The 60,948-nt window shown below is 40.2% G+C and overlaps 1 long non-coding RNA gene across 1 annotated transcript; it reads right to left on the bottom strand.

Moving 5' to 3' along the window:
• Positions 1–7,811: 7,811 nt before the first annotated feature.
• On the bottom strand, positions 7,812–25,271 carry LOC306992092. The gene is made up of 3 exons (XR_013796219.1): positions 25,114–25,271; positions 13,196–13,357; positions 7,812–8,746 (listed from the first exon to the last, which is right to left on the bottom strand). It is a non-coding gene; the product is annotated as an uncharacterized lncRNA (long non-coding RNA).
• Between the last annotated feature and the right edge of the window lie 35,677 nt (positions 25,272–60,948).

The following is a 60,948-nucleotide window of genomic DNA, read 5'->3' as shown; positions in this document are numbered from 1 at the left end:
CATAAATAGCGCAAATGTACAAATTGCAATAAACCACGGAAAAGACAGCGAGTGATCCCGAATGCTTTCTTCTCCCAGAAAGATGGTGAAAATGTATGTTGTTAATCATGCTCAGTTTTAAATATATTTAAAAAATAATTTAAATAGATTTTACACATTTAAAGCATAATCGTATATTTCATAATTTAACGGTCACCGGTATGTTCTGTTTGTTTCTGTTTTCACGGACTTTCACTTTGCTTTAATTTGTCACGTGTCCTTGTACAGATTCCCGCCACTCATCTGTCTCCTAGGTTACCGTCATTATTAGTTAATATGTGTCAGCTGTGTTTAATTAATTATCCTAGTTTGTGTTTAGTACTTAAGTTGCTCCCTCTCCTCCTTGTCTGGTCACAGTTATGTTATTTGTGTTTTCTTTCTGTCTGTCTGCCTGCCTTTGGGATTAGTATTATTAAAACTAGTGTTGTTCGCCTGCAAAAACACCCCGTGACATTAACGAGTTATTGCATATCATATTTATCTTCAATATTGTGCAGCTCTATATATTTATTTAATCTATAATTTTATTTAAATATAATTATATTATAGTAAAAAAGTATAAATATTATTCAAAACAAAAGACTATGGGTAACCAAACAGTTGATGGGCCCCATTGACTTCCATAGTATGGAAAAAAAAAATATATATATACTACAGCACATCGACAGTTTTTTTGTGTTCAGCTGAAGAAATAAATTCATAAAGGTTTGGAACAACTTGAGGTTGAGTAAATGACAGAATTTTCATTTTTGGGTGAACTATCTCTTTAAATAAATAATAAAATAAAATGTCTAGCCTTTATTTAAAAATTAAAACAGAAGAACAACTCTTGGCCAATTCGTTTGATAGACTGGTGGATCGTCTAATATATGAGCTGCTCTTTTTAGTCCCTGCCACATCATCTCAAAGGATTCAGATCAGATCATTGACTAGGCCACTCCAACACTTGCATGTTTGTTTCCTTTCAGCTTCTGGATTTTGGTTTGTTGTCTGGCTGCATCACCAAGTTACACTTAAGCTTCAGCTTACACACAGATGGTTGGATATTCTCCTTAAGAATTGCCTGGTAAATAGAAAAAACGTATGCTTCCCGCAGTGATAACAGCAAAACATCCATATAGAATCAAACTGTCACTATTATGTTTTACTATACTAGTTCTTGCAGTAAAATGATGTGCTCACTGTACATGTGCTCCATTATATTTTCCCAGAATTCATCCAGGGATCATTCAGGTGCAAACATGAGATGAGCTTTGATGTTCTTCTTGGCAAGCACAGGTTTTCACCATGCTACTCTTCTTATTGTTCTCTTTCTTCAAGTCATGAACGCTGACCTTATAGCTGATGCTAGAGATATCTGCAGTTCTTTGAACATTTTTTTTAAACTTCCCAGAGGAGGTGCTGATATGACCTTGGAGAAACTTTGGCAGGTTGGCGACTTCTCTGTGCATGTTCTATTTGCAGTTAATGACTCGCACTGTGGTTCAATTGAGTCAATGAACCTTTGAAATAGTTTTATAACCCTTTCCAAACTGATATATCTCAACAACTTTATTTTCTCAGCTGTTTTTGATTTTTTTTGAGGAATTGAATGCCAGCATTGTGTACCTTGTTATAGATGCAATTTAAACTCACCAGGACTGGTTGCACTAAAGCCTACAACTCTGCATACGGAACGCATGATGTCTGCACGGAAGTATGGAAATGCATATGTTGACAGGCAGGTAGGACATCATGAACATTTTTTGGTCCTGAGACTTTATGTTTTAATATTTAGACCACTTCTATTGATTGCTATGAGGATGTGGAGAGTTTCAAAAGTGTTTATAAAACTAATTTGCCTACCCAACCTTTAAATATGCTGTAAATAGAAAGCTCTCACAGAAGCTCTCAGGAAAATATAAACATGTTGCTCTCTAAAGTAACCAAACTGATTTGGTGCTGTTTTTTCTCACTGGGGTCCAGGCCCCCCGAAATAAGGGTACTTTTGTGCTTGACGGGGAGCCTGTGCCTCAGTACTGATGAAAGGCTATAGAGACATGCAACGCTGTTTTTCTTATATTTGTCTTCTTAACAAATTCCTGTTCCAAATTTAAAAGGTTGAGTAATCACCAGGTGGCGAATGTTACACTTTCACTAAACTGTGAAATAAAGTTAAAGTCGAAGCATTAAATTCACCAAACTGAGGCAAATAAAATGACAGATGTTTTGCTGGTTTGTTGACAAGACTTGTGAAGTGTGGCGGCAGTTCAGTTCTGGAGCGTTTGCATCATTGTGTGTGTGTGTGTGTGTGTGTGTGTGTGTGTGTGTGTGTGTGTGTGTGTGTGTGTGTGTGTGTGTGTGTGTGTGTGTGTGTGTGTGTGTGTGTGTGTGTGTGTGTGTGTGTGTACAACTATCTTTGTGAGGACCGATTTGATTTTTTGGCTCATTTGAAGGCCTGTAGGAGGGTCAAGACTTGGTTTTATGAATAAGTTTATAGTTAGGTTAAGGGTATGTTTAGGGCAGGGGTTAAGGTTTGGCACTAAGTTGTGATGTACAATAATGTGTGTTATATGATGTTACGCAGGGGTTAAAGGGGTGGTTGATTATGATTTCACCTTTTTAACTTTAGTTGGTGTGTAATGTTGCTGTTTGATCATAAACAACATCTGCAAAGTTACAACGCTCAAAGTTCAAAGCAAAGGAAGATATTTGCTTTTAAAGATATTGTTTTTTAAGGACTACAACAAACGGCTGGTAGGGACTACACGACATTCCTCCCGGGTTAGAGACAACACCAACCCTAGAATTTACATAAACCCTGCTCCCGGGAACGCAATTTATAGATTGTCATGACAGAATATGCTAATCAATGACCAGAAGATAGCTACACATCAGCTACATAAATTCATCAACTAATCATTCAGAAATGTCCTGTTGCATTCTACATGTCGTCACTTCTTCTCGAGTCTCTCCATCCTTGTCTGACTCCGGATTAAACATTAAAAGGATAAAGTTTGACATTTTCAGTGCATGTCTGTGTGAGGTAAAAGGACACAAGCTGTCGAAGCTCCGCCCTCTGTACCGGGAGCAGCAGCTCATTTGCATTTAAAGGGACAGGCACAAAAAGGGTGTGTTTTTGCTCACCCTCAAAAAGGGACAACTTTAACATGCTATATAAAAATGTATGTGGGGTATTTTGAGCTAAATCTCCATATACACACTCTGGGGACATCAAAGACTGATTTGATATCTTGTGAAAAGGGCATTATACCACCCCTTTATGAGGACACAAATTTGCATAATGACATTGGTATTACACAGGGATTACAACGTAAACGTGGTTTATGAGGACATTTAATTAATATTTAATTAATAGTCCTCATAATTAATATGTTTAAAAACATACTAAACAATCATTTATCAAAATATGAAAATGCAGATAGTGTTGTCATACAACCCAAGGGTAGGGTTAGTCGGGGAGCGAATATACAGTTTGTGCAGTATAAAAACCATTATGCCTATGGAATGCCCTCATAATAATAGGTGCACCAACATGTGTGCGCGCACGTGTGTGTGTGTGTGTGTGTGTGTGTGTGTGTGTGTATGGGGGGACCTTACCAACCTTTGCCACATGCTGTGTCCCAATCTGGAGAGCTGTTATCTAAACAGAGAATCATAGGATGCTGGGATTGGATTTACAGGAACAGGACATATGGATCTTTTTGTAAATTACTGCAGAACAAAAAGCATGGATCAGAGTCACACATTAACCAGCACGGTCTTAAAGACAAAAGAAAACAGCAGTCCATCTTTAGAAAACATTCAAAGATATACCTTTTGGAATGAGAAATAATATGAAAAAAAAATGCCCCCAGAAAATGACAAGATATTATATATTTTTTAAAGAACAATTATGTTATTTAATGCATATTAACAGAGTATTTATTGTGCTAACTTATCTTATTTACAGCTATGTTTTTATTCTGTTCATTTGATTTTATACAACCATGTTCAAACTAAGAATTGAACTAAGAAGAAGAATGTATTTAAACACTGATGTACTATGTTCTTAGATTTTCTTAATGCTTCATAGCAGTGTGTGCAGTGTTTTAATCTTGGCTGAGCAGGTTCATTTATAGCCCCACAGAACCTGGGGCGGAATCTGAAACCAGGGCGATTTATGGCCTGTGTTTCTGCTGATACAGTCCTGCCTGTCAAAACCATCAGTGTTAAACAAGCGCCACTCATCGTAATGCCCAGAAATGCAAACAAAACATGAAGAGACCATCAGAGGGAACAGCTAAAGTAAAAGAGGCCTTCAAATCAATTACCCTGTCCCATCAGTGTCATAGCAATTATGAAAGGTCATTAAATTATACTGTTTCATATTCCACTCAGATAAAAAGGGAATTCAAGCCCAACATTATCTGTGCTTTGTAAAGGAGGCAATTGTGTGTTTCCACTTTCACTTATGTCATTGTGTGTGGTTGGCTTGTAAACACTGATCTAGAGCTGAGTCATTTCATTTTGGTATTTTATGAATTGTTACTGGATAGGGGAATGTTCGGTTTAAGAGCCAAACAAACATTTTGGCAGTTTCTTCAAGCTCTTTTCACACTCATTGAGTTTGCTTATCACTCCCTTGCTCTGTTATGAAACCTATGAGCATTATAATACATGCTCCAGATGACAAGGCTGTTCCAAAAAAGGGGCAGTCTTGCTAAATTCTTGTTGACCAACTTCAAAAAGCCCATTGCAGATTACTCTAATTATCATAATAAGCACGTTCAAGAAGGGTGCACTCACACGATTGTCCCCACTCCCCCACTGACCTGCACTCACATTGCAGTAGTAGTAGGAGTAGAGGTGTGAATAAATTTTAGTAGTAGAGGTGTGCATAAATTATAGCCATTTCATTCTTAAACCAACGTAAAGTTGGAAAACAGAATAAAATTTGAGCGTTTGAGCAACCGAATACACATCTCCAACCCATATTGCTCCGTGATGTGTCAATGGTTGTTTTGGCCAGGTGGTATTTATAGCATAGGGAGCGGGATGCTTTAGATTTTTGAGAGCATTTGATTGGATAGAATAATGTGATGAGAAGCTGAAGTCCGCGGCGATGTCATAAAAATCTGTGATCCATTTTAGCGGAAGTGCGAGACTAAGTTTTGAATGCTTATATCTCCTAAATGCGAAATTTTTCATTGTTTTTGAACACACCAGCTTATTCATGAACTTAAGACTAACTTATTCATACTAGAAGCTAAAAAACGTAAATTTTGAATGCATGGGGCCTTTAACGTTCTGGACCAGGGTATGCTTACGTCATTCACGATGCATATTTGTTTTGAAGAAAACAGGAAGAAAAGCGTTAGATTGTGCTGCACGTATCAGAAGATTATTACGGAGGCAGCTGACTGATGGAGGAATTTGCAGCTTTACTCGCAAACGACAATTCCTGTTCGACAATAAGCTTAGAACCAGACCGTTATGCACCTTTGGGGGTCATACGTGGTAAAACAAAGTCCAAACTGAGGTGACTGACACGCACAACAGGACCAAACAATACTGATCCTCCTTCACGCTAAAGGTATTTGAAACTTTTTGGACCTCATTACTGAAACAATGTTTTTATGTTAAAATTACAGAAAGAAGTTTGTCGGAGAATACAATTCTCGCATAGCACTGAGATTTTTAGCAGAAATACGTAGACAGTTGGCTTCCATACAATCCATTCTTTGGTACCACTGACATCAGTAAGACCATGCTGGTCAACTTAAGTTTTACTTGTCAATAGCATAGCAAATACAGGTCCACCAGCATTAACCAGCCAGGACCTGCATTACAATTCATGCTGGTGTCTTTTAGCAGGGATCAAATCAGAGGGAAAGGTCTCCAATTTATTAAAAACAGTAAACCATGGTGGGGGACATCAAGGCATCTCCTAAACCCATCTTGACTTTTATATATTAATGGTAAACCAAAGCTGCCATTATCAAAAATCATTGCAGTGTGAATGTAGTTGTTAAGAGGAAATATTGCCTGATAGGGTTGTTTTGCCCGTACGTGAGCCTGGTGAGGAGGAGGTCTATGGAAGGTCACTCCTGCAGTGCATAATTAGGCAGCAAACTGCCTCACTAAACATGGCGGCTGCCCTGCAGAGCACATTCCCACACACACATACACACACCACAAAAAAAAAAAAAACTAAAAACACATGCACGTCTATGAGTTTAACACCAGCTGGACAAACAAGCGAGCAACACACTCTCTCTCTCTCTCTTTGGCTCGATTATTATTCTGTCCGATTTGGAGTTCTGTCAGGATCGGTAAAAATTGCCAGTGTAGTATGCTCTAGCACACAAGTCCACAGTCTATATTTTATGTTCAATAATATATGCTAAGAACTGGGAGGTATGTGGTACTTTGCGTAAGTGAATTATTTATAATCTTCAAAGGGTTTGATATGGGCAAATGTAATGTTTAATATTTAAATTAAATAGAAATAATTACATACTGACCACACAGAGACTGCCGCCCAGAATACTAATGCCATTCAGGCTTTTATTTGGTTGGTAAATAATAAAATATCTCAGAAAATCTTCTATTCTGTAGCACATTGGATCAAAAATTAATAAATAGATTCCCGCTCTGCGACTTAAAAAGGATGATTTTCAGTATGTCATCATAAAAATGCCACAGTTTATGTATAAATGTATGTCCGAAATATGAGCCGTGGTTTCTGTTTATATTAATGAAATTGTCATAATACTCTAGCACCTCTGGCAACTTGGTGTCGAGCAACCATCTTTGAGGCATTTATTTCCTCAATCCTAATTCATTTTACACAGTGCAAGAAGAGCTTTACTGGGATTTTTCTTCAAAACATTGAACAATGAGGTACTGCTCTAGACTGTGGGCACCTCTGGCCCAGTAGCCATACATAATTAAAGTCATTTAGCAAGGCTTGGGGTTGGTTTGCATCCATAAAATGTTGGTTAACCTTTGAAGCCCTGCCAAGACCTGCAACCTACAAAAGAGGTGCACCGCTTGTCCAAATGAACTGATGGCCAAACGTTTTTAGTGAGATTTGAGCTGGTGTGAATAGCTTGATATGATCCTTTTTAATGGCATTAGGGTTGTGAGGGTTTTCTGTATTGATGTTTAGCTTCGTTTAACCATAGTCACCCCTCGAAATGGCCCCAGATTGTCTCGATTTATGATTCGCTTGCAGCCTCCAGCAAGCCCAGCTGAATAATTTACATTGTGCTGAGGCCTGCGTGCCTGGAATGGCTGATAGCATTGTTGCATGCGCGGATGTATGTGTGTGTCTGTGTGCATGTCGGGCAGAAAGGAATAAGGCCAGCAACAGAGTTTCTTACCTTTCAACAAAGAGGTTGAAAGGTAAGAAACCTGGGAAGGCAAAGGTTTGGTGACATATGCAAGTAGGAGATCCCAGCGAAGCTAATTTCCCCCTCAATTTATCATTGCAGTTGTCTACATTTAAACTGTAAAACCTGGACATTTTTAGCACTTTCAGTGTCCTGAAGTCAATGTTTTTTTTTGTTTTGGAATGGGTTTTTGGTCGAATGCTTGAAATAAGGTCTGTGGTGAACACAAGCTCATTTTCACGTTTTATTCTACAAGATAAGATTTCACCAAGTGCAAAATGTTCCTGGATCAACATCTTTGTTGATTCTGGAACAACATTTCAAACAACCAATCAGGTTTAAGACCCTGATTTTACCACTTTTATTACCCATTTCTGGTGTGTGTTTTTTTTTTTTGGAGACTTGTTTTTGGTCTATTTGAAAAATAGCTGCTTAAATATGCATGGACCTATTCAGTAAATAATGGCAGGATTTTAATTTGAGAAAACAATCCCTTAGGAAAACTGCAATTTACTGATCAAAGATGTGTAGATACAAATCTATACTTTTAATCTCCAAGTTATTGAATTTTTAAAGCATGACCTTAAAATATATCAAACATTCTATTTTTCGTTAAGCATTCGTGACATTGGGATATAAGCCAACAAATCAAAACTAAGACAACTGAAAGCACTAAAGGGATGAATTCTTTATAAGAGCACTTGATTCGTCTATTCACATTCACATGTATTTGATTCAGTGAGTATTTCAACAATATCCTTGTTTAGGTCTAATCTAGATGTACAGTAGCAGCTCACTGCCAGTATTTTGGGAGATATAATATCTCGTGTCCAGGGCTTAACACATAGAGTGTGAGATTATCCCATGTGTAGATGAAGTCGCTCAGTCTTTATCCTTCTGCCCATCAGACCGCCCTGCTTCCCACTCACCCTCGCACTTCATGACACTTTCTCAATGGAGGTACAGCCTCAGGGAAGATGCTGTTCAGACCTTGATCCCTTTTCCGCCTGGATATTCTATTCCTTGCCTTCTATTTGCCTCGTTCTCCTGCCATTCTCTCTTCAGAGCTTGAGAGCAGCTCCTCCGAGGCTCATTACATGCTTTTTCATATTTAAACCCTGGCTTCTTGCCGAGTTTAATGTTCATCTTCTTGGAGATCGACATCACTTCTCGCCAAGTTTGATGTGCTTCATCTTGGAGATCGACATCACTCATGCCCGACCCTCTCAGCTCTGTCTTTCAATCATGAGATCTGTAGAACATCATGGAGGCTTCGCTCTCATGTGTCTCTGTCATGTTGATGACTGATCTTGAGAAGCTGCTTGTCTGGCCTACCAAGAAGTAATTTTTGCAAAATTAATTTGAATTCTTATTAACTGAGGTACAAATTCATGCATGATATTTCAGGTCTGATCAAAAGGGACACGCGAGACTTGGAGGAAACACTCATTTAGTCGTTGCATTCAGCAAAGTGCATTTCGAGATATTTTGTAGGTTTATCGCAGTATCTACACATTTCTCAGCTATAAAAATGGATCATCATCTAATCCTTTGCAGGACTCTAATAAGATCTAAATATACCAATAGGAATCAAATTATTGTTACAGTTGGATGCGCCTGATACGGCATCATCTCTCATCACCTCAAAGTCACATATCCACTGTGCAACTCTTTGCATTCAACTGGAGAGATTTAGGTGAAGGATTTAGTCAATAACCAACACTAATCTGATCTAAATTAGGTTGAGTCCATGCACACAAAGACAAGGCACGTCTCAAGAGAAGTTAAGGATGGTTAATGATACAGGTAAAAGTAAATATGATATGAAATAATAATAAAACCCATCAAGAAAAACATTAAGCTTTCTTTTCGAGGAAAATTGACCAAAAAAAGAATGAATCATCCTGCACCAAAGATTTCTGACCAATCAAATGCTCTCTAGAATGTGAATGTCAATCCCTCTAATATCACCTGCAACCAACTAGAGAATATATCCTTGTCATGTTTTCATAACAGCAAATTTTAATAAACAGCAAGAAATCCAATATCAAACCTGCTGTGCAATATACTGTGCAATTTAAATGTGTCTTATAATGTAGATATAATGTAGAATATATAATAATTCTGAAATACTATGTGCACACATGTCTTTCTATATTTCTCCATCAGGGTAAATATGTGTACTTAAGTGTCCCGCAAGCTTGGGCAATCTCATTATGCTTATAAGATCGAATGCAGTGAGCCGTGAGGTAACCTAAATATTAAAACCTACCAGACTCATCCATTTCATGAGTGCTACTAAAAGGGTTCGGAGCAGGAGTTCGGCTCCAGGGATGGGTCATTAATTCAATTGGGAAACCACATTTTTGGGCTCAGGTGATCCTTGCAGAAATCTCACAGCTTTTAACACAGACTATTTGTTTCACGATATTACTATTGTTTGTATGCCGCGTATCCCTCCAGCAAAAAAAAAAAAAAACCCACATCTGTTCAGCTTCATTTTTTTATTTTTTATTGTTGTGCGCACAACGCTGATCTCTTGGAGTGTGTATTCAAGTGCTAGATTACAGACAGACAGATGATGCCAGGATTAAAAAAAGGTATTTTTGAACCAAATGTTAGAGGGGAAATGTGAGATTGCAAGACAAAAGTTGGTTGAAGTATGGTTGAGGGCAATGTGATTATAAAACCATGCTGTTGTATTTTAAGTGTTTCTTTTGTTGCTTGTGATGATGCATATGCATCATGCGTTTTTGCATTAAAGATCAGTGAATGCAATTTCATTATTCATGGGGAATTAGGCAAATGTCTAGTATCTGTGTAAAATGCATCCCTAGAGATGCACACAAACAAAAGCAGAGGTATGACACACATGCGCACGCACACACATAGACCGAATGGCCGTTTTTTAAAATCGCAGCAGGAGCGCACTTCTCTAGCGTAGCGCTAATAAAATATGGTGCTGCTCTGGACAGGATTTATGAGCTCAATCAATTTCCTTCAGCCCGATCTTCATCTTGTCCCTAGGTTTCTTTCTCAAGAGCCTTATCAATTATATGTAGCCAAGGGAGGCTGTATTGCTTGTGTAGGTGTAGTCGGATTTGTAAAGGAGCTTGGATAATGAATGCACACCTTTGGCGATAGTGGATGCCATCTTGGGGTGGGGACTGGGATATGTGAGGTTGGCAACCAATGTCATGAGAAGAATTAAAACCATTTTACCATTAAAATACAAAACATTGTACTTATTGCAATGCAAAAATCCGACCATATAAATATGTTTACCTCATGTTTAAGTCTTTTTTTTTCAGAAACCCCAAGGCCAATTTAATAGTTTGGACTTAAAGGGACAGTTCACTCAATAAATACATTAAAAAAAATAAAGTTCTGTCATCTTCTATCCACCCTTACATAATTTTTAAACCTGTATTTTTGACTCAGGTTTTTTTTTTTTTTTTTATAAATACAATAAAAGTCACTGGGGTTTAGTCTTGTTTTTGGACCCCATTCACTTTCATTGTAAGGATTAAGAACATGAAGGTGAGTAAATTATTACATTTTGTGGTAAGCCATTGATTTAAATGTTGCCTTTGTCTCTTTAGGTTTTATCTTGATATGAAAATGTTGCCCTCTCTTACACATGACACTAACCAAAAATCAAACTGGGTTTTGTTGTTGTTGTATGAGAAGATTTTAAGCTATTTGAATTCTCAGCCTTTCAGAAAAACAACAACATCTTACTATGCAGATTTATATTCTGTTTTTTTCTAGCATATCCGTTTCACCCTATTGTTTATGATAACCCAACACAGATTATTAGTTATAGCCGTATGCATGAGCAAAGTATTTTGCAAGTAAGAAATGGAAACATGAAACAAACATTTCCTTTGATATCAGTTTCCCACCCAAAAGCTTTACCTGATGTACAGTGTTTGCTCATTCATTAAAAGTAATCAATCTGGGTTCACTCTAATGAATACAGCTGTGGCCAAGACATTTAGGAACCCAAAAGTTATTACTCACGTTAAATGCTCTGCGTCCTTAAATCATGCGGACAACATTAATAAACATTTCCCGCTGCTTGCTGAGGCAGTAGATGCAAAGACTGTGATTTCCCTAAAGTGTAAACACTCTGAGCAATGTTCTTACAGCAAGACACATTCTAGTGTCTTTTCTCGTTGGAATTCAATGGAAATGTGCTGTGATTGGCAAAATGCTAAACAAACAATAGGGTGAATGGGGTAAGCTGTGCCACTTTCTAATTAAACTGTCTAGTCAAGGAGAAATTAGATAAATGAGATGTAAAAATTTGCACACCTATTTATATTTTAGGATGTCTGCTATTAACATAAATCTGAAGAATGTGTCTATAGCACAGGGCCATAGAAATATGGCCTCTCAAATATGACCTATACACATTTGAATGCAAACCTCAATATTACTATTATGAGAGTTCACTTGCTAAATCCCAGTTACTATTTTAGGAAGTTCATTATATATCTGATTCTGAATTCCTTGAATCTGACTGCTAGAGCGGTTTTCAAACAGATGTCCACTGGATCTTTTCACTGTTTGCATCTATCTACTTGTCTGTCTGTGATACGTGTCTGTCTACTCATTAAGTGACAGTCTTAATGAGTGAATCATTCATTCAACCGATTCGTAATAAGGATTCATTCAGGAACGAAACAAGTCACTGGATGTATGAGGTACTCATTAAACCATTCTTTCAATAGAATCGTTAAAAAAATAAATTCATCCAGGAATGAAACGATTGACTGCCTTTGGAGACTCATTGAATCGTTCATTTAACCGATTAGTTGAAAAATGTGAATTCATTCAGTAACTAAATAAGTGAATAAGTGTGTTAGACTTGAAACGCCACTGTGCGGAACGGTTGGTGTATGACATAAAAGTACTACGCGAGCGATAAGAGAGCAAGCGGTTCATATGCTTTCGAATTGCTCTCGCGGTACTTTGATGTCACTTACCGATCGGTCTGCGCAGTGCCGCTTCAAGTCAAACACACCTAATGGCTTTTAGTGATTGAATCATTATTCAACCGATTCATTCGACAAAGTCGAGTCATTCAGGAACAAAACAAGTGACGGTGAATTCATGATAACGTCCCACTTACAATTTATTCAATGGAAATAAATATACAACATGGCAGAAGATAAGATAGTATGCTATTCAGAATTTAAACACTGTCTTTATGAGTGAGTTATTGTTTTGAAACACACTGATTCCATCAGTAATGAGTGGCTCCTAATGAACGAGTAATTATATCATCGTTCTTCACCGATTTGTTCAAAAAGGCTGAATCAATCAAGAACAAAACTGTGGCTTTGTATGGAACTATTACGAAGGAGCTGACATTGTATTTAAAATGTAAGTTATTCGAGACTAACTTCCTGTCTATTTAACTGTTTTATAAAAGCATAATCACAACTTGCTGACTGCTAACAAACGGACCAAGTCGCTGTTAGTTCTAAGGTGAAAGGTGACGTCTTGTAATTAGCAATGGAGGCTCGTCTTTTGAACTAAATGACATTGTTTAAAATCTCTTGTGTAAGAAAGTATTTCCCCACACAAGAGAATCTGTGTGTCTAATTTACATAATTGAGAGTTTTATTGCCTTATACTGTAGCAGCACTGTGATTACCTGTGGCCTTGTTCCTACGCCCACTCATGTGCATAATGGGACCTTAAATGTGTTAATGACATAAATTAGGAAGCATGTGATACACTATGTGGGTGATGCAGCTGACACATCTTACCCCATTCTCCTCTTTGCGTTCCCAGACAGCAGTAAACAATTGGAACTCGTTCCCGGCCCTTGACGGAATTTTCCGTGTTTTCACTGTCATACGGTAGGGGGTGCTATTAGGCATCTTCTGAAAGAGTAGCATCTCCAGATCAAAAGACATGTAAAGAAGAAGCTGAAAAAAGCGATATGTAAGCATATGTAGAATAATACGATCATCAACATTATACAGCATATATCAAACATGTGTTGACCCAGGACGAGCTACAGGACTGTGAAAGCTTTGGGGTTGTTGATGGACTCGTTCTACTCCATCCATCTGGTGTTCTCAGCTTTTTGCTCAAAATCTTTATTTTTTTAAATGAAATTTACCCCCATTGAAGTGTTGATAAAAAAGTAATGCGTGAAGCTAGAATTATAAAAAAAAAAAATTTAAAGCAGAGGGTCTGTTCTTACTTTTGATATATTGCGTGTTCAAATATTCATACAACAAAATATTCTGGGGGCCACGAATTTTGTGAAAATGATCAAAAATCATGGCGCTGGCTGGCAACTTTAATAAAAAAAAAGAAAGCTGGCGGGGAATGAGTAAACAGGTTTTGGCAGATGTTTACAGTTTATATAGAGCTCTAAAAGTTGAAAAAGTTTATTACTTTTGCCTGACTTCATATTCTGAGTATTTCTCTCTCCGTCACCATATAAATAGTTGAGAATAAGACAGAATTGATGTGAAGTGTGGGTCCTGGCTTTGAGCCAAATCTGTGCTCACTTTCTACATCCGAGATGACAAGAGGACATGAGGCTTTCGTCATGTGAGCTAATGCAAAAAGGCATCAGTAGTAGAAGTTCATACTGCTTTATGACAACATGAGACAGGATTTTAGGTAACTGCATACTGAAGACATTTTTCAAAGTAAAATTTACTGTGGTAACTATATATATGTATGCGTGTATATATATTATGTATGTATGTGCATGTATGTGTAACGTGCTCCAAGAACCAAGTTAGAGTCATGATCTAGATGCAGATAAAAATTATGTTAAATGGCTCAGAACAGTAATTTATGGCTTGAGCGTAGAACACATGACATAGAGCCTCACCATAACAATGAATCCACGAAGGGCACGTTCACACGAACATTGGGACAAATTAACATTCCGACAATAAGGTATAGTACAGTACAAATAATACAGGTAAGAATTAACACCATGGTTAAATAACAGAACTAATTAGATAACACGAGACACCTGAGTCTAATTAGCAAGAACAAAAGAACTACAAAGACCATGAAAAGTACTACAAAAGGAACATGAACTCAAATGACAATTTTCACAATAATAGACATATCAAAGCACAGGTTCCTTACAGTATGTATTTATATAATGTTTCAATATATATATGACAGAATTAAGATAAAAACATATACATATAACATATATATATATATATATATGTTTTTATCTTAATTCTGTCATTTACTCATATCGTTCCAAACCTGTATGACTTTCTTTGTCTATGGAACACTAAAAAGGATACTTTGAAGATTGTTTTAACTTTTTTTTTTCCTTCATTAAATGAGGACCAAAACAACAGTGGACCCCATAGACTTTCATTATATTATGGACATAAAAACAGGCTTTTAAAAATGTCATCTTTTGTGTTCCACAGTAGAAAAAAAATCATGTAAGTTTACAACGACATAAGGAAGATTAAATAATGAAACAATTTTACCTTTTGGGTGAACAATACCTTTTATACAATGAGCATTTCAACCTTCCTTTTGAGGGAGAACTAATAACTGGATTTACCAAAAATGGCATCAGATCGTTGAAAGATATTTATGTCATGACAACTCTCTGAGAGTTTGGCATGGTGATGAGGATGACAAAGTTAATGTGTTTGGTCTTGGCGGAGTAGATCTGCTACAGCTTTTATTGCTGCTGAATCACCCTATAGTAATAGATCTATACAGGTGGAGCTGGGGAGGGTGGAGGGTTTCTGAAATATAAAGCAAATAATAGGCCTAAGCACTCGCGGTCTTCCTCTGAGTCCGCACTTTCGTGATGTAACGCAGGTTTGACTGACGGGAAGAAGTCTGCTGCGGAGTCAGCATCAGTGCGGGCTCGGCAAAAGTGCGCATCGAGGGCGCAAAAGAGGGCACTCGCGAGCACCCTTCTGAGAGCTAAAATGACAAATGGGACACCCTACGGCAGGGGTCGGCAACTGGCGGCCCGCGGGCCAAAACTGGCCCGCCAGCAATATTTTCTGGCCCGCCGGATTATTTTGGAAGTCCGTTTTTTTTTTTTTTTTTTTACTATAACGGTTTACAAATAGGCCCCGTGAATCAGTGATGATCTAAAATGAGCGACGAGTGCCTGCGGTCACCCGCGGTTACGAGTCATCCAAAAATATTTTTAATGATATTCGGGTCGTGGTCGGTCGGGTCGTTTGAAATAATGCCAATTAAACCATTGTAATTTATATAGTACTAGACATAATGTTCTATGAAATACATAGGTCTACACTTTATTGGCTGAATGCGCGAGGATGACGCACGAGCTCAGTCTGCAGAGATGACAGTGGGAAATCCTTATTTACCTGAATGTTGAGCGCGTTATTAACTTTTGAATAAGAGCTGAAGCGGGACAAAATGCCCGATTTCCCAAAACGTTGAACTGAGCAATGCCATTGTGCCATTTTAATAGGCTACTTTTAAACGCATATAGCTCAGTAATGCGAGTTTTATGTATTTTATGTGAACGGGCGGGATTTTTGTTGGGAAATTCGGAGGAGAGACGCACACTTCGATTAGACTGGATAAACACATGCAGCATCTTAATTGTTAAGAAAATGAAACGAAATAAATTAATAAATCAAGCCTTTATTACAAAACACAGCATTCAGAAAAATAAAAAAAATGTTTTAAGTATATGGTCACAATATGTCTATGCTTCCATTTCATTGCAGCTTTTTGTTTGACACATTTAACAGAGTAAAAACAGTTTATTCGTTTTTTTCTTTTGATGTATGTCTCTGAAATCATTTGAATTTTCTTCAGTGTTTTCGGTACAGCCGGTCACAGACTGACACTGCTGTGTAATTGTGCTTGGATGCTTTCCATGTTGGTCAGACACCTTTCCTTCTAAGTGGGCGATTCTTGGCTAGATAAAGCGGAAAACTGGACCAGACTTGATGGCAACGGACAAAAGTCAGTGTTTTTTATAGGGACTTTGTTGGCTAGGTTATTTTGGAGTGTACAAATGAAACAAATACTGATGCAAGAATTCAGTTGGTCAGGCGAACTACCCTTACTGTCTCCTAACACAGACAGGAATAGTATACAAAATGAATAATGGAAGTGCAAATAGGAGGCCCCACATGGAGGGTGTGATGCTGAGTGTGGCGCTGACTCAGCGAAACCTTCTGAGAAGCAGATGAGCAACAGCAGCAGAGACTGGCGTTAGCATCCATATCTGCCCGGGGACAGAAGACTTACTGTGCACAGGGGGCCTCCCGCATGGGTGGGAAACGACCTGTCTGCACCGAGCTGACACTCATTCCATCTTCAAGCCCAACACAGGTTTGTTTTCTCAATAATGTGCTTTTACAATTGAGCACTTGGAGTCCAAATAAGGGTGGAGTCCTTAACAAAAGTAGAGAACCTTTCACAGCGGGCAAGGTACACAATTTATCACGTGAAAAATGTCCGCATTTTTTAGTGTACTAGGTCTGATTTTCTTTCTGATTTATGATATTTTTTTGTTGCATTCATGAGCTAGCTTAAACAGGAAGAGAGCATCTGATTGACATAAAAGTAAACAAGCCCATTTCATTTTATTTGTTGCTTAGGAAGGTAACTGAAATATATGATACCACAATAATAGCTTAGAAAACACCCCAATCAATTATTGCTGCAGTCTCTACAAACAATTATACGGATAAGAAAGTAAATGTGTGTAGATTTTGTGGACACAATCTGTCAAAATCCACCCACACACACACACACACACACAAAAAAAGCAGAAGAGTTCTTCTCATGAATGTCTAATTTAACTCATGATTAGTGCCTCAAACAAAAACAATATCTTTCAAAGATTTCACACCACTTTGACTGATGAAATTAATCTATTTCAACTAAACTGCCAGTACATTAAACAATGCAATGTCAATGATTTGCAGTTACTGTAATTTTATAATCGTATTTAGTTAATTTTTTAGCAGGTAAAAATATTATAATTTGTAAGTGCTGTGGATACAATCATATACATGTAAAATCCAGAATGGATAGAATGTGAGTCAACATTTTCACGGAGTTCCTACTGGGAATTCAAAAGGAAATTATTTTAAGCTTTTCTGAACAAGTCAGTTGAGGGAACAACCTTGGCTTTTTCGTTTTGTCTGAACAGGTTAGAGGTTTGTGCACTGGGGAATGGTTTTTCTGTGCTCATGTTTGCACCCAGCATCCACTTTCCTCTTGACCAGGTGTTATTTTATTTATCACACCAACATAAATAACCTTTACATCTGGGGTGTTTGCATCTGTTGGGTGGGGGGAATGATTCGGTCAGTGCTTGAAGTGGAGAAAAAAAGTGCCTCTTGAGCACAGACTGGCATATACAAATTAGCATAATAAAATAGAACTTGGGTAGACTGATTCTGCTTGCATTCACTTGATTTGTCGAGATGAGAGGTAATTCACGTACTGCCCCCTGGGTAATGATGTCATTAGTGGCGCTTTTCCACTGCGTGGTACGACTCGGGCTCAGCGCGGCTCGGTTCGCTTTAGCTCGGTTTGCTTTTTCACTGCAGTTAGTACCGCTTCAAAGTGGGTGGGATTAAAGACTGATCGTTATAGTTTATCCGCTCCTCGGCAACCAACGAGAGGAACATCTGCACTTCGTCCACTGACCACGATTCAGCAATTTCTTTTTTGAACGTTTTTTTTTCTTCAAGCAAGTCAAGCAAGTTGTTTAAAAACAGGTGCTACAGCAGTGGCTGTTACTGGCTATTTAAATCTAGCGGGTTTGATGTCTCGCAAATACAATGACGCTGGTAGTGACAATTCTGTCTGACCAATCAGTGATCTGCAGTGTTTTCACGTCACATATTAGTATCGGTACGGTATGCTTGGAACCTCAAAAGAGGTGGTACCATTTAAAGTGAGCCGAAGCGAGCCGTACCGTACCATGCAGTGGAAAAGCGCCACAAAGTGAGCTGTGCCGAGCCGAGACATACCGTACCGCACCATGCAGTGGAAAAGCGTCAAAGCGTGCCGTACCGAACCATGCCACACCGTACCATGCAGTGGAAAAGCGCAATAGGCGTTTTTCGACTTGAAGCGGCACTGTGCAGACCGACATCAAAGCGGTTAGAGAGCAGACGGCTCCCTATTGTAACGGAGACACCGTCATCAACACCAGACATCATCACTCCGCCCACTCGTTCTCAATCCCCTGAGTACTAATCACCATCACCTGTCCTCACCAGCACGTCATCATCCTGCATCACCAGATCCCTTCATAAACCACACACCTTCACTCTGCCAGTTGTCTGGTCTCGTCGTTGTACTATCGACAAACCTGACTCCATTACTGAGATCGCTAAACACCTACCTTATTCCGAACGGACTACTTACCTTCATCATACTTCGACCTGGGTCTTCTTCAGTCAGCCACCCGGCTTCTTCTGTCCGCCTTCAGCCATCTGGATCCTTCACCAATCTCCAAACCAGCAGCAGATAAGAGACTGGTTCACTTTCATCATCTACACATCAGAAACTGTTTACTTCCGGTTACTCATCTGCTACCTTTACCATTGAGTTTACTGTTGAATAAAACTCTATTTACGTTACCTGTTCGTCTCCTTCTGCTTTGTGACACCTATGCTTTCGAAACGCTCTCGCGGTACTTTGATGTCATACACCGATTGGTCTGCACAGCATCGCTTCAAGTCGAACACACCTATTACTAGTGACGGGAGAAACAAAGGTTTTCGAAACTCCAAATTAATTGAACCACTTGCTTTGCAAAACGATTCACTGTTTCGAAAGTGCTTGAAACGCAACACACAGGTGAAACTTGCTGGTCAAAACTGGTGTAAATGCAATTTAAACTCAGCTCAAACATGTGTAAACACCTTTTACGAACCAATTGCAAATGTTTTCTTGAAAGGTTAATTTATTAAATGAAATCTAAAAATCATCATCAACAATACCATTAAATATGAGTTGTTTGTATAATGTGCTCTTTTCTAAATTTGTTGTCGCTCAAAAATGTCAATGTTTTTTTTTGTCAATGCAATTAATGCTATATTAGTTTGATAATGTTTCCTGTACTGGCGCATGCCTGTGACGTAAACGCGTACGCGACGCCTTCACTGTCTAGCAGACTTTTGCGTTTTTACCCTTTAGACGGGAACGTGATGGTGGAGCGTTTTTAAAATTTCCACTCTGGAGGGTGGTTTCACTTTTTTGCGTTTTTTTAAGCCCCAAAAACGCCGTCGCCGTGTGTACACGAAAGGCACATCCGATAAAATATTTTTACGTTTTCACCCGCGAGCGTTCTCGTGTAAACCGGGCCTTATGGTGGGCGTTGCTAGTCAGGCTAATAAGAGAAAATTAACTAAACTCTTCGTTTTTTATTATACAAATGTCTTATTACAAATGTCTACAACAACAAAAAAGAAGATCCGAGATCAGGTAAAATCCACAGCTCTAACCCTAACTAAACACACCTGCATGTGCTAATTGAGGGCATACTAGAAACTTCCAGGCAGGTGTGTTGAGGCAAGTTGGAGCTAAACTTTTGTTTCTTTTCTTTTCTTATTACATGCATCAGCATAGCTGACAGCAATTACCACCCAAAAAGGCTCCTGTGCTCATGTCCCTACAATTTATTACAATTTGCTGCAGTTGCACGATAATCACACAAAAGAAGTCTCATTCAATGCTCACCTTTGAACATTGTGCAGACAATCTGACTATGGCGGCTAATCAAAAAGAGATGCCTGGTGTTTCAGTTGCTACCCCTATTGAGAAGAGACTGTCTGAGTAGTTCTGTTGGGTTTGCAGGTGATTTATGGACTATGTTGTTACACTGTGAGCGTCAGATAATGAAGGAAGCAATGCCCTTTGTGTTCTAGTCTGTACCAGCCTTTATCTCCTTTAGATTTAATGATCAGTCACCAGACATCCAAATAGATGCAATTAAAGCAATCAGTATGGACTTAAACTGCCTTGTTTCACCTACTTCCTTCTTGTTAACCACAAAGATGTGTCCATTTAGCTTGCAATTTATCAGCATGTTAGGGTACTAGGGTACTGAAAAATGCATTTGAGCTCAGTACAAAATCATTGTTTTGGATATGTCGGTATAAGTCGCTACATCAGTTAAGTTTACATCAATAAGTTAATGTATTAATGTAAGAAAAACCATTTGAACTCATTGGCCCTCATTTACAAAACAAATGTACGACAGAAATTTGGGCATGCAGTCATTGTGGACGCAAAACTCGTATTTATTAATATGGTTGATTGCTACAATCAAGCCTCACGTCAGGTTTTAGCTTGTGTGCAAGTTTTAGAGTTAGCGTGAATTTGCTTGCAGCATAGAAATCTGGTGAAAAATTGTTATGAGAGCATTTTGTTAATTTCTATTATTTCCCTGACCGACATCCGATGCTTTTTAACCGATCATCATTATCCATTAAATGAAAAGATAAGAATGTCTAATAAATAAAATTTAAATGAATTAGAATAGATAGGTGTCTGTGGACAAATATAAATACATATACAAAAATAACAGAAATAAGCATATAACAATAACATAACACATTTATATCCCCCTTTAAAGACAGACAATAGACTCGGCTTCCGGTTGCTACCAACGCAACACTGGCTATATAGCAGTCCCTCCAGAAAAACGCAGAGTTTTTGTCTGATTGTTGCGGGAAAAGATCCTTGATTATGCGGCACGTTTTCTTTAAAAATGCGATGGAATATGCGGGATATTTATGCAATTTTATGCGATGAAATTGCGGGAACTTGCAAAAACTGCGGTTTGATGAAAAAGAGAAAACAATTTTTTTCCCCCAACACCCTATTCACTAGGCTACTACTTTAATGTAAAGTAATTTCTTATTACTTCCTATGATAAGCAAGCATACTACCTCACATAAAGGGCTGGGAATAATTAAGTTCTCATCTTGTTTTATTTCAGACCTTAATAAACACATGGCTGAAACTTACAAAAAATTGATGTCGAACAAGTTCTGTAGCTTTACAAAATGAATATGCTACAACTTCTGTAAAAATGACAAAGTGGCAAAGTGGTTGTCCAGCGTCGACTTCCGCCTGTGGTCCAACACACAGTTGCACGGAGTACAAAATAATTTGCCCCCACTGTCATGTAACACACTGAGAAACTGCTTTGCGCGGTCTTTTGCGCTTATGTTTGTTGGCAAATGAGAATGATTTGCGGGCTTCATCATGGTTTCATCAGCATTACGGGGTTTGCAGCTTTTAAATGATGTCGCGCAATTATGTCACTTCATAACGTTCCCATGGCAACGGGGCAAATGGCTGCGCTTGTGTGAAGTAAACGCAACATTTTTCAACTTTCTGCTAAGATATATGTGACTTTTTGCAACGAAAATGCAGGGATTATGAAATCATGCAAGCCCGCATATTTTGCGCGCGGAAATCTGCAATTTAGGCTATGCGGCGAAAGTGCAGCGTATTTTAAAAAATGCGCCCCCTGCATAAATATGCGGACTTTGGCTGATTTTGCATTGAATCATGCGATCGCATAATCACGTTTTTCTGGAGGGACTGATATAGGCGCTCAGGTTTGGCCAACCTATGGAGGAAAAGCAACACAAAAGACTGACTATAGACAAACACTGAACACAGATAAGTATTTATAAAACAAAGCGAAAAATAAGAAAGAGGACCTGCAATATCAAGGCCCCACCCACACTTCAGCGAAATCGGTTGGTAGGCTACAGTTTATGTTGGCCTAGTGTTAAATAAACAGTTATGGAAATGTAGAATTAAAGGTAGGGTAGGTCAGAATTGTCTAAAAAAAACTTTTATTCAAATTTGTTTAAACTGTCTTTATATACCAATGCATAATTAAAATGTAAGTACTCTGATAAAAAGAGTATAAAAATCGAGTGACTCTAGACCGTTTAATCTTCATTAAACACAGCTCATTAATTCCATTCACTCCCACCTAAAAACGGGTGCGCGACTGCGCGCACGTGGGCAGAGCCAGTAATAACGGCGGTAGTCATGGCGACGTCGAGTGACAGTCGCGCAAGCCAATCCTGTGATTCGTCCCGAATGGAAATAATGAGCTGTGTTTAATGAAGATTAAACGGTCTAGTCACTCGATTTTTATACTCTTTTTATCAGAGTACTTACATTTTAATTATGCATTGATATATATAGAAAGTTTAATCAAATTTGGTAAAAAGTTTTTATATAAATCCTACCTACCCTACCTTTAAAGTTTGAGCTCCAATCTCCTCCCGAGGATCCCGATAAAAGTCAGTTGGCGCCTCAGTGACTACGTCACTCAGAGAAGCTGTCAGTCATGATGTCACACCCCCGTTTACCATCAGATTCAGATAGCTAACTAAAACCAAAATTATTTAAAGAACAAAGACTTTAACTAACATCAGCATGATAAAAACTGCCAAAAAAAAAAAAACATCTTTGGAAAAAAATATTTGAAGTGTAATGTGATTGTTTTGTTGTCTCACGGGGTTTATGACCTTTACTGCATCCAGCCACCTGGGGGCGATCGAGGCGCATAGCTTCAGTTGTGCACCCTGGACCACATCGCCTCAGCAGCAGGGAAGGGAGGAACGAGGTAAGGTGTGTGTATTAGAATGTGAGTGAAGTAGGCTACTAAGCTACGGAGCACAAATGACATGGTGGTGGAAAAAATATTGGATTTTTGCGTTCTGAACTGTAGATATTTTACTCGACATTTCTATTTTGAGGAAGTCCCGCGAATCGTTTTATTCTCTCGCAAGGAATGCACACACGAGTGCATTACCGACCGCGCCCACACTCGGCCATCAAAACTAGTCCTGCGCCGCACTGCGTTGGGTCCCGTGGGTGCAGGTCTCTAGCTCCAACTACTTTAAAAGCCGACATCTGGGCACATTTAGGCTTTTATGAACAACCTGGTAAGCACGACCTGGAGAAGACACACGCTGTGTAAATCATGTCACGCACAAATAAAATATGCAGGGGGTAAAGTAAAATAGAAAAAGGAGGATCCAGTGCATCGTCAATGCGTCATGATATTGTATTGAACTGAATCGATGACATGATAATCGTAATGAACCGATCCGAACCGTGAAACCAGTGTAACGTTAGGTTCACACCCCTATAGGCTAAATAATGTGTCTCGGCTAGTAGGTTATATTGCGTGTGAGGATGTTGGAGGAGATTTATAGCCTTTTCTCACAGCACTTGATATAATTAAACATCAATTTGATGGCGGATCCAGAAAGGTTCCACAATGAAAACTGGAGATTCACCCGTTGTAAAAGACTTCGTTCGGACTTTGGAGTGACTTCAGAAAAAAAGAGACTGCAACCGGGCCCATGTGAAAACAAGGTTAATATCGGAAGGGCATTGAATGTAGTCACGCAATGCGGATGTTGTTAAAATTAACAAATTAACAATTAACCCTTTAGGCGCCAGAGTTTTTTTCCTAAAACGTTCGATTTTGACATCTTAATTTCAAAAGGCTATATCTTAAAAGTGATAAAAGATAGAGACTTTCTGTAAATTAGAGAAATATTAAGGATGACCCAAAGTTTATGTAGGGAATACATTTTCCCATCTAATTTGCATATTATGACGTCATATGGTGGCGGCTATCTTGGATTATAGAATTTTCATGAAAAGTCACAAGTTTAAATGATAAAATGGAGCACTTCTTTCCCCCCAAAATGTCCCTCACCTTCTGTATGCTATATTGCACAATACTGAATGCTCAGGTAAATAGTGAGTAGTAAACAAACTGTGTAAATCATTACTAATAAATGGTAGAAACAAACCGAATGCAGGTAGTGGTTGGCCTTTTGCTGTAGAGATTTTCCATTTACTACATACAGTAGGCACTCTGATTATATATATGAATATATTACATATTATTCATATGACACAAACACAAGTAGACAAGACCTGTTTAGTTGCCCCGTGTCACATCGCCTCTGCTCCTGCTACAAGCAGCGCGGGCGCGGCCAGATCTGCCTCACGCGCGCGCGCCGAGTGCGCACAGCTCGGACTACTGTCATTGTCACCACTGCGCGGCAAAGATGTACCGGGAGAAGCGCGAGCTGCACCATTTCGCGGCAAAGATGTACCGGGAGAAGCGCGAGCTGCACCATTTCGCGGCAAAGATGTACCGGGAGAAGCGCGATCGTCATTTTCAAAAGGCAAATATTCCCCTTCAGAGTCAGAATCGGCGAATAACATTTGCAACATCCTCACGATACAAGTTTTTATTAGCCATTTGATGATTTTCTCTCACAAATCTCACAATTTACTCAGACGCTCTGAACTCAACTGCTTCCGCATCAATGACACGAGCGCTCACTTGCTCTGCTGTTTTCTCCATGGTTTTCTCCAATACTTTGAATAGGAACATGACGTCATTTTGGTCTTGAATCAAAGTATTACATGTCTGCCATCTAGTGGTAGGGAATACAAACGAGATATTACACCATATTAGGATCTACAGCCTGTTTTATTAAGTATGACGTCTTGTCGCAATTTTGCGACTTTGGCGCTTAGAGGGTTAACAATCTGAGAACAAACTATAATCCAATATTATAAATTATAATCAGCGCGATTTACTGCAATGCTTTTCCCCCCTTAGTTGGTCAAAACAAAAGTGGATGTTTGTTACTTGTTCAGATTACATTTTCCAGTGAAAAATCTTAAATTGTGTTGGTCATATTTCCAAAAAGTAGAATCTGTGATTCCGAATGACAGGATCCACACCGGCGCGGTGACTGACTGCCGCACATTCTCCTTAAAACATTGGATTCATCCGCGCTGTGCCGTGCTGAGGTACAACCCACGTAAAGTTGCTAATTCCGCGGATAGCTGCAATTGCAGATTTCGAACAGAGATGGCGACAAAGAGGAAAAACTCAAACTCCAGCTATAAGTATAGAGAAATACCGTCAGTGTTTAGTTCAAGGAGTTCAGTAAAGTTGGGAATATTCACAGATTCGAACTTCCCGGATCAATAACTTGTGAGCTAGCCTGAACATTGTAAAACACAAATGACTCCTCTTTCCAATCATAAGGTAGACAACGAGTTACAACCTAATTTTCCTTAAAACAAGCCTTATAAAATCTATGAGCAAAGTTCAAAACCCGAAAAATGTTACTACAAAAATAGTTAATGTTAATGTTAATGTTACACACTGTAGTATCACCAAATTCAGTTTACACAACAATGGTCCCCTACTGGTCATACTACAACACTTAGTTTGATAAAATGTGATTTTGCATTTTTTTTAATGTTTTTTTTACCATGAAAAATATTCAATAACTGCACTGTAACTCCTGCGAAAGGGCAGGTGACAGCCGGGAAAGCCTGGTGGACAGCTGGGAAAGACCAGTTGACGGCGGGAAAGAACGCACTAGGAGTGGGCGGCTAGTCACCCTACCCACTAGCGACCTGGTAGCCCCAGGACGCGCCACCCTTGACTACGAAGCAACAAAAGAAAAAACAGCCCGGGGGCCCTCCGAGAGGCGGGATGGAAGATGGGCCCACAAGGACGGACCAAATGGCAACGACAGGAACGAATAACGACAACGAGAAAATCCTCCGGAAGTGTGCGTGTGGATGGGAGAAGGTGACGTCAAGCAGGGGGCTGCGTATCCATCAAGGGAAGATGAAGTGTATGAAGCAGGCAGACCAGCAACCTCGCACTGCTCAGGAAGCAGGTCAGACGACAGGGTCCAGAAGCCGGGAGTGCAACCACAGTGCTGCAGGACCCACTGGTGCTGAGTCTCCTGAAGTGGCAGAAGGAAACCCCATGATGGAGAAGGTACCCTGCGAACACGAGGACACCAGCCCACCAGAGGCACACCCGACAAAGCCAACAAGAAAGCAGCCAGGTAGGCGCGATAAGATCAAATGGCCAAAAGCGAATGACCGGGTGGCGTGGCAGAGTCTGGATGCTGACGTGAGCCAACTTTTGGAGCTGGCGTTGAGAGGGAGCGTCGAGAGGAAACTGAACATCATTGGGGACATCATCTTCGAGGTATGCAGAGAGAGGTTTGGCGTGGTCAGTAAGAAAGAGCCCACAGCCCCAGGCAAAGGAAGAAGAGAGAGAGAGATTGAACAGCTCATTAAAGCAAGGCGCCAGCTCCGTCGGAACTGGAGGAAGGCTGCATCTCAGGAGAAGGAAGGTCTGAAGGTCCTGTGGGACGAGGTCAGACAAAACCTCGCCAGGCTGAGGAGAGTGGAGAGGATTAGAAGGAGGAGGAAGAGAAGAGAGAAAGAGAGAACCAACTTTTTCAGAGATCCCTTCAAGTATGCCCGGCAGTTGTTGGACGAGAAGAGAAGTGGCAAGTTGAACGTCAGTAAGGAGGAGCTGGAGCAATACATCAAGAGCCAGTATAGTGACGACAAACGAGCATCACAGCTTGGTTCTCCAGGGTATGTACCACGGCCAGCCCCCCCAACTTTGCCGTTCGACAGTTCTCCACCTAAGTTGCGAGAAGTGGAGGAGGTAATCAAGAGGGCAAGGTCAGCATCAGCCCCAGGGCCGAATGGACTTCCCTACAAGCTCTACAAGAACTGCCCGCAGGTTGTCAAAGTACTGTGGAAGCTAATGAAAACAGCTTGGAGGAAGCAGCAAGTCCCGGCAGAGTGGCAGCAAGCAGTCGGTGTATTTATTCCCAAGGAGCAGAACTCCCAGACCATCAGCCAGTTCAGAAGCATTGCTTTATTGAATGTAGAGGGAAAGGTTTTCTTCTCCGTTCTGGCAAGGAGAATGACCAACTTTCTCATGGCAAATGGGTACATCGACACGGGCTGCCAAAAGGCTGGAATCCCCGGCTTTCAAGGATGCATTGAGCACTCTTCTCTGATTTGGGATCAGATCCAGCGTGCCAGGAGAGAGAAGAGTGATGTGCATGTGGTTTGGTTGGACCTGGCCAACGCATATGGCTCAGTTCCACACACGTTGATTGACTTTGCCTTGGAGTTCTTCCATGTCCCGGGTTGTGTAAAGAACATCATCGGCAGATACTTTAGCAACCTGCACATGTGCTTTACGCTAGAGGGCTACACGACAGGATGGCAGCAGTTAGAACGTGGAATTGCGATGGGGTGCGCCATCTCCCCTATCCTGTTTGTGATGGCTTTCGAGGTAATCCTCATAGGGGCCAGGCAGGTGGTTGGAGGTATCAAATTACCATCGGGCGTGAGGCTACCACCCCTGAGGAGCTACATGGACGATGTGACAAGCATCCTTCAAACGGCTCCTTGTACAACCAGGCTCCTCAGGCGTTTTGATGAACTTCTCACATGGGCGAGGATGAAGGTCAAGGCGGAAAAATCAAGAAGCCTGTCGATAAGGAAAGGCATAGTGCAAGTCCAGGACAGCTTCGTCGCAGGAGGGGAGCCCATTCCACGGCTGGACGAAAAACCACTGCGAAGCCTGGGGAGGCAGTACACGGCAGACTTGTCAGACAGGCAGATGGTAAAGATAACCAAACAACAACTCGCAGAAGGTCTGGCAAAGATTGAGCAGAGTCAACTGCCCGGGAAGCACAAGGTGTGGTGCTACCAGCACATCCTGTATCAACGTATCCTGTGGCCCCTGAAGGTCTGTGAAATCGCTTCATCACATGTCAGCAGAATGGATAGTCTAGCCAACAATTACATCCGCAAGTGGTTAGGCTTGCCCCGATGCTTTTCAGATGCAGGTCTGTTCGGTCGGAGCATGCTGGAGCTCCCTATCAAATCCATCAGCCTAGGATATAAGCAGGAAAAGGCTCGCCTTGTGCTGGAACTAAAGAACTCTGCAGACCCGCTCATAAGGAGTGCGAATGTCCCCATCCGCACAGGCCGCAAATGGAAGGTGCAAGCAGAGGTGGATCGCGCCATCGCCAGTCTGCAACACCGAGAAGTGATGGGGGCTGTCCAGACCAGTCGTGCTGGGCTGGGCTGGGGAGCAGTGCAGCAATTCTGGTCCAAAGCCACCAAGAGACAGCAGAAGACCATGGTGGTGGACGAAATCACCAGACTGGAGAAGGAGCGCTACCATCTGAAGGCAATATCCCAGGGCACGCAAGGAGCCTGGACGAGATGGGATGCTACCATCAACAGGCGTGTCACCTGGGCGGATATCTGGAGGACGCCTCAATCCAGGCTCAGTTTCCTGTTGAGGGCGACCTACGACACACTTCCATGCCCTAGGAACCTCACGCTGTGGTATGGTGATGAAGTAGGCTGTCATCTGTGTGGGAGCGCCAAGGCAAGTCTCCGACACACCTTGTCGGGATGCAGAGTGGCACTGACCCAGGGACGCTTCAGGTGGCGCCATGATACAATCCTGACGAAGCTGGCCGAGATCCTGGAGGGCTGTAGGGTGGCAGCAAACCAGTCACCAGCAACAGAAGAGCATGCCCAGACAGGATTTGTAAAGCCTGGTGGTACACACCTATTTCCTGCGCAGAAGAAGAGCAGCATGCTCGCACCAGGTAAAGAGTGGCAGATGCTGGCAGACCTCAGGAAACAGCTGGTCTTTCCAAGAGAGATCATGACTACCACTCTCCGACCAGATATAGTCATGTGGTCCACAGTGGCGAAGCGGGCCCTCCTCATCGAGCTTACCATCCCTTGGGAGGAGAATATGGCAGCAGCCCACGAAAGGAAGCATCAGAAGTACGCCGAGTTGGCAGCGGAGTGCAAAGATGCTGGCTGGAAAGCAACCGTTCACCCTGTGGAGATCGGCTGTCGAGGCTTCGTGGGCAAAGCAACAGTCCAGCTGCTACATGGAGTGGGCGTAACAGGCTCAAGTCTGAGGAAAGCCACGGGGGTGCTGGGAGAGGAAGCGGAGAAAGGGAGCTATTGGCTTTGGTTGAGGAGGAAAGAAATGGGGTGGGGATCATCACCCCAGTGAAGGCAGCTGCAGGGGGTGGCGGGGAGACGTCCCCAGCATGCCACCGGCCCCCCCGCCTGGAGATGTACTGGTCATGGGGGCGAAACATCTATGAACGGCGGTGTCCAGCTGATGACCCTGCAGCTGTCCCAAAGGCACCGGAGGAGGTGCGACAGGCTGGAAAGCCATAGCAGGTAATGCCACCTCACCTGTACAACAAACTGTACTGTCATCAAATTCAGTTCACACATCAGTGCTCTCCTGCCGGTTATACTACAACACTTAGTTTGATAAAATGTTTTTTTTATTTTTATTATTTACTATGAAATAGAATCAATAACGTCACTGTTACAATATAATGCAATCAAATTCAGTACGTAATTATCATGCTAAATGTTTTTAACTAGTATGTTAGCTGCGTACCAATATCATTTGTGTAAAGAAATAGGCTTATGTTTTATGTGCTATTACTTGCCAAACTAAGTGTTGTAGCATAACCAACAGGAGAGCAGTGATGTGTGAACTGAATTTGGTGACAGTACAGTTAGTAAAGTTATTGAATATTTTTGTAGTAATGTTTTTCGGGGTTTGCACTTTGCAGACGGTCCTTTTGGACATGTCTTTCAGCTGCCTGCACACATAGAGAGATTCGTTTCGAGGAAAATAAGGTTGTAGCTCATTGTCTACGTTACTATGAGCGGAAAGAGAGGTGTAATTTGTGTTTTGTGTTGTAAACAACGTTTTCCTCATGAGTTATTGATCCGTGCCAGCGGGACAATAAACAGGAAGTGTTTGTCTGAACTCACAACAATGAATGAATGAATGAATGAATGAATGAATGAATGAATGAATGAATGAGGCATTTATATAACGCTTTAATGTACTAGTGTACACCCAAAGCGCTTTACAATCATGTCGGGGTCTCTCCTCAACCACCACCAGTGTGCAGCATCCACTTGGAGCAGTACAACAGCGCCAGTGCGCTCACAACACACCAGCTAGGTGGAGAGGAGAGAGAGTGATAGAGCCAATTCAGTGGATGGGGATTATTGGAGACCATGATTGACAAGAGCCAATGGGTGGAATGTGGCCAGGACACAGGGGTTACACCCCTACTCTTTACGAGAAGTGCCATGGGATTTTTAATGACCACAGAGAGTCAGGACCTCGGTTTAACGTCTCATCAAGAAAAAACAAGTTTTGCGAGAGAACGCAAAAGTTTTACGAGAGAATGCAAAATATAAAAAAAATATTATTTCCGCCCATCCCATTTTTTCCCCACCACCAAGTCCCTTTAGAGCTCTGTGCAAAGCCTTGTTTACGTAATAAATGATAGTTTAGCTACCAAATGTTGGATTGCGAATATGGAACATTTGGATTCGTGCTGAATGAGCCTACGTGAGGCCAATGCAGATTAATTTTTACTTTAAATTAATTAATTTTGGACTGATGTTTTCATGTTTTTTTTTTTTTTATAGTGGATGCCTCTATAGCCTAGCTTTTTGTTTTATTTTAGTAATTTAGCTAATTTTTCATTCTTGTTATGTTCTGAATAGCCTAGCGATACATTTAAAATATTTGTTGTGGAGTGAGGGGAACTAAAATAGCCTAGGCTATATGTTTAGTGTTTATAATGTTTGTAAATGTTTTGTTTTATTTACTGGTAATTTACAGGTTTTTTTTTTTTCAATTGCTATAAAGCATCGGCCAATACTGAAGACACATTTTCAAAACTCTTCACACATTCAGCGAAACAGAAGTCAATGCGGACCAAACTGGGAATCATTTTTCATTGCTTTTACTCAAAATGTCAAAATTTTCCAAAATCCATGAAACCCTTTTGTCATTCATACTTCACCATCTGCAAAACACTATATATTTGCAGTGACACTTTTTAAATGCTAACACACTGCTTTCAAAAGTGATAAAAGCACATTCAAATCAGAATGATGGCAAACTGCAGTAATTATATTGCAATATAAAATCTCAACAGAATATTTGCAATGAAATTATATAATAATTACAAACACAACTAATTGCATTTTCAGCTGAAAGCCTAGGTGTCCTATTTTTAGTCCCTCCTAGAAAATATTTTTTCAGTCATCTTTTGGTAAATCGGGATGGCATCAGAATGATTTTGAATTGAAAGATGGATCATGGAAAACAGTGTGGAGAAAGAAGTGAGGCAGAGAGAGGGAGGACTAGAACCCTCACTGTACTGTACATCCATCACAGTACAGTACATGGCAGGTCCATCACAGCGATGACACACTCGCACACATTCATATTCACACTTACACCTACAGGCCAGCTTACAGTCTTCAATACGCCTGCCTGTTTCTCAGAGTAAGCCAACGTCAACATTTAGTAATTATTATTGCTTCAGGATTTAGTGTTTTTTTTTGCAACTTTTTATTTTTCACAAGAAAATGACTATATGTAAAACCATTGGGAAAAAAAAACTAATTGCTGCCTTTCTCATTAATTCTTTATGAAATGAAAGAATTCTTATTGAAATACTGATATATGTGAAATATAATTCAAACTTCAAATATCAAAGTTGATCATTTATGTAATGCCTCCCTGTTGTTAGAGTTTTATTTAGATCAGTGTGTTATGAATGGCAATGCATGCTTTCTGAATGAGAATTGTTGTCAGTGTTATGGTGGAACCAGCTTAGTTTGAGACAAGTGTTTTATTTGTTTTTTGTTGGTCTGATTAAGTTTTGGAGGTTTGGCCAAGATCCATGTTGGTAATGCAACATGTTGGTATGAAGAGTTTTGAGAGGTGGCTTCTGTATTGGCCGATGCTTGTTAGCAATTGATAAAAAATAAAAATTCATTCAAATTAATTTAATTGTTTGCAATTACTAGGTTAACAGGTGTTTTTGGTGTAAGACCAATTTCTCTTTTATGAGATTACTTCCTCTACTCGGGCCGGGTTATGTTCCTCCATGCTGTAAATTGTAGGATCAAGGCTTCTAAACCGTGAATTTTTAGGGGCGTGATATTTAAATAACGATTGTTTGTGGTGGAATTTAAGTATCACCAAATATTGATACAAAAAAGTATCAAAGCTTGTATTTCTTTTACAAACATTAACAGGAAGACAATCAGATGACAACGGTAAATACTTAGAATATTTAAGCATGTAAAGAAAGTTAGGCTATTATATTTTTTCAATTATTGCATACAGTATATACATTGATTTGCATTGTATTTCCTATATGCATTTTTGATAAAGATTGAGAAATATTGAATGCTGTCATCAAACCAAACACTCGCACATTATTGTGTTCTCTGAACTATAAAAATGTTTCGATTAATTATAAATTATTGACATGGAGTTACTAAGGTGAAATATTGACAGTCAAATTTCAATAGCTTAAAGCTGATTATTTGTTGCCTAAAGTGTCTATTTAGTAAAGTTACCAAGATGCTGAAGATTTTGTTTGCAGTTTGTTCGGATATTGCGTAGGGATGGGACGGTATGAAAATTTAATATCACGATTATAGTGACCAAAATTATCGTGATTATCAATATTATCACGGTTTTGTTCAAACAAAATGTGTGATGAATGTGTTCAAAAATAACTGATGCTCACATTGAAAACATTTCAACAAGTTTTATATTTGAAAATCAACAAACAACAAATAAAACAAGCAGCTCTATGCACTTTAAGCAAGATTCTATTCTGTGGCATTTCCTTCATTATAATGACCGTCGTCATAGCAACGCATTATAACACAGCGCACTGCGCACATCCATGTATCACAACGGGCGCGCGCTCTTGTTTCATTCAAATACAACTTGCCGTCTTGCGTCTCCGTTTTTGATTGTATTGAAAATTAAATCAGAGTTGATTTATTGTTTACAGAGTTTGATCATATTGTTGTGATCATCTTGACTGGACGATTGTTTTGTACGCTCGCTGTACAAAATCGATTTATAAACAAGTAAGATTTAAAACATTAACGTTAATCTCAATTCAATATGTCCCCGTAATTATGTGGTTAAAAAAATCGGTGTAACTTAATAAGTGTACAATCAAGCTATACATTAGTATCCCTTAAATGGCACTCGTCTTAATAATGTCGTTTGAACTTGTTCGTTCGTCTTTGGCTCAAAGCCACTTGCTGCAAACTTTTCTTTGTGAGTGAGCTAAAATAGGCTACTTAAACTCAAAACAACATTTTGTACCCAATTATTTCACAGACGTAGTTTTGGTATTGCGGTCAAAGTTAACTTGCGCTATACAACAGTGGGTGCTGGTCACACAAGACGACTCGGCAGATTTGAAGTGTTTGTTGCAACGACTTTTTGTTCTGCAGACAGGGTGACCATCCTCGATTAAGTTTCACTCAGGACTTTTGTAAAAGCCAAAATATAACCACACCTCAGATTTGGTCCTCTTCGAAGGCTGAAAATCTCCGAGCACGGTCGCTGCCATCCGCCATTCCTTCTCGAATAAAAAAACACAACATTGCACGCTGCGCCTGCGTCGTCAGACTGTTGCTGGCTGGACGGGATTTACAGTGAGTTATTAAAATCGCGATAATCAAACACGGTTTTAATGATAATTCAATTTTACACGATAATACTAACCGTCCGTACATTTTATCGTGGTTTATTGTGAAACCGGTAATCGTCACATCCCTAAGCGGAATATGTGACGTATACAAAAACAAAACATCAACGAATAGTTTTACTTCCAATGTTTGTTGGATTATTGTTTGTTCAGAACATATAACTGCAGGTTGTTTTGCTAATTAAATTGTTTTACTATTCACAAATGAAGAATTCAAAGGCATGATTGTGCCAGGTGAATCTATTTAGGTATTACTAAACATAAGCCTTTTACAATTAAGTTTGTCAATATGTGTGAGGTAAACTTTGGGGCAATTAATAACAAAATGAAAATGTTAAATTGCATAAAAAAGTTTGTAGCCTATGTATCTCATTTTAAAGGTGCCTTTTGTAGAGACTTAGAAATCATCATATAATAAATATTCCTTGCACCTCTTGTTCAGGTGCCCTATTTTCTTAGGTAGCAGCTGTTGGGGATGCAGCACCAGGGACGCATGGTGAATGAAGTCCCATGAGCTTCTGTTGGATTCAAGAACAGGTTCGTCTACGCTCAAAACTTCAGGCAAATCTAACGTGTGTTCGGCAAGCTTTCACTCATGGCTTCTACAAGACTTGTCAGTTTTGCAAAACTCAGCAGGGCTTTTCTGTACCATTGTGTCTGCTCACGTGTTGTCTGTGGGCCGGTACAATAACGGGTGCCAGCGGGAGCTCAGATTTGTGGCTGGAGGCATTTTTCCACTTTGTGTTTGCCAGTGGGTAATTTTCACGTTTTTTGCAGCTCCCATTTGCAAAATCAGTATTTATTCAGATCGCTATGAAGCTGCAAATACTTCGCCTTGGCCTTTTCATTATCCAAATGGTGTAAAAGCCAAAGGCACAGCAGCCTTGTTAAGAAAACCTACATCATTAAAATGTGTGCAGCTAGGAAAAAAAAGGAAATAACTTCCATTTGTGGGATTCAAAATTACATAAACAATCTCAGCTTGTCTTCTTTGAAATGGTGTCTCTGATAAAGAAAGTGTGTCTAAACAGAGAGATTATTCATTCCTTTAATTCTAAACAACATACTTATTTACCAAATATTTCACCCTCAGTGATAAATTGTAAGGTTACTTTCACGTAGGGTTGCAGTAATGACGACAAAATGATTTATTCACAGAACTCAAAAACACTCCGACCAGAACAACCGCTATATCACGGCGAGAACTTACAATCAACTGAAAGAAACAGACCTTAAATACAGTCAAATGAAAGAAACAGAATTTAAATACATAGACCAAAAAATTTACAAATACAACAGGTGTAAATGATAATCAATCAATGAGAAACCATAGTAACTAAATGAAACAAACTGAACTAAACACGTTAAAACCCACCCAAACATGCAAATAATGCAGATTTGTGTTAGTACTGTAATATACAGTAGGCTATCTCACAAAAGTGAGTACACCCCTCACATTTCAGCAAACATTTTAGTATATCTTTTCAAGGGACATGCTATAGAAATACAACTTGGATCGATTTTAGAGTAGTCAATATGCTGCTTGTATAGCAGTATATATTTACTGTCCTCTGAAAATAACTCAACATACAGCCATTATTGTCAAAATAGCTGGCAACAAAAGTGAGTACACCCTAATGCCTAGTTCACACAACACAACTTTAAACGTTGGCAGATCGCTGTGCTGTTTAGACTACATGACTTGCTCTGGAGTCTTTAAGTCATTGTGGTGTTCACACTACGTGACACTACGTAAATGATCTGCAACAGGCGGTTACACACTCTACGAGCTGACAACAACTCTGTCACCCAACGACTCTATCCGGTCCCCAAACCACGTTTTGTCACGAAAACACACCCGATAAGTGGAATGGGAAATTACGCGAAACAGGAGTTGTCTGTTTGAAAATGGACACCGGGACAAAATTGGCGGTGCAAGTTGTTTGCAAAATAATCTGTTCAGAAAAAAAAGAATATGGGTAAAAGGATGGATAATCAAACGCGGGCATCAGGGATTGTCTGTGACTGTGCTACAGGGATAGTTGTTGGTGGTGAGTACACTCAATATCTTGGGTCCAAACATTTCTTGAAGCCATGATGCCAGCTGGTGCTGCTGCTGTTTTTCTTTCGGTGACCTCAACCTTGCTCTCTCATTGGCTGTTGCTCGTCGCGACACATGACACCACAGGCTATCGAGTCGGCTGACCGCTCCAGATATGTAAAATGCTAGATATTTGTCTGGCGTCGGCGAGCTGTCAGCGAGCGTTTTTTGTGCGTTGTTTAGTGTTTCACACATAAAGATTGGCGAGCGCGGATCACCCGCAGATTTGCACGCGATTACAGCCCGGCGAGCTCGTTAACTTGCAAATCGGACTTAAATTGGGCTTAAAATCCTGTAGTGTGAACTAGGCTTAAGTGAACATGTCAAAACTGTGTCCAAAGTGTCAATATTTTGTGTTAGCACCATTGTTATCTAGCACTGCCTTAATCCTCCTAGGCATGGAGTTCACCAGAGCTGCACAGGTTGTTGCTGGGATCCTCTTTCACTCCTCCATAATGACATCACGGAGCTGTTGGCTGTTAGACACATGGAGCCTCTCCACCTTCCGCTTGAGGATGCCCCAGAGGTACTCAAAAGGGTTCAGGTCTGTAGACATACTTGGCCACTCCATCACCTTCAGCTTCCTCAGCAAGGCAGTTGTCATCTTGGTGGTGTGTTTGGGGTCGTTATCATGCCGTTTCGGCCCAGTTTCTGAAGGGAGGGCATCATGTTCTGCTTCAGAATGTCGCAGTACATGTTGGAATACATGATTCCCTCAATGAATCACAGCTTCCCAGTACCAGCCACTCATGCAGCCCCAGGACCAAGACCATGCTTGACTGTAGGCAAGACACAATGTTCTTGGTACTCCTTACCAGGGTGTCGCCACACATGCTGGACACCATCTGAGCCAAACAAGTTTATCTTAGTCTCATCAGGCCACAGGACATGATTCCAGTAATTCATGCTCTTGTACAGGTTGCTTTCAGAAAACTGTTTGCAGGCTTTCTTGTGAGCCAGCTTCAGAAGAGGCTTCCTTCTGGGACGACGACTATGCAAACCGACTTGTTGCAGTGTGTGGTGTATGGTCTGAGCACTGACAAGCTGACCTTCCGCTTCTGCAACCTCTAAAGCAATGCTGGCAGCACTCATGCGTCTGTTTTTTGAAGCCAGCTTCTACACCTGACGCACAGCACAAGGACTCAACTTCTTTGATTGACCCTTGCGAGGCCTGTTCCAAGTGGAACCCATCTTGGAAAACCTCTGTATGACCCTGGCCTGTACTGTAACTCAGTTTCAGGGTATTACCAATCTTCTTATAGCCTAGGTCACATTTGTGGAGAGCAACAATTCTAATTCTCAAATCCTTAGAGAGTTCTTTGCCAAGAGGTGCCATGCTGAACATCCAGTGGTCAGTAAGCACACATTTTAACTGCTCTAATACAAGATACACAATGTGTATGGTCCTGTCAAGAAGACAAAAACATGAAAATGATTAATAGGACATGTGGCTTTGCATGGTTAAACGACGTACAGCTATTATCACTTAGGGTGTACAACCTTTTGTTGCCAGCTATTTTGACAATAATGGCTGTATGTTGAGTTATTTTCAGAGGACAGTAAATATATACTGGTATACAAGCAGCACATTCATTTCTATTGTATTGTCCCTTGAGAAGATATACTAAAATGTTTGCTATGGAAATGGCGTTGTGTAGGTATACGCCAAAAACAACAACAAAAACCATAACATGGACGGGTTTGTCTTATTTACATTTTACAACATGGAAATGTGTAGCCTTGCGCTGGACAGCTGTGTCTTCTGAGGCCGCGGCAGAAACATAGGAGGCGTTTTATTTTATCTTTTATTCCGCAGATTTCCACAAATGCGATATAAATTGGATTTCAAACCACATACAAATGTACCGCGAAACTGATTTTTTACATTTCTGGCTGTACACACTTGCCAAAACTGATCGGATTTCAATCAGATATGCACAAAAATCAGATTTGCACTGAAAGTCTGAATGCAGCCTTTGTCTTTCTAATTAGATATCACATTATGTTACAGAAAATGAAAATGGTCAAGTTAATGTTTTCAGTTAGCAAACAACATAAGCCAGTTCATATATATTAATTTTGAAGAATCAATTCTACATCTGTATTATCATTGCCAATTATGTAAGGATGTTAATCTTTATTATACTGTATTACTTTGTCTTCTGGGTAAATTTCATTTTCACAAATCTGGTTAGGAAAAGCTGTTTTGGATTAACTAGCACAAGATATCACAATAACACTTTTTGATCAGTCATAGAAACTTTCCATTTGCATATGTTGTTTTGCGTACGGGTCCCTTGCATATGATGCGGGTGTTCTAAAATTCAAATCTCTAATGATGAGCACCTCTTGGTCTGCACCCTCTTACCTAAGCACTCACAGTGAGATTTACATTCCCTCCCACTCAACAAATGATGACGGTGCCATCACAGCGTGGTACAAGGTCACATTCAAAAACCTTCGTATTCCCTCAGTGGAGGAATAAACTATTAACCTTCACCTGAACAGCAGAATCCATTGAAATCTTCACACATGGTTGAAGACACACCTCATCTGGGAGTATTTGATAAACTAATCAGTCTCTGATTTGCACTTTTTTGCACTTGCTACTCTTTCTAGTGTAGTATATATCTACACTGTGCACAGTACGCAATTTTTTATAGAATGAAACCGTTGAGTTCTGGAAGTAAAATTCCATTTATTTTCTCCATAGGGGAATTGATTTTTAATGATAGCTGATAAACCTTTAAAGACAGACCTACTGTGATAAACGAGGTTGTTAATCCCTGAAATATGCATCGTTGAAGCCACCCGCCTGCATTATTTCAACTTTATTTTTTCAATAATCCTGTTTAACAGCAAAATTCCGGGTGAAAAACTACATTACCATTTTTATGCAGAGAAATCTCCACCAATTAGAGCTCTGCAGCAAGCAAATCTCGCCAAATGAACACTTTAGCACTCCAAAGAATAATGTAGTGTCACTTTCCCTATGCTCTTAAACTTTACATATTTGCATAATATGCATAGTTTGCAATAAAACAATTTTTATTTCTATAATCAACAACATCTTTAAAATAATAGTTTTATATGTCTCCATTGTTCTTTATTTGATTGTCTTCAGCAATGCTTCATGTAGTTTTAGTTATTTCCCTCATTAAAGGGGTGGTTGATTATGATTTCACTTTTCTAACTTTAGTTAGTGTGTAGTGTTGCTGTGGGAGATATTTGCTTTTAAATAAATAGCTTTTTAAGGACTACAACAAACGGCTGGTAGGGACTACACAACATTCCTCCCGGGTTAGTGACATCACCAACCCTAAAATGTATATAAACTCGCCCCCGGGAACGCGATTTAAAGATTATCATGACAGAATAATCAATGACTAGAAGATAACTACACATAAGCTACATAAATTCATCAACTCACCATTCAGAAATGTCCTGTTGCATTCTACATGATCTTATGGCGGCGTCCGAAAGCTTAAAGGGATAGTTCACCCAAAAATGTAAATTAGCCCATGATCTACTCACCCTGAAGTCATCCTAGGTGTTTATGACATTCTTCTTTTAGACAAATACAATCGGAGTTATATAAAAAAAAATGTCCTAGCTCTTCCAAGGTTTATAACGGGAGTGAATGGCTGTCTGTCTTTGGAAGTCCATCAAAGGGCATCCATCCCTGATTAAAGTGCTCCACGCGTCTCCCGGGGATTAATGAAGGCTTTCAGAAGTGAAGCATTCGTGTGAGACAAATATTCACAGCCCATTTCCAAAGGTCCCCAACGGACGTCGCTCAAATGCCTCTGGGTACAATTGGATAGACCTAAAACCAATCAGAGCGATCGTCATTGTAAAGCCTCAGCGTTTGTGATTGGTGCCTCGATTTGGAAAAAAAAATGGAAATGGGCTTGAATGGGCTCTTGGCCAGATGGACTTGCAGAGAAAATCTCAAATTTGTCAGAAGTTTGTCAGGTTTTTCCCAGGCTACTAAAAAATAACTAGCTTCCGGCATAAATTTATAAAATTTTATAAATGTTTCTTGTATCTGCTTGTTCTCTTTTGTAAGTTACTTTGGAGATCAATGTAAATTTAAATCCCACCCGATTTCTTTATTAGCTTAAGGAACTTCACATGAAAGACCATTAATAATTAACCATTATTTTTTTTCTCAAATTTGTCTGACTTCTTAAATAAATGCTCAGCTGCACTTGAGGAAAAAGTTGGCCTGAAGGAGTTGTTTGGACGAACTTAAACAAAGCCTTGCCAAGCTGCGAAGAGTGGAGAGGAACAGGAGGAGGAAGAAAAGAGAGAAAGAAAGAACCAGCTTCTTCAAAAATAAGTGGGAAGTTGGATTACAGTAAAGAGGAGTTGGAAAAATACATCAAGAGACAGTACAGTGATAATAGACGAGCTACACCGCTTTGCTCCCCAGGGCTCGTACTACGGCCAGCCCTACCGACAGTGCCATTCGATATATATCCCCACCTAAGATGTGAAGTGGAGGAGGTTATCAAGAAGGCAAGGTCAGCGTCAGCCACCGGGCCTAATGGGCTTCCCTACAAGCTGTACAAGAACTGCCCCCAGGTGGTAAAAGTACTATGGAAGCTCATGAAAACAGCTTGGAAGAAGGAGCAAATTCCAGCAGAGTGGCAGCAAGCTGCTGGTGTGCTCATTCCCAAAGAGCATAACTCCTATAGCATCCGTGTAGAATGTGGAGGGGAAGATTTTCTTCTCAATTCTGGCAAAGAGAATGAGCAATTTACTCATTGGGAACGGATACATTGATACAAGCTGTCAGAAGGCCGGAATCTCAGGCTTTCCTGGATGCATTGAGCACTCATCAAATTCAGTGTGTGAAGAGAGAGAAGAGCGACCTGCATGTGGTGTGGCTAGATCTTGCCAACGCATACGGCTCAGTGCCGCACAAGCTGATATGATTTGCTATGGAATTCTTTTATGTCCCAAGTGGTGTGCAGAACATCATCACCAGAAACTCAAAATCAAGAACTCTCTCAATAAGAAAAGGCATGCCGCATGCCAGGACCATCTTTGTCACTGGAGGGGAGTCCATTCCACGGCTGGATGAGAAACCATTTAGAAGCCTGGGGAGGCAGTACACCGTAGAATTATCCGACAGGCAGATGGGGAAGCTTACCAGGCAACAACTTGCAGAGGGCATGGCAAGAATTGAGCGAAGCCACCTATCTGGGAAGGATAAAGTGTGGTGCTACCTGCACGTGTGCTGTGGTCTGTGAAATTCTCATATCGGAGGTTAGCAGGATGGACAGCCTCGCAAATAGCTATATTCAAAAGTGGTTGGGCTTGCCCCGCTGCTTTTCGGATGCAGGTCTCTTCGGCCGGAACATGCTTGAGTTCCCCATCAAATCTTTCAGGCTAGGGTACAAGCAGGAGAAGGCACATATTGTACTGGAGCTAAAGGACTCAGCAGACCCACTTATAAGGAGTATGAAAGTCTCCATCCGCACATACCGCAAATGGAAGGCACAAACTGAAGTAGAGCATGCTACAGTATCTTCAGTCTGCAACATCGAGAGGTGATGGGGTTAGTTCAAACCACTCAGGCTGGCTTAGGTTTGGGAGTACCTCAGCAGCTCTGGTCTTAAGCCACCAAGAGGCAGCAGAAGACCATGGTGGTGAATGAAATTACCAGGTTGGAGCAGGAGCGCTTTCACGCAAAGGCAATATCCCAGGGCAGTCAAGGTGCCTGGACGCGATGGGACGTAACTGTGAATAGGCACATCACCTGGGCAGACATCTGGAGGACGTCACAATCCAGGCTCAGCTTCCTGTTAAGGGCAACCTATGACACCCTCCCATGCCCCCGGAACCTCACCCTGTGGTTTGGAGATGAGGTAGGCTGTCCCCTGTGTGGTCACATATTTTCCAGCATATTTCATCAGGATGCAAAGTGGCGCTGGTCAAGGGACGTTTCAGGTGGCGCCATGACCATGTCCTGGCCAAGCTGGCGGTGGTCCTGGAGAGCTGTAGGGTAGCAGCAAATCGCACAACCGCAGCAGCAGCAAAGCCTTTCCCGCCAGGGTTTTTCAAGTCTGGTAGCATGCTCCAACTTCCTGCTCAGAAAAGGAACACCATGCTCACACCCGGCAAAGAGTGGAAGATGTTGGCAGACCTCAGGAAGCAGTTGGTTTTTCCAAGAGAGATTACGACAACTGCCCTCTGGCCAGACATTATGATGTGGTCCACAGTGGAGAAAAGGGTCCTCCTCATTGAATTTACTATCCCCTGGGAAGAGGGCATGACAGCCCATGAAAGGAAGCATCTCAAGTATTCCGAGTTGGCAGCGGACTGCCAAGAGGCGGGCTGGAGAGCCAGGGTCTACCCAGTGGAGGTCGGGTGCCGGGGCTTGGTGGGCAGAACAGCAGTCCAACTGCTCCATGGCACAGAAGTGGTGGGGTCAAACCTGCGGAAAGCTATAAAGGAGTTGGGAGAGGAGGCTGAGAAAACGAGCTACTGGCTGTGTACGGTTGGGGGTCAACACCCCTGTAAAGACAGCTGCAGGGGGTGGCGGGGAGACGTCCCCCCCCCCCCCCCCCCCCATAGGGGGCGAAACATCAGTGAACGGCGGCCTCCAGCTGACAACCCTGCAGTTGACCTAATGGCACCAACGGAGGTGCTACAGGTGGGAAAGGCAAAGCAGGAACAAAATCTTACCTGTATAATTATCATCATTTGACATCAAATTTGATTTGACCTGCTAAAAAAAAAAATCCCAGTTGCCATTTAAAGTGACTTTGACAATTAGATGACAAATTGCTATACCCATTCAGCTTAAAAATGAATCTACTTGGTAGATTAGATTTTTGAGTGTGGATTTTTCAGGAAATGCAGTTATAATGGCAGGAATATGCGCTTGACTGCACGCTATTTGTCTGCATTACCTGGAGGGTCTCGGCGGCCCGGGCGACCCGACTCTCTAGTGCTTTGTAATGAGGGAGTTTAATTATTGCTCACTCTGTGTGAAGACTCAACAGCACTCATAGGACCCTCACCTTCTGTCCCTTCCACACTTTCTGATCAAAAAACAAGCTTAGCATCTCCATGGCAACAGCTCTTGATGTGCTCTGATTTAAATGCCCGGCATTGTGCTATTTGACTGGTTTTGTTCCAAAAGCTTGAAGTAAAATTAAAGTGAAGTTTGGCTTTGAGTGCAGGTTTCTTTGAGTGGATGTCGATTTGTTAACAAAAGTCCATGCTTCATATTTTAGGCTAGACTAGCAAATATAAAAGAAGTCCCAGAGGACAATTTTATTTCTCAAACTTTGCAAGAGGCATAATGGAGTTCTCAATAGTGTTTATATATATATATATATATATATATATATATTCATTTAGTCTCTTATTAGGAGAAACAATTGCATTTTTGTTTTTCCTTTTTGTTTAAATTAAACTCGCTGTATTCTACAATACATGTGGTTATGTAGAGCATAGATCAACAATTCGCTCTGTGCACAAAATGGCGACCGTTGACGTTCGAACCCTGAGTGTGCGGGCCAGTACTTCCGGTGATCTGACAGCGAGAGCGGGAGACAGCGAGAGCAAGAGACAACAGCGACCGAGTTCCATTACTAGAGAGATAATTTTTCACAATGAGTGTTTTTAGGATTTAAGAGCGGCGACTTGCCTTTCGGAGGGTGACAGCCTCAGCACTTCATTGTTGTGTGCCGTTATATATGTACCGTTTCGTCACGTTACAACAAAGTCAGCTTTCATGCATTCCCCGTTGACGCCTGCGGTACGGGCTGAGTAGATACAGAAGATCCAGGGGGGACTTCAACCCGACCAAATTTTTAAATGCATATAATTTTCTGTGTATTTCACCTGTGAGTTTCTATCCTTTCTATTACTGCATTTATTCTGTGCAAGTGAGATGAGTAAAGAGCATCTGTTTCATAAATCATTATCTGTCTGGTGTTTATAAGCAGCGCATACAGTCTTGTACTACGTGTAAAATATACACAAACTTATAGTAGACAATGGGCCCTATCTTGCACCCAGCGCAATTGACTTTGAACACCGACGCATGTATCATTCCTATTTTGCACCCGCGCACAGCGGACTTTTCCCTCCACAGACGCACGTCGGTAAATTAGGAAATGATTTTGCGCTCGCAGGGGCGGTTCAGCGCAAAGAGGAGGCGTGTTCCGGCGCAAAACTTCCATGGTGCTATTTTCCAGTTTTAGAAAGCAATTGCGCCATTGACCAGGAAAAAAACAGTCTAAAGACAGTGGCGCGTTGCGCGTTAGTGATATGGTATTTTAAGGGCGCGTGCTTGGCCATAATGTTAACGCGCATCCACTTTGATTCTCTAATATAAAAAGATGCAGCAGTTTTCATTTTTGCAAATCATACATTATTATAAGGAAAAATATTAACACACGAGGGAATCATTGTTGTGTCCGTGAAGATGTGAAAAAGATCTATCTAGATAAAAAAAAAAAAAAAAAATCTAGATTAGGCTACACATTTACTACCCAAATTATACGCCTGTTTAACCGAAGCTAATTTGGGTGGGTTTCTCCCATCATCCCCAATGTCACTTCCCTGTGTTTTACGGCCCTGATGAGAACGTCGGTTTCCTCGGCTGTGAACCGCTCCTGGCGTGCGCTGGCAAATCCGCCGTTATAATAGCGATCCGCCATGGAACAAGCGCGCCGGCTCTTAAAGGGAATGTGAGAGGATGCTCTGATTGGTTTATTTCACGTTACGCCCAAACCACACCTATGAATAATGAAGCTACTTCAGACCAACCCCTTTTAGATTTGCGTCGGGCGCAAGAGTCATTTATCGCGCTGGGAAAATAGCAACAGCGCCGGGATCCGCCCACAAAGTTACTTGCGCTTTGCACTTTGACACTTGCGTTTCAGATCGTTAAAATAGGGCCCTAAATTTGTGGTAACGTTACCTACAGTTAAAAATGTAAAATATGTGATGATAATATTGATCGAGTAAGTGAAAATATATACGCAGAATTGAGAAAACCGTATTTATGGAGATAAATTGTAGCCTATCACAGGGCAAACGTGTGAATGTTCACGGGGTATTTTATTTAACAACTCTAATCGTAGTTGTAACTATATTTAGGCTACAGTTGGCATAATTGTCATTGCGTATGCAGCATGAGTCCAATACAATCTTCTGTTCGTGAACAGTTGTATTTCATTCATTAATCTGACTATGTATCCGTGCATTTAATTGCCATTGGCTCGTGTGATAGTAATATGGATCTTGGTAGTATTTTAATTTATATAATTTATTCTATAAACCACTATAAAAGGTATAATTTTCGTCTTTCTCCGGCTCCCTGCACCGTGCATAATGCGAAACCAGAAGTGTCTAACCGCACACTCGCTGTTCAGAAATCCAAAATGGCGGTCCCGTGCAACTAGTCCATTGCATAATTTAATTTTCATATTTAAAATGTATATTCTTATTTTATTTAAACTCTGTAATGTATTTAAAATCAGTTGTTGAGATATGCTATTCTGTACTTGTACATTTAAGAATGTTTATGTTTATTGCAAATACACATTGTATAATGACAGTTCAGAAGAGTACATTGTATAATGACAGTTGTAAAGAGCGAATGCGTGATTCGATTGAAGGGTGTAACAATTATAAAGAAGCACTATACCAATGCCAAATAACACCATGTTAGAAAGACCCTACACTGTCACATCAGCTAATTGAGTAATTGGCCAAACTGCCCACCCTGTACGTGATACGGAAGCATCTCTACCTTCATTTATCATTGGTGATTGGTTAGTTTAAAGTTAAGTGATGGAGCTGTCTTTGCTTCTGTGTGGACGCAGCAGGTCAGCCACTTCTGTGAGACAGGATTTGTTTTAGAAAACGTCCATTTTTACTGATGGTGCAAACACACCTGCAGTTTTCAGAAACAGTGGGTATTTTTACTGTTTGCCAAGCATTGGTTATTGCATTGTTCTGACCTCATTTTGTCAGCGAGTCACGCATTGGTCATCTCGAATGCAGTGAAGTGACTTTGCAAAGTCAATGTGGTGATTAAGGTGAGGTGTAATCATTAAACAGAATTTCGATGATAACACAACATTCATCAGGCCAGTTTAACATGGACTGCCTGACCTCCAATTTCTACGGTGGCTGAGAGAGCTCAACATGCTGCAACTGAAGAAAACACATGCAAATAGAAAGAACAAAAAAACACCAGTCAATATCTGGTCACAATATCTGTTCTGCAAATACACACAATGCCACTGATGAGTAGACATTGAGCAATAAGGTCCCAGCCATGTTCGTCAATTGTTGGGGTCCCTGTGAAACATTTCCGTTGTGGTATGTGGTGTTTGCAGTGCATTTCTGTATTTGGTTGCGTTGTGAGTATTTGCAGCATGTTTCTGTATTTGGTTGCCGTTGAATATGTGCGGCGTCTTTCAGTATTTGGTTGCCATTGTGTGTATTTGTGTCATGTTTCTGTATTTGGTTGTAGTTGTGAGTATTAGCTTTGTGTTTCTGTGTTTGGTTGTGTTGTGAGTATTTGTGGCGTGTTTCTGTATTTGGTTGCCGTTGTGAGTATTTGCGGCGCGTTTCTGTATTCTGTTGCCGTTGTGAGTATTTGCGGCGCGTTTCTGTATTCTGTTGCCGTTGTGAGAATTTGCGGTTCGTTTCTGTATTTGGTTGCCGTTGAGTATTTGCGCCCTGTTTCTGTATTTGGTTGCATTGTAAGTATTTCCAGCGTGTTTCTGTATTTGGCTGTGTTGTGAGTATTTCCAGCGCATTTCTGTATTTGGTTGCATTGTGAGTATTTGCAGCTCGTTTCTGTAAATTGTTGCCGTTGAGAGCATTTGAATGAATGAATGAATGAGGCATTTATATAGCGCTTTCAAATACTACTGTACACCCAAAGCAATTTACAATCATGCCGGGGTCTCTCCTCAACCACCACAGTTGTGCAGCATCCACTTGGATGATGCGATGGCAGCCACAGTACAACAGCGCCAGTGCGCTCACCACACACCAGCTAGGTGGATAGGAGAGAGAGTGATAGAGCCATTCAATGATGGGAATTATTAGGAGGCCATGATTGGTAAGGGCCAATGGGCGGAATTTGGCCATGACATGCAGCATGTTTCTGTATTTGTTTGTGTTGTGAGTATTTGCATCACCTTTCTGTATTTGGTTGCGTAACCGTAAATTGATCCCCAACAAACAAAACTAATTTGTACACCTTTTTTTCTAGAAAATGTGATGTGTTTGACGTGAGTGTTTTTAGTGGGTTCTGGGTTCTTAGTTGTTCAAACAGAAAGAGCTTTTTTTGCCTTTTTGGAAAAGCAAAGGTCTGTGATGCATTTCATAGGCCTCTCCAAATACATATACTAACGTTGAAAAGTTTGATGTATTTTTGTAAACAGTAGTTTGTTCCTCTGATGTCAAAGCTGAATTGTCACACGATTCTTCAGAATATGCGGATTTGGTGCTCAAACATATTATTATCAAGGTTGAAAACAGTTAGCCTATGCCATTTAATATTTCTGTGGAAACCGTGATTCTTCAAAAGAAGAGCATTAATTTTAAATATTAATCTTTTGTATAATTTTACATCTTAACTACAACTGTTGATCAATTTAATGCATCCATGCTTAATAAAAGTATTTTAAAAGTAATTCAATTTATGTAAAGCTTGTGACACTTTAATTTTCTTTGGGTCAATTGTTGTTGGGTAGCCCCACCCACAGTGAAATCTGATTGGTCCAATGTCTTTCTCCTCATAACTTAGTTAAAACATCAAATATCTTATGATTGTCTGTGATAGCAACACAAATTACTTGCTAGAAATCTGGTTGGGACACTGTGTTATGATAAACCCTGTTGGCCGTATCAAGCAACGCTAATAATGCTGCATGCAAGATGCCTTTTTCAGTTGAAAGGCTCTTGAGAATGCAGACAACAAAGAGTTCTTTTTTTTTCAAGGCAAGAATTTTAGCTCCATCAATCTGAGAAAGATGCACTGCCGGCCCATTCAGGTACAACAAAATTATTTAGCCAGAAAAAGACACAAAACAGCTGTCAGCTACTTCCATTTTTTCTTTTTTTGGATATCTCTTTTCATGTCTAAACTAGGTATATAGAGATACGCTAGCTGAGAAGTTCACAAAAGAAGCTCCAATATGAACAGAAATCTCTCATAATTAGATTTGCATATCGCCTTTCAATGACATGCAGTGTTTCATTACCACACGCATCTTCACCTGCAAATTCTCATTTACGGCTTCACGATGAGATTGAGAACAACTTGTACGATATCTGATTAGCTGGAGAAAATTTTAGACATTGAGAAAATGAGATGCTACTTGGCTGAGAAGCTGGAAAGGAGCAGCTGCCTTGGGAGAGGATGCAAAGCACCATTTTAATGATCAAAAACTAAATGAGCAAGCTTGTAATGCTTTTAGAGAGTAGGTTTAATCCACCTGGAGGTTTAGCATAATTAAAATCACTAATGAACGCGCCCTTAGAATGGCAGACAGAGCCACACAGTATTTGAGAGTGAATTGAATACTGTCTTGTGATTAGGTAAGTCAATCCAGCTTCTTTAACTCTTATTAATGCCTGTAACAGCAGTGATAAATAACAAATGTTCGATCTGTTCATCACACAAAACCTTAAAGATCTTATCGCCTTAAACCATAAAAATCCATAACACAAATATGAATGGTCACGTTTAAAACTAAGATAATCTAAACATATTCTTTTTTTATATCAATAATCTAATCACGGAATGATTATTATAATTAAACACAATTACTATTTTACAAATACTTTTATATTAAATAAAATACAAAATTATTGTAATTTTTTTGTTTTCATGAAAAAAATGGAAATGATTTTCATAAAAAATGTGTACATTAGAAATTAACCATATAAACAACAATAACAGTAAAAGATCAGAGTTTGGGAAATTAAAAGGGTGGTAAAATGCCTTTTTCACAAGATGTAAAATAATGATTTGATGTCCCCAGAGTGTGTATGTGAAATCTTAGCTCAAAATACCCCACATATATTTTTATATAGCATGTTAAAAGCGTCACTTTTTGAGAGTGAGCAAAAACGTGGTCAAACGTTTTTGTGTGTGCCCCTTTAAATGTGTCCTTTTACCTCACACAGACATGCACTGAAAATTTCAAAAACGTTTAGTCTTTTATGTTCAAAACGGAGTTAGACCATGATGGAGAGACTCAAGAAGAAGTGACAACATGTAGAATACAACAGGACATTTCTGAATGGTTAGTTGATGAATTTATGTAGCAAAAAAAGCATAGTAGAAGACGTTCAATCTCCAAAATAGGAATCACGAACGAGATTCTCGCTGATCAGGGCATTGCCTTCATGTCATAAACATTACGCGAACTTACGAATTATTGTGCATTAAATCGATTCACACCAGCATCTATCACCTACAAACAGAGGTCCTGCTGGAATTATTTAATCGCACGTTGAAAACCACGATTCGGAATGCAAAAAAAAAACAATGCCAAAAATTGGTACAAATGTCTGGAACCCCTCATGTTCGCTGTGTGCAATGTCCTGCAAGCCTCCACAGGGTTTTCCCCCTTTGAGCTTCTTTATGGACGTCAGCCCCGTAGGGTGTTGGATGTCCTGAGAGAAACTCGAGAGGAAGGACCTTCAGATAGCCGAAACGAAATTCACTATGTGCTGGACCTGAGAACAAAACTCCACACTTTGGTGCTGCTCTCAAATGAAGAATTTGTTACAGGCACAGGACATACAAAGCGGGCTGTACAACAGGGGGACCAGACTTCGTGAATTTGCCAAGTGGCAAGGACCCCTCGAGGTCACACTGCGAGTCTGGGATCTCAATTATGAGGTGGTTCGAACGGACAGGAGCGGGGCACATCAGACATATCACCTCAACATGCTTAAAAAATGGAGGGAGGCAGAGTCAGTGATGCTAGAGACGGCAGTGAGTGGAGAGGAAGATCTCGGGCCAGAAATGAACACCAAAGTCCCATCTCTCACTCTAGCCCCAGGAGGAGATCACCTCTCGCCCTCACAGCTCAGGGATTGTAGCCAGGTTGCAAGCAGAATTTACAGACGTGTTCTCGCCCCTGCCTGGTCGAACCAGTCTCATTCAGCACCATATTGAGGTAGAGCCGGCCGTTGTGGTGCGCAGCTGGCTGTATCTTTTACCTAAACACAAAAAAAGGTAGTTCAGACTGACTTAGAGGCAATGCTGTACCTGGGTGCAATAGAAGAATCCCACAGCAATTGGGCGAGCCCGATAGTTTAGTGCCTAAAACCGAAGGCTCTGTACGATTCTGTGTGGATTATCACTAGGTGAATGCTGTGTAGAAATTCAAGGCATGTCCAATGCCGCGGGTTGACTAAGTGGGAGAGGGAGACAGGAGACGAGCAGTGCGTAAGTTGGTCAAGTGCAAAATGACAAACACCTGTATCTTGTTGCAGTAATTGGCATGGAGAGACCGGATAAAGCCACCAGGAAATGGCAAATGGGAGAGAGAGAGACTGGACTGAGAACTCGTGCCTGTTATTGCTGGGAAGGTGCGACCGCTACATTGTCTGTGTGAGTTTATGGAAGCACTGTGAGCGCACACTTTGTTTATATTTCTTTGAGTGAATAGAAGCACAAGTCTCAGTCAGCTGATCCTGTCTTCCTTCCATGTCTTGAACTTTATCACATGATTCTTTAAATGTAAATTTAACAATAACAACGCAATTGAAATGAAGCCATTCTCAATGCTAATTCTTGTCTCCAAAGTGTTCATTAACGCTTCCCAGATAATGGCAATCATTTTTGCATTTATACTGTCATCACATATACTAACACAAAGTTTAGTTCTTGATAATGCAAAAATGATCTGCCGCATACATTCCCGCTCAGACTAAGGGGGCTTTCACACTGGCAGTTTAGTTCGGGACGGGGCACGGTTCGCATGAAAAGTCGCTAATGTGAACGCTGTCATGCGGATCCGGGTGCGCACTGGGGTACCGAACCCGAAACTTCCTGGAGGAGGTGGTCTGAGTTTGGTTGCTCCCGAATCGTTGTTGTTCAGTCAGCTGCGCATAATAATAGCACCGAATTTAAAAAAAACACACAATATATTGACCAGCGTTCTGTTTTCTATCATGCACATTTGCGATGACGTAATATGCACGCAAACGCACCAGGGTTCGATAAAATCAAGTTGAGTGTGAAAGCAGACAAATGCTGCGGGGGGCGCCGGGAACTATTTTCACCAGTGTTAAAGCACCCTAAGAGCAGATGATTGACACTGAAGTGTCCTATCACTATTGATTGACAAGGATTTCAGAGAATAAAAAGAGTTTGCTTAGGTGACAAAAGGCCGTGACACCTCCTTATCAGGGTCTAAAACCAGCAGAACGGACGATGCTGATAATTAATTATGACGGGCTTTACTGCAATGCTCGAAGAAAAGTTGCAACCCTTCAAATACTGGAAAATAGCACCTAAATCTGCTAGTTTAAAACTAAAATGCTTTAAGCCTACTGTATGTGACCATGAACTGATCCTTCATTTTAAATCAATATGAGCTGGAGCGTTTGAACATATTGGTTTGGAAATGAAAGAAGGAATTTCTTATCACCCTGTTTGTTTTTTGTTTGTTTGTTTTGCTCCTGTGTGCTTCATTGAAAACCCTTCTAGAAGACAACTCTGAAAAGACATAAGTGGGTTTTGACCAATTTTTTCAAAGATATATTCTGTTCAAAAAGGCTTTTCCTTAGGGTGTTCCTTTCAAAGAATTAACCTGGAAGGCATTCACTTCTTTTTTCAGACCTTCTTAAATGATTTTCAGAAGAATGTGTGCTACATTTGAAGACTTTAATGATCGTTCCAGTCCATATTGACCTGTAGATTACTGCTGAGCACAATACTTGCCCTCACACCTAAGCTGACAAATTTAATGAGATTGTTGGAGTAGCTGTTATGAGTCTTGTTCTAAATGCTGTGTAGCTTCAATCAGTTCAGCTAAAAGTCAAATTGATGCCAGGTTTGAGGTGTGAATGGAGAGAAATGTAAGAATACAGTGGCTATGATGCAACATACTGTAATATTACACAAACAGCACGTGTTGCACTATGAAAAACTTGGTACAAAAGTGGGTAGGTTATGCAGTTTAACTTGAAGTTTGCTATTCTCAAATGCTGGTGGCTACATGTTAGCGGTGGAAAAATATTGGGTTGCAAGTTTTCTATCATATAAAAGAAAGCCGATGAAATAAGATCCCAATGAAACAGGAAAGTGCAGAGTACTTAGAACATCCTCTGTATGTCTTTGATAGGTAGACAAAAAAATAAATAAGGAACAAAGTGAATTTGTAACAAATCAAAGATGCAGACAGGAGCACAGATGGAAGGTAAATTGCATTGTTAATATTTTATAGTGTTGTGCATCTGTATTGTGATTGTGAGTGTTGGAGAGAAAGACAGGATAAAAGGGAAAAATATAGATTTTTTCCCCTGCATTTCAAAAGTTTCAGAAGTAACTGAGCATGACCTAGCGGTTAGCATATGTGAGATGGGATAGCAGTTTGACTCTTCAACCATTGTTAGGAAGTAAACAACCCAATCCTATGAGAAAACTGAACTATTTCACGAGATTGCGATTTCATATAAATCCGTACAATGTGAATTACGGAAATGTATGAATTATATTAAACAAGTAAGCATGAAGGTCCAGCACTGACCCCCTAACCATGAAATAAATTAATCAACAATTTGCCAAAACGTAAAATAGGTGAATTGCCACGAAAAGAAATAAAAAACAATTCTGGGCAAAATTCAGTCATTCCAATAGGAATCTGCACGATCAAGATACTCGTGATCAAGAGCTTTCAAGAGAAAGCTCCTTGGTTTGAAAGTGACTTCTGTGTAAGCGGTCATTTATACATCTTTGCGCTATTGCGTTGTGTGTGTAGTACGAATGTTTTCTGGATGTACTATTCACCATGTTATCATTGTCTTGTTACTTACAGCATCAGTTCTCTTCCGTGGCCTCATGGGACAGTAAAGTGCCCATCAGATGCACACTTTCAGAATCTCGCCAGGGTACGTCTTTTTGCTTACTGTTTTATAATCATTCTGTATTCAGACATATTTGGCTAAGTAGGTAGTCTTACATGTAATCTGGATTACGTAATCAGATTTCAAAAATTATACTTTTAATTAGATTTATATTCAATTGTAAAATACTCATAGTGAGACTGCAGTTACTTTTTTATTGATCGCCTGATTACATATTCACACAATGGCAGTAAATCATTCATAATTTATTGATACTTCCTTTTATTGAATTCTTTTTAGATTAAAAAAAAGAAAAAAAAGAAAAAGCAAATCGTGTACATTCAGAAAGTCTTGTTTTGTGAAATTGCATAAACAGACCAGCCACTAGTCAGGTGGCTATCATTACATGGAAAATTGAGAGGCCACAAAGCATTTGATGGATTTACAGAAATCATTTAACTTTTAAGAAGTGTTTCATTGCAACATTGCATATCGAACCAACTCCTGACAAACATTAATTATTGTTTGAATTGTCTCTAGTAAGCCATGCATTGCTGTCTTTGGAAGGCTTTTGTCTTTTTTAAACATGTTTTTATCTTCATTTCAAATTTGTATGATTTATTTATTATTAGCTTTTCATTAAACCTACGGACCCCTGCAGTTCCTCCACAAACCCTAGTCTGGGAAAGCCTGACATAATGTTATATTTAATGCACTTCATGTATATTCAAAGAATGGAATATATTTTCTTTCTCTTTGTATTTAATATCAAAAATGGCACAATATTATCCTATTCAATGTGATAAACGAGTTAGGTCAAAAGTAATCTAAAAGTATCAAAAAGTAGTCCAATTATTATACTTTTAAATGTGTAATGTTATGGATTACGTTACTAATGACAATTTGTGCCATGTTATTTGGAATCAGCAACGGACTACAATTTAAGTAATCTACCAGAAATGGATAAGCATGGAACCTCATGTTGACAACTTTTCCAATTCACATGTCCTAGGATTCCACCTTAGTTCAAACAAGTGTAATAATACCCTTGCAGTCTGGCATTATGTGACCACCACAAACAGAAGTGAATGGATTAATGCAGTGCAGAACACTGACGGTTTGCCGCAGCACTTGATTTGTCATGGCAGATCAAAGGTGACTCTGGGTTGGGTCTGCATCATCTTGTACTCCTGTCCTTCTCCACTTTCATCTGCTCTATGGGGCCTGGATGAGGCTCTTCTTCAGCTGGAGCAATCTTGTCATTTTCCACAGCAATCATACTCAAGGTTGAAGTCGCAGCTTTTTTATTGATCTGGGCCGAGCGTGATGAGTTTCATTTCGGAGGGCTCGGGTGTATCAGTCAAAGATAGACAGAAACACACACACACGCATGACGGCGCGCACAAACACACCATATACTTCCTTATTGCATTTATGAGTTGAGATGCTCTTATTTTGTACGCCTTTATCACACAGTAATACATACAACTTAAAAATAGTTTGACAAAAAAAATGTATATTCTGTCACTATTCATTTTCATAACTTAATTGTTTTTAACTACATTCATATTTCAAAATATTATTGTTTTTACCGTACTTCGTTGATTTACTTTATAATTGGGACCTTGGTGAGCATAAGAGGCATTCATTACTACCCTTAACTTTGAAGTGTGTGTGTGTGTGTGTGATCTATGATGGGTAGGTTGAGGTGTAGGCTAGTTTACAGTTTGTACTCATAATGTCTATGGAAAGTCCCCATAAAACATGAAAACGCAACGTGTGTGTGCGATACATATAATACTATTTATATAATATATTTTTTACTTATTACTGGTCTTAAGCATCATAAAAATGGTAAAAAAAAAGAAAGAAAAAAAAAGATATAAATATAGTTGCGTATACCAGAGTTCACACTCTATTTATACTTTGTAATCGTACATATAGACAACTATTATTCTCGGCTGTGGCTTACCCTTGGTCTGAACATTCACCTAGCAATTAATCCTTGTTCAAAGCTTCCTGCTTCTTCAGACTGACTCCTTGTTGCAATAAATCAGGCTCACTCAGTCTCTAATGAGGGTTCCTGACATCAAAGTTACCCTCTCAACCTCATTAACCTGTCTGGGGAAGAAGGACACTGATAACGGTGGTCCCTTAATCTCTTTCTCCCTCCCCTTCTCTGGGATCTGTGTATTAGCAGTATAATAGCAGACACCCTTTGATTCAACAATCCTTTTTTTATTTTTTTTTATATTATTTTGCTCAGCTGTGCCATTTAACAAGCTTTAAACGTCACACTTGTGTTACAGCTGAAGTGTGTCATTTGTGCACCAAATAAAATTGAACCGTGCTGTGGATGGTTTCAAATACATTGCTATGCAGTTACTAAGGTGTCCCGAGTGTTGCTGTATGGTTGCTAGGGCATTCCGGGTGGTTTCTAGGTTGTTGCTTGTTGGCCCAAGTAAAAAAAGTAAAAGTGTCTTTGATATTCTGGTTGGCAGTTTTGGCTTGGATCAAAGGTCTCCAAGTGTATGATTTACATTTTACATTTGATCACTTGCCAGAGAAAAATTGAAAGTCTAATTAACAGTCTGCCTTATCTTCTGGAATGAGTGTTGCATGATGTGTTAAATGATGAAGTTATGTTTTAGCAGTCAAAATTATAGTTATATCTGAATTTTAAATTGCCACGATTATGTTATTTTATGGGGTTATGAACTGCATTGTTTTATTGTTTTATAATGTTTCCTGGGGTGCAATTATAATGTTAGTATGATTTTTACCTAAAACAAAAACAAAAAAATTAAAATTAAACGAAAAAGAAAAAAAAGAAATTAAAGGCATTTTTCCTACTCTGATTTGAATGCTCAGTTTGAAGAGGCGTGTCTGTCCACTGCTGTGATTGGCTGACAGCTTTGCATATGAAATAGCTAAGTACATGATTGATTATAGCATTATATTTCGATTTATAGCATTTATGTTTAGATGCATGAATGCATATGAAAGGTTGCAGTGATGAGCAGACATGTTGAGCGCAAGAATGCAGTAATCTCGTCACTGTAACTCAATTTCTGAACTCTCACGAATGCTTTCATCATAACCAACAGGGCAAATACAATAAGAGATTTTTTTATTATTATAATGGGAAGTTTGGCGAGAGTGACAGCTCCACCGTTTGTAAAGGGAGCGTTCTTTGATCACTTTTTTCTTTATATAATTTAATCACAGTTTAAATAACAGATTATTTCCATCCTACTGAGAGAAACATTATGAAGTTGACTTTAGTTAGGACGAAGGCTTGTAAGCTGCAACGCGTAGGTGTGCACTTGTCACCAGGGTTTAAATGATAAAGCCATGATGAAATAAAGGCTTTTTAAAAAAAATTCAACACTATTCAAGTGCCTTGGAATATCCTTATTTTTTTTACTTTAATTGTTTGATTTACTGGGAAATAAACAAAGAACATCTGACCGGACAGGAATCATTACATACCAGAAATCACTGGTCACGGGTCAGGCATTAGAATGAACACAATTACTGACATTTTGTCGCATTACTGTCAAGTTCGTATCGTAAAAGTCTGTTGCGCCGAAACTTCGACCGATTTACCAAAGAATCCAAAGAGAAATGTACAGAATACAAATAAATAATGCTCAACTGAGACATTCACATTGTTGAAAATAAATAACCACATTATTAGGATCCTTTGTAATGTTATTTTTAGTCCAGTAATCCTGTTTTGCTCTTCTTTCCTTGTCATCTCACTAACAACATGCCAAAGTTGTAATTATCAAGTAGCTGCTGATTTTCTTCTGCAGAGGCAGTCTTTCACCTATCTTTGACGTCATAAATGCACTGGGTTAAAAACACCCAATTTGGGTTGTTTTTAGCCCAAGGACTGGGTAAATATATCAGCTTTCACTCACTCGTAGCCAAAATATGCTGTGACTGACTCCACAACATGTCTATAAACAAACAGTGACTTATTTTAACAGCCTAAGTATCTATATTCTGTATCTTTTTGAATAAAATCATACGATTTTATGCAAGGCATCAGGCGTTTCCGTAACGCGAAAAGAACGACGTGACACTCGTGTAGGTGACTCTTTGGGAGACAACGAGTCCATTCATTGTGCACTTGAATCTTTGAAACTTTGCAGAAACCTTTGAAACTTTTACATGCACAAATGCTATAGTACACACTACAGGGTAACATCCGAAAAAAGCAGTAGGGGCACTTTAAATTGGGATAGGATAATATTTCAAAAGTGAAGAAAAAACTTTGCCTTTAGGTTTGAAGTTGCATTCCACACAAGTGTGTGAGTGTGTGTACACACACACACACAGAGAGAGAGTGAGAGACACACACACACACACACTCTCTTACATGTAGGTGCAGACGTCTTGCGCTGACAGCAGTTTAACACTACGGCTGGCCTTTTCCGTTGGGGATTAAAATGCGATTAGTCTTATCTAATTCTCTGACACTGGGAGTGATAAAGATTTTATTTTACATTTTTCTCATGTGTCACACTGTGTCGGTGGCGAGTTATCTAATAGCACATTTGGACAGTTGGCTGCTTTATGTTAATCACATGTATCTCTTACATCACATCATCTCCATACTGCTGTCAGATGTTAACACAGAGAAATCCTTCAACAGGAGACACTCATTATCAGATCTGTTCATGCAGAATGTGATGTCCGACTGGTACTTACTTTCTGTTCTTTCCGTTTAAGAGCTTGCTTACCGTACACGGTTTCTGAAAAATCAACTAAATTGTTCACAAGTTTAAGGTGAAATAGTCAATCAAAAATTATTACTTCAAAATAAAAGAATAAATAATATATATATTAATTTTTTTGAGTGAACTTTTTCTTAACTTTTAAGAAGGAAAGCCTGTCACAAATAAGGTTTTGGCCATTTAAATTCTATTGAAATATTGGGGTAATTTTTTCAAAAGAAAATGTAACCTTTTAGTCTTTCTTTATGCATAGAATATTCCATGTTCTGATGAGAACTAATCTCAGCACTCATATTTCTGTGTCTTTCATTGAACTGCAGGAGCTAGCAGATTCTAACTGTGACCGAAATAGCAACATGATTTGAAGCTACAGTAACTGATTCGTCCTGATTGCCTCATGGCCACCCACAGTAGCTTAACTCCACATTATATGCTTATTTTAGCTTCTAAATGCATGAAATAAAAGTGAAATGGTGAAGTGTGTAACCATTTTTTTATAGATTAATATGCGTAAGTAATATGCGTTTGTATTTTTCCTGAAAAGCATAAGCAATGTGTGGTAACAAAACATTAATGCATTAATAGTTTGAGGTGGGATTATTTGTCCAATGAAAGAGTTATTTTTCTTTATTTCATAATTTCGTTTGGTTGATACTAGCAGAGATAACACTTCAGCTTTAAAGTAGACTTTCTTCCATAAGCTCCACTTGGAAGGTGAATTGTGTGTACATTGTAAGGATAGATGGTAGTGAGATATATGTAAGACACAAGTATTGATTGCACAGAGCAAAAAGAGACCTTGGTTGCTGTGGCTGAGGATGAACAGAGGAAGATCTATCTCAGTTGACCTGAGAAGTTGGACTCTTTTTATACTGCAGTTCTTTTTTCTTCTTCATAGTTCTGTTACTAGGGAGTCAGGTAGCACATTTTATGAATACAGTACACTTCAGTGACCCATTACATACATTTTTCTTAGAAAGCATTAGATGCACAAATTGTTGTAAGAACAATTAGGTTTTTTGGGGTAATAATATACGTATCTCACATAAATAAACTTCTTGACTGGATCCAACTATTACAATCATGTATGCTATAATCATAATTAATACAGTAATCTGTTGAATTCATAATAAATGCATTGTTCTAACACCAATTTATTCAATTATTTAATTTAAGGCTGTCCATTTAAAAAAAAAAATATATATATAATAACTAATTGTCACGGTTTATTCAATGAAGATGACGAAGGTAATTCAAAATGTTCAGTTTATTAAACAAAAGAAAATAAGAATATCTCAGATAGAAAAAAGCTGCGTAACTGCATGTATCCAATATTATACAAACAACACCAGACAAAGAACTGACAGAAACTGAAGGCTTAAGTGGAGTGGAGCTGATGAAGGTGAATGATGGCAGGTGTGGATGATTGAGGAGTGTGTGCAGGTGGGAGCCAGGAGGGATCATGGGAAATGTAGTGTAGAGGTGACAAACTGAAACTGAATCCAACATAAATAACACAAACTCAGACTATGACAGTACTCCCCCAGCTGTCCTGGAGTCTGGAGAGATGACCATGATGATACCGGCAGCCTAGGGAGTCTCTAGGGTACCAGTAACTCATGGAACCATGGAGGTGTTGGAAGTTCTGGGATCTTGGGAGGTGTCCGTCCCTTGCCACTGGGTCTCGGCTACTATGGCCAGGGGGAGGAGCTATAAGGTTGTGAACCAGGGCGGAGTCTGGAGCGGGCTCAGGGACTGGAGCCATCACTGGACTCTGGTCAGTGGCTGGAGTGGATAGTGTGTGGCCCAAACACACACAACAGCAGAAACAAATGGTAAGGAACACCTCTTCGATCCCACCAGGGCAAAAAGGAAAGGCAGGCTCTCAGGAATGGACTGGGAAATTTCACTTACTGGAACGGATTGAGGAATTTGTCTCACTGGAACGGACTGGGGAACTTATCTCACTGGAACGGACTGGGGAACTTATTTCACTGGAACGGACTGGGGAACTTATTTCACTGGAACGGACTGGGGAACTTATCTCACTGGAACGGACTGGGGAACGTATCTCACTGGAACGGACTGGGGAACTTATCTCACTGGAACGGACTGGGGAACTTATCTCACTGGAACGGACTGGGGAACTTATCTCACTGGAACGGACTGGGGAACTTATCTCACTGGAACGGACTGGGGAACTTATTTCACTGGAACGGACCGGGGAACTTATCTCACTGGAACGGACTGGGGAACTTATCTCACTGGAACGGACTGGGGAACTTATCTCACTGGAACGGACTGGGGAACTTATTTCACTGGAACGGACCGGGGAACTTATCTCACTGGAACGGACTGGGGAACTTATCTCACTGGAACGGACTGGGGAACTTATCTCACTGGAACGGACTGGGGAACTTATTTCACTGGAACGGACCGGGGAACTTATCTCACTGGAACGGACTGGGGAACTTATCTCACTGGAACGGACTGGGGAACTTATCTCACTGGAACGGACTGGGGAACTTATCTCACTGGAACGGACTGGGGAACTTATCTCACTGGAACGGACTAGGGAACTTATTTCACTGGGACGGACCGGGGAACTTATCTCACTGGAACGGACTGGGGAACGTATCTCACTGGAACGGACTGGGGAACGTATCTCACTGGAACGGACTGGGGAACGTATCTCACTGGAACGGACTGGGGAACGTATCTCACTGGAACGGACTGGGGAACGTATCTCACTGGAACGGACTGGGGAACGTATCTCACTGGAACGGACTGGGGAACTTATCTCACTGCAATGGACTCTGAAATTTCTCTCACTGGAACGGACTGGGGAACTTGTCTCACTGGAACGGACTCTGAAATTTCTCTCACTGGAACGGACTCTGAAATTTCTCTCACTGGAACGGACTGGGGAACTTATCTCACTGCAATGGACTCTGAAATTTCTCTCACTGGAACGGACTGGGGAACTTGTCTCACTGGAACGGACTCTGACATTTCTCTCACTGGAACAGACTGGGGAATGTATCTCACTAGAGCGGTGATGTTTGTGTCTCTGTCATTACTATCACCATTGCAAAAAATAA

This window comes from Phoxinus phoxinus (genome assembly GCF_949152265.1).
Source record: "Phoxinus phoxinus genome assembly, chromosome: 23".
In the NCBI taxonomy this organism is placed as follows: Eukaryota; Metazoa; Chordata; class Actinopteri; order Cypriniformes; family Leuciscidae; genus Phoxinus; species Phoxinus phoxinus.
Note: the sequence above shows the minus strand (reverse complement) of the source record. Positions and strands in the feature narration are given on the sequence as shown.